Below are 72,089 nucleotides of genomic sequence, written 5' to 3'. Positions count from 1 at the left end.
GGGTTACTTGCAAATCTGTATAATATAAACCAACAATATCCATTTTGTTCATAATGACTAATTTCTAGGTGATACCACTAATTTACGAAACAAAATATTTTAAACGATAACTAAGAATTAAAATAACTAATCAAAAGATTATATTGTTTTAAAATCGATAAAACAATTTGACATCTAGAAATATAATTATTTCCACGTAAAAAATGGTCTAACATAAGTAAATAGCAGCAGAAAGGCGCAACACAAGTGTGGACAAATGATCGTGTCGAGGAAATGGTATCGTGACAAACATCCATGCCTCAAGCGACCTCTGTAAATCAGCGCGCGAATAAAATCCAATTACCAACACAAAAAAATTAGCTCCACAATACACCTGGTCCGATACGCGTTATTTATATATTATTTACATTGTTCATAGTTTTTCTATGAGCGATATTGCCAGGAATTTTGTTTTGATTAAGCTAATTACATTCATATTTATTTTACTAATTTTATCTTCTAGGTCGTTGTCTATTTATTAATAATTTAATTGAACGGTTTTAACATGAATTCGTACGTTTACTTTAGTATTATTTTCGTCATTCATTTCTCAATCTGCATTTCTGATGGCACGAGTTAATTGGTGCTAAGCTTTCATTTGTGTACTTATATGTACCGCTGTTATTACTTGGACAGTTAAAAATTACCTTTAATCACCAATTTAAAACCGGCTCATTAATAACTTTTTCTTTGGTTAACGATCTCGTTTTGATAGATGCAAATAAACGACACACGACAGCAATAAAACGAAATGAATGTTCCGTCCCAAAAACTACAGTCATATAATAAAATTATTGAATTTTGCAATTTAATATTGGCGCGCTCGTTCACTGTTGCCCATAATTACCAATGCGGGCCCAATTCATCATTCTTTATTACAAGCACAAAATTCCATGTAAATTTCATGCAAGCTCGATATACGACGCGAATGAGTTTCGATATATCGCAGAAATCGTCATTTTTTTACTTTTCCATTTTTTTAATGACTGCTTTTTTAATAACATCGAAAGTGCAATTAGGTTTGAGTGATTTGTGAACTCGGTTTTGAGTTAAATCGATTCTAATGTGAGCCCGTCATCGATCAGGAAGTATTATAGCCATCGATTTAAGAAAACCCTTGCTGTCATATAATCGATGCGTCGCATGACCAACTACTTTATAAGTCACGGGTTGACCTTGATGTTAACTAAGATCTATGATTGAATGTTGATTTGATTCAGTTCTTTTATTTTTTATATTGAAATTAATGATATTTGTCTACTTACGAAACACCTTTAATAACATATAATAACAATATAATAAAATTATAATAACGTTTTTAAAATACTTAGAACAGTAATGTATCCTTTACACGTTATATAACAGTGATCGTCAAATGGTCGAAATTCGACCATCAATTTTAATAGATATTATTCATTAATTTTCATTTCTTCACTCGTCTATATGAACTTTAATTATGCCAAATCTCGTACTCCTCTGTGCGCCCAATATGCTTTAAAAATTGACAAAGATTTTTCTTATTAAATATATATAAAACAACTGGTAAATCCACAATCGGCGGATTACAATCCACAATTAGAAAGAAAAGAAAGAAAAGAAAAGGCCAGCGTGGTGGACTAAGGCCTAATCCCTCTCAGTAGTAGAGGAGGCCCATGCTCAGCAGTGGGCAAGTATATAATACACGACTGATATAATTATATTATTATTATAAATCCACAATCAAACCCGCGAGAATCTTCTAACGTAGCCACTTTATTTTTTGCACAACAAAATGACTTTCAAAATCATTGTCTGAATATAAACAACAGCGTTCCCCCGCGTTCCTACTGAAAATGTCATTAATGTCTGAGTGAAATTCGGGGTCTAATCTCGTCACTGCAAAGCTTATTACATTTATACAACGGAGTAATCTTCGAATAAAGTTTTCAATGGAAAGTGTTGAATCATTGAGGATTGCGAACCCTTGCCTACTGAAAGAACTCGCGCTGGTGCCAACGGGGTGGGATACGGCTTTATTTTAGTAAATGTTTAAATTGTTGCCAATATTAAAAAGTCCATGTTGGATTCGAAAATGATTTATTAAAGAAGTAGATCGGTAATCTGTATGTTACATATATTGAAAATTCAAATTACAGAATGTTTTTTTTAATTTTGAAGTTTAAAACCGATCACCAAAAAATATGTTACCTTATATTATTTTTCGCACATTTTTTCTAAGCAAAACTGAGAAACTAATAGTTATATTTTTATTAGACATATCCACAATTCTCACATTAAAATACAATTAATGAATCGTTATTGCTACATTTAATGTAACTAGAAAGTACTAAACATGTATTCTCCCGTTACAAAAATAAACAACAAATTGTATGTCAACTAGAGAGAGTACGTTTTGAAATATTGCAATATTTTTTGCGAAGTAAATAGTTACAATAACGTTCAACGACAGTTTAGTTTGAAAATAGTCTAATATTACTTAAAAATTATTTAAATTGGATGGAATGTCGAAGATTCCTGTTTTATTCGTGTAATATATTTCTTAATAATTTAACATGAAATCATCATCTTTTAGAGAAGTTTGACGTATAGAAATATAATAAAACCAGCTGTTGTTCATTAATCCGACCCTATAAGTTTTTTCCCGGAATAATTTCAAAGAAAACGTAATTTTTTTCGGAATAAACTATGGTCTATGTCGGCGGTCAATGCAATTCTTGATATACTGACTGTTACTTAGTGAAAGATGACGAAATTACCAAAAACAATTTCGAATTAATATTTGTAACACAAGTAAGAATACTGTAGGCGAGCAGTAACCAACAAACACAATCTTCTCAGCCATTATATAAATAGAAGTGACTACGCAATTAGTAAATAACCATTTATAATTAAAAGAATTACCAACAACGCGTAGTCAAAGAGGCTGTTTACGTAATTGAACTAAAAATATCGCTCATCAGTGAAATGAAAGTGATGACAGGACATCTCTATCCAAAAAACTGTATAAAAAGTTGGCGATCCTTTTCCATTTTCCTTGGAAGCCGTCATCCAACGTGCGCAAACCGCATAGTCATTGCATCGCAATAACCAATTGTGAGCGTATTACGTGTCGTCTCACAAAGCCTCGAGCTCTTTTAGCAAACGCGTATAGACGCTAGATGTGGTACATATTTATTCATGTTGAAATGACGAATTTGTTAGGTATATTATTTTGTAATAGCTCTTTGAAAAATGAATAAATTCCGACACGAAGTCTTCCTAAAACATATTGTACTTATGTTCTCAAAGAAGAAAAACACAACTATCTATTCAAGTTTTCTTTTAAGAATATTTATTGAAATAATTCCTATCATATATTAGATGAATATCAGTCCGAAATAACAATTCCACCATCTTAATCGTTACAAAACTAAACAGATACCAATAGTCGATGTTATTTCTAGTATCTGTAACTTCGTGTATGGATTTTTTATTACTTGGACTGTGATGCGACAAAGTCGTTTTTGCGCAAACATATCGGCGACAATAGGAAACAGCGCTTTTGTGTTTTTTACTTTGATTGATGATTTTAATTTCCTATTTGGATGGTTGATTTTTGGAATAACGTTAATATATTTTAGCGTCATGCGTTGATTTATAAATGAGTTAGACACATATGAATGTAAGTGGCTGAGTAGTTATTTTACTTATGATTTATTTATAGGTATATATGTATTGTCCGTAATTTTGCCACTGGATCATATCAAATAATAATTTAAACGTCATTTTCCCTTACTTATTGACTACCAGCTAATATCAATTATCAAGCGCCCTCTCTATTACTCTTTCCAATAAACGTCAGTTGTCAAGATTTTTAAATATTTTTTTATCACTTTCTGCTTAACGTGGAATATTAATTTACGTTGTAGAACACTGATCAATACCAATACAAATTAAATGCAAACTTTAGCATCAAAAGTCCACTATAAACCATTATATAGAATATAAAAGTATACCAAAACTGCCTACTTATGAGAAAATAAAGCCGGCGTATGTATTGGCTACGTGGATGTGACATCGCGATTTAAATATGGCGCCGGGCGTCATCCCGCCACTGACGCTGCGGTCGTCCATTTATCACTCTCGTAAGCCTCCGTCGATATTATGATCAATGCCATTCTCCCGCCTGACTGCCTTATTTCGTGTCGGTATGGGGATAAATTCTCTCAAGGTTTTACTATGTTAATATGTAAGACAAGTCTGTTTAAATGATGATTATAGCATTTCTTTGTTATAATTGTATTTTTTTTGTTATTGTAGTGTTTACGCCATTCAAATCCACAAAAAATTTTAACGACTCTACCAGCATTAACGAAGGCGAAAATTTTGTATTTAAAAATAATATGAATTAATTAATCATTTACTTCGAGCTTTAATTGAAAAATAAATGACGACACAATATTATTAGATTTAGTGAAAAAATAAAACATTTTAAAATTAACTAATTAAGAACAAGCTGCATTTCGTCACATCTATATCCATTTTTAAACATAGCAATAGTGACCAGCTATTGCAACACGTAATAAGTCGAAAGGCGTTTCACCCGCCTAGCACACTTTGTATTCCCTCAGTCGCCACCTGGGGGTAGTGGCTTTTTAAAAATTCTTTCACTTCACCGAGTATTGTAACATTGTTGGATTAGGTATTTACCTACTTTGTAAATACTTTGGTATCATATTCCACGTTTCGTTAAGAGTTTGTTACGTTGTTGAAATGTTTAACGAGGTTTGACGAATTTTGGAAAACTAAGTTAATAACCAATAAAAATGCAGTATTTCGTTCGGAACAAATAAAATAAATCAATTTATGCATTTTTTTTATTATGGATTTAACAGATTTAAATAAAAAAAACCTTTCTTAACTTGTATATATATGTATATATGTCAAATAGCAATATATTATTCAAGTAGCATTCCAACATTCAAATAAACTTAACTGGCATACTATAAACGACTACAAATAAAAAAAAAAAAAACTAAATTAATTTACTCAAAGAGCCATTCAAATATCGCTTACAAATCCCGCACTTTGATTCCATAATAAGCAATATCAGCAAACCTCGCTGATCAATTGATCACGCAGATTTTGTCTCCAGTGGGCCGCTGACTCCATTCATCGCAATCTACGAGGGATCTCTTACTTTCAAGTAGCACTCACCTATCTTTCCGGTTTTCATTCTTTTGTTACGTGCACTCTTTGGGTGTCGACACTCGATATCGGAGAAAGTCTTTGTTACAATGTCACTATGATAAGAAAAAAAAATACAAGTGTCTGTTGAAATACTGAAATAAGCTTTTTTGGTTAAATATTATTGTGCCGTTGGAAATGGATTTCCTTTTAATTAACTTGGAATCTCTATTTTTTTTTTATTTATGACCTTTAATCATGTCAGAATAAAAAAAAATCGTTGTATAAAACAGAAGAAAGAAACAGTATCAGTATGAATACTACTTAGAACTTCGAATTACAAAGTCCCACTGCATACTATACTGCATTCGTCGCCCTGACAACTGACTTCTTGTGACAGTCTTTTCCGGTCTTTAATTAATACAAGATAATATTATTTACAAGTACCTATTACTTGCCGAAATGCGATTAACTTCGCCTTAACATATTTTAATAGCAAAATTACCGTCGACGAACATTGACAGCATTCGCGAAGACGGCGTAGTTTTATTACTAAAACCTATTTGTAATGATTTATTCGTTTTATTTAACAATAATTATAAACATAACAAAATAATATTAACCGGCTGGGCTTCGAATATTTCGAGCCCAGTAAAAAGTTCATGGTTGACCTGGTTTGTATTTTTAAACACCGCTATTATTTATTTAACTTTATACATTTGGTAAAAAACTGAAATATAGGTAAAGATATATCGATAGGTGTATATATATATATATATATATATCTTTACCTATAAAAGCGACCATTGGGACTAACGCGAGACACAATTTATAGCAAAGTTTACACTTCTTAGACTAAAACACTACCAACTAACTCAAATTTTTTTTCAGGAACTGTTTAAAAATATCAACACTTTACTACATAGCTAGGATTAAAGCTACTTCATTTTACCGTAACTTACTTGAACCCTAACCTAACTACCACTCAGAAAAAAGTGAATTTAAAAACCATTTGGAACTTCAAAAACTGAATCGCACTCAATTATTCAGCGTGCCCCCGAAACCACTTGGAAAAATCCAATCAGCATAACTCGTCACTTTAATATCGATCCCCAATTTGCCAACACTTATCAACTCTAAGTATGCATAGATATCGAATGAGACAACGAAATATGATTTCCAAAAGCCGAGTAGCAATTTGAACTCTACTGCATAGGGAATAATAATATGTTTTCTGTCATTGACGTATTTGAATACCTTTGTGAGAGCACGGCTGAGTGGTTTACTTAGAGTTTAAAATATTCATAGCTTGTACTGGATCGTATTTAAATATTTACATAAGTGTCACGCGGCGTCACTGACGTTTGTCGATAAAATGTATTGAGTGGAAATACTGTTTTGGGGTGACAACAGTATTGTGTTATGTCTGTAAAATATAATAGGATTTATTGATAAATTATATAAGGCTCAACAAGAATAAATTAAAAACAAAAATTACATTTGAACAACATAATATCTTCATCATAATCTCAAGTTGGTAAATCTTTTTCTATTGCATAAATAATTCTTTCAATAATTATTAATGACACTAAAGTTTATATCCGATAAATTATTTAATCAATTATTTTTTAAAAAGGACTCTATCATATACATTATAACGTTACAAAATACCTTTCATCCTACTAATTCTTTGAACATCACGAGTCATAAGAACGCAAAACCCATGACTGATACTTTCCATTTATTATCCACTTTGCATATACTTCTAATAAATAATTTAAGCGTAAAACACGAGTTTAATGTACCCCAATGTTAGCCGCGAATATAAAAGTTTATAAAACACATGGTGTTTTAAATAGTATTAGGTGCGTTGTCACCCCCCGGTACAAGACGTTATTCGGTAGGCAAGGGGCGATACTTCCACTAAGCATCGTGTATTCAAGCCATAAAAAATAATGGATCTGCGAATCGTCGAGATATGCGCGGAAATATGGAGTGAGGTGAGCGCTCGAAAAATCGTAATGGCATCACGAAAATGGGGATTAGAAAGCGATCGGCTCGGAATCGATGCGGAGTGTGCAAACATTGGATACATTTTACTTTTAAAATATGAAAGTGGAAAACACCACCTCCGAAACAACAAGGTGAGGAAGGGATAATGTGTACTTTTGAGGAAAAAATTAAGCCAAAGATATATTTTTACTTTTTATTAAGTTTAACAGCAAATACTACAGGATTGCGACGGAAAACTGTCATCTAAGGCGTCGCAGTATGATGTCAACTTGTTGGCATTTACACAACAGTATTGTAACATTAGCGTCTAAGGCCTAAGTAAGTATTATCTATATTTAAAGCTAGTGTCACCTATCATTATTCATATATAAAAAGTACAACAAAACGTAAATAAAACGACGAAGAATAAAACAATTATATTTTAGTTAAGGCAGTAGATGTCTTGAAAGCGAGACTACGCCAAACAACATAGTACAAGCCAATGACGTTTTACAAAGTTCAAGCAACGTATCCAGTTTAAAAGACAGTGTAATTGCTGGGCTTAACATTTGACGTCTCAGGATATGAAATCCAATGCAGTGCCACGCAGTGTTTTATAATTCAAAGTACTGGATGCTTATCCTATAGTTTAAAGGCAGTTTTGTCGCGAACTATCAGGGCGACACATCTCATTAGTTATAAAAAAATAAAATCTCATAACCTCAAAGGATAAGCAAATAAAGTATCCCACGTCATTTTAAGTGCGTCATATAAAATTTTTAAGTGTTCCACTAACCGAAAGAGAGTCGCTAAGTGCTCATAGTGTAAATAACATAAAACGTAGTAACCTAATTTAAGCTAATCGTGTTTACACGTGGCATGTAAACATGTCCCGGTGCAAATGACGGCATTTACCCGTTCTGCTTGAACGAACACACAAAACGCTCTTAATATATATTATCCTTCATTTGGGAATTAGTGTTCCAAATTTAAAAATAATTTGAACATAACCTTCATAGATTTCTTAACGTATTTAAAAATTTAAATGATTGGAATACGTAAATTAATATTTCATTTAATGCATTATTTTTCGGAATTTTTTACCTATCATCTAAATAACTAAGTATTATTTGTACTAGTGATGTGAAGTAAGCATACTTTATCCAAAAATGATGGCAAGAATGCAATAATAAAAATCTAAAACCGGTGACCTTATTTTACCACAAACTAATTTAATTTTAGTTCTTGTTCCAATCTCATAAGGCTAGATGATTCTATACCTAGTAGTATATTTAATTATTCTAGTATTGTTGAAAATGAGGGCGCTTAGCGTGTATAGAAATTTCAAACATAGATTTGAAAACCTATAGCCTAGCTGCATGTATGTGGTAAAAAAAAACATCTAACAATCTTTGAGAGTATTTCGTACAACCGTCGATGCTATTAATAACCACCCGTCCCAAAAGTCCAAAGCCTCTCAAAGGTATATAACAGTGTTTTAAATGAATACACAATTATTATCACTATGTATGTCATTATAATCTCTGGACTTCCACTGACTAACGATGCACGGCATAACGAAACGATGTACATATGTAACAAGTAATTCGAGGCAAGTTATCGGCAAGCAAACAAAGTTGAGGCCGACGGGGAGCGAACCCAATTATCTCTAATGAAGACAATGATATAAGCGCGGTTATTGATCTAGATTTAAATTTCATGACGGGTCAGTCCCAGCGATGTGCGAGCCCTTAATGCTTCTTGCCAAGTTTCGTCAACTGCGACTGAAAGGTTTTGATACTTTTAAGAAAGCGACATATATTCTGTAATCCTCAGTATTTTTTTTTTACCTGCTCAATACGATAGATTTCATAATATAAATTATATGCAGAATAAACTATGGCGAAAAAGGTGAATAAAGTAATAAAAAAGGTCTATATTTTATACAGTTATTTGAAAACAAATTTTATAATGGGTAATCCCTACTTAGTAACAGTACACTATATTTCTGTAGGCAGGACTGTAATCAACATACCCATTATGTTTTATAAAGATTATTTGTATAACTTTCCTGTATATCATATATCGACAAGTCAAGTGTTTCATATCAGTAAGTTCTTTAAAGTGACAATAAAACAAAAAATAATAAAGACTTACTAATGAACAATGTACTCATACGCTCCTCATAGCTAAACAACGTTTCATCTTGGTCCCCCGACGTTAAATGTCATTCAATATGTGACAATACATTAAATAACTATAATAAATGTATATACCTACCTTACCTTAACTACCTTTCTCAGTAAGTAGTTTTTGCAGATCAAAACCATTCAATCCAACTACATCGAAGTTTAATGTCCACTAACTAATTTCTTATCCCCAAAACATAATAATATGAACCAACATACACACGAACAAACGTGAAATTATGATTAACGAGCGTACTCACACACACGTGCCTTTGTACACTTACCTACATAATGAAATAGATCACCATGGTAGATTAAAATAGGCCCCGTGTACATCGATCGGCAGAGCCGCTTGTTATTGATATCATGTCGTGTGTACGGTATCTTAGATCTTCAGTGGCTTCCTTGCAGTCTAATTTGTATTTTAAATTATAAGTCTTAAGGTATTATTGTGAATTTGTATTAACTATTTTGGTTAGTTACTGCATAAACAATAAATTAATTATATCAAAGGCCCTAGTTTGTAATGTCGCAATATTAACTATTTCTAGAATTAATCTGATTTATCAGCGCTTACTTTGTTCATGAGTCCCAAAATAAATTCCATATAATTATTCAAGTCTTATATTTGTATAGAAAATGCCTAAACTACTAGCTATATAATTAAAAAACGCTGCATATTATGTCATCCTCGCATAACTAATGTGGAGCTATAAGAAGATTTTTTTAACACGTCTTCGAGGTTAAATTCTATAATGGACACGACTAGTCAGGTAAGATGTTATAACTATAGACATAAAAGGCTACAGCAGCGTGGCTTTGACGCAGAAAAAAACCATACTAAGCTAACATTCAGATAGAAAACCTCATTTATATATTCGAACTAGCTATTGCACGCAGCTCCGCCCACGTGATAAAGTTTTTCCAGGGTAAAAATCTCGCTTTATATTTTCCTAAAATATAAAGTAACCTTTAGCACTTGGGAGTAATGTAGCTCCAAAATAGTGATTTTTTTTTTTTAAAATAGGTTAAATATTTCCACTGTCCGTCGTGTTGAATTATTAACCGTCCAAATTCACAAACTCTTCATCTTAATATTAGTAAAACTTAAAACCTCATAGAGTACTTATAAACAGTCCAAGACAAAACCTATTAACTCAAATTATGCTTAAAATAAACATGACAAATTAAGAAATGAAAGCGTAGTTTGTCTCTAGTAGGGGGTGACCGAGCCCTATCGATCGCGGTCGAAGCGTTCGGTTCGAGTACTTTCACTCGTTAAGATGTTAATGATTTTGCATAATAATTGCATCCCGTTAAAAGTTTGCTGGTAACCCTCTGGCGCAGATCGAGTGACATCGTAATCATTTCTACTTTGGTGAATAATGTGAAACGGTAATCTAAATTATGTTATTTTACTTTTGAAAATAACATAATACATAGAGGGTCATTTTGTCATTGCGTTACTAAATGAAACCACATACTTATCTACTTGGAAACAACACTTTACAATAACTTATTTGCGCCTAAGACGTGAAATAAAATAGTGTAAGTTTCGAACAAAATAAATATTAATAGAAAGTAATTTTAATTTTACGCACCCTAATGCCACTACTACTACTCTAAGAAAATTAATCGTAGTGGCAACATCATACTTTCAGTCAGAAGGTGAAGCCGAGTATGTGGTTTCATTTAGTAACGCGATGTCAAAATGACCCTGTATAATTCTGGATGTAGGGCGCTTTGACAGGTCCGTTTGGAAATCTTTAGAGAAGACTGTTCAGCTGTGACTTCATAATACTGATAATGATGAGGACACAATTCATTGGACACAAAAGTTTGTATTGAATCTTTTTTAACACAAACTTGTGATGCTGTAATCAAAAATCAAAAACTACAATAAAATCACAGAACGAAAAATTCAAGAAACAATAATATTATCACGCTAAAGCTGTTGTCCGATAAGACATATTTTAAGGAATAAAAGAAGCGTTTTATTTACAAAGAAATACTGTGTTGCGAAGATGGGATCATTTGAGAAAGCGGCGTTCGGTCGGGGGTCACAGCGGGGCCGATACATTTCTAACAAATGCCTTCCCCGAGGCAACACTTCTACATCGAGCTTGTATACTTATAACTTATCTCTATAACTACTGTTCGAATACCGGCCTCTTGTATAAAGAAAAATAAATGTTTACAGGTTGGTTCAATCAAACATTTTTATGCTACGGTAATCTTACTATTATAAATCAGAGTAACTTTACTTATTACTAGTCTCTCAACGAATTTGGATGAAATCAGGCATGCATATAAACCAGATTTTAGATTAACTAATAAGGTACTTCATATCCTGGGACAGTACAAGTTGAGAAGTAGGACATTCATTCCGGATACATGTTCCAAGTAGACAGAGTCACGGCCAAAACATAGTAAGTACAAAAAGTCACAATATGAACTTCTTCTTCTTCTTTATCACTCTTGACAGAGCAGTCGTGGTCATCACTGCAGGTGTTGATGGCAAACTTCACAACTGCCACTCTTCTCTGATGGCAGCCTTCCTAATATAATATAACAGAGTTTAAAAGTGTATTTTCCTCAGTCATCACACAATAAATTGTTAGTCCTTAGGCGCGTAAGTGCGCTGTAAGTCGGAGGCAGCAACCGCTAAACGTTCTAAGCGGATCTTATGACGGCTAATTCTTGTATCAGCGAGATAAGCCCACACGACGCTCTTCCTGACGTCGTCAATGTACAATTTATACACGTACGCTTACTCGTATGACAAAGATTTTATATGACGTGATGATAAGGCATATTAAAATTGGAAATGGATTACGTCACTTCATAACTGAAATTGTTGAAACAAGCAAACAAATAATTGAATATTAACGGACCAGTTTACGATTTGACATCATAAAGGTTAAGTTTTTTTTTATTATCATAATATTATGTAACCCAATTCGTAACACCAAATAAAATCAATACGACCTCTAGCACGTTTACTTCTTAAACCAACGACAATAGTCAAAATATTCAAATAAGGCTCGGAATATAGGCAAACAAATTCTGTGCCACAAATTAATTAAAATGTACAAGTTATCTCTGTGCGACACCTACCGACCACCGGCCTTTATACAGCCACCTTTTCATAGCCAAAACTCATTTCAATTAATTTTCGTAACAGTAAGTAAATGATGTGCCTTTTAAAGCGAGATATCATTAACACTGAGGGAAAGAAGCTGTATTAATGTAATAGAAATTTAGAAATATTAAAAATAAGGACATTTCGTTGAAATTTAACTTATAAAACCATTGGAGTGATGATAAAAAATATGTTTATAAAAAATGTACTGGTAACATTGACATATATTCTACCACTAGTAGATAAGTTAAATTGTTTTGCCATGTTAATCTTTATGGTATGTTTTAACAAAGTGTATATCTTAAATAGTTGTAATTACCCATTGAAGTGACTAGTGGTATCTATAAAGAAGGGGAATCTATTGCGCAGGACCAACATGGGACTTATGGTCAGGATTATGATTTAAATACGGAAACTATTTCATCATACTAATATGAAATCTTGTCTACCTTCAGAATTGCATATCCATATTTATACCAACGTATAAAAGCGAAGGTGTTCTTTGAATTATAGAAAAAATAAAACACCTCCATTCTTGTAACCCAACCCCCCAACTCCCGCGGGAGAATCATTAGGAAAAAATCGTGTTGATGGATTTAATTACAAAAAATAATTATTCTAAAGAAAGTTGGCTGAATAAACTCGGACGGAGCGGGTTCTTCGATTCCCCCTTAATCGGATTAATTTACTTTTAAAAAGCGGGGGGTGGTTGTTGTAATTAATGGAATGATAACATTACCTACCGCATGTTCGGACGCCTTTGAATTATAACGTCAATATGCCTGTGTCGCTTTATTGTACCACCTACATTATAAGAACATAAAGCTAATCTTTACTGTCAACCGCATTACTTAACCGTTTACTCGAAACAACGAAGATCCTTAGTAAAAATCAATACAGAACTCCTACAATTTCACAGTTCTTCGTATTATAAACAAAAGTGTCCCCTAAAAAATAGATTGACCAGTCTTAGTGGCATTGTTTCGTTTTTCAGACATCGTAGACGCCACTCGAATCGAAATGAGAGTTTCGTAACGGTCCCGATGAGAAGCGCTTTTTCCACTCGGTTACCTACCGGTGATCTGTTCTGAACGCATCTCCAGTGACGCAAATCATATTGCGAGGAAGGGTACGGGATTAGGAACGCAACCCAACTGGAATTGGCCAGTCATCGCCGCTGATTTTTCTGTCTTACATTTTGACATAAATATCTAATGCTGTATCACGTTTGCGGGCGAGGGTTTACTTATCAGAGCAGACATTATGTTGGGTAACTTATATTGAGTGAATAAGCTACATATACTTTGAAATCGTTTAGAGCATTAATTTAGCTTTTTTAATTAAAAGTAATTTACAGATTTAAGGTTGCGTTTAACGGAATGAATGTCTTTTATTACCTACTAAATAACACATATTTTTCCTTATTTTTTATTAATAATTATTAAAAACCTAAATACTTTTATAACTACTTTACTACAGTAAGTTTAAACACAACGTCACTAATATATTGTAAACTTATTAATTAAGATTATAAATAAACAAAGTTTTCCAAACTTTAGGCTAAGGTAAAACACAGTACTCATTTTAAAAAAAGTGCATCACTGATCAAATTTTCCTTATCAGAGTTTTGTATCTAACAGCCACAAAAGGAAGAAAATAATGACGTAATAGTTCCTTGAAACTCTGAAAAAATAATTAGAATCTACCTATTATTTATTATACCTAGAACCAAGGAAAGTCAGAATAAAGGCTTATACATATTATAATACCTGCACTGTCAAACTGCTGGACTCGAGCCTCTTCTACCATTGAGAGAATAAAGACATCATGCCTCATCCTGTAATATTACAATATTTTAAATCCTTACCTCTTCGGTCTAAATAGTAAAATATTCCACATCCCAATAACCATCCAATGCCTGAAATCTAAATAATGATTATTCCAAAAAAACTTTCTTTGAAACAAATCTATGAACTCAAAAAAATCTTTCAACACAAATATTGGAAACTTTTCAAACCCTTTTTTTTTCCTTATTCAAGCTTTTTGCAATATAATGTTATTTTCATAACTGATTTAATTTAAATTAGAAACATTCGTCTTTCAAGTACACTATCACCTGCTAGGTAATGACAACAACAAAGTAGTAACAACATTAACAATCAATGATATGGCCGTAGCAGCACGGTCACCAACAATGTAGATAGTACAATCTGTTCCCGAAAGCAATTCAAGCCCAAATTGCTAAAGTTATTCGCTACGTTCGGCCGCAGTGAGGGAATGAGCGTTATTTTTCTTCCACATGCTGTCTCATGTTACGATCATTCTTTACTTTTCGTCTATCTGTGTTACACAATTTCTATCTATTTCAAGGCTGGATGCTTCTAAGGAAGATATTTATTATGTGCCGTAAAGTACATCTTCAGCATTTGCAATTATATGCAAAATAATATCTTAATTATTTTAAATTAGTATTAGAACAATTAGCACAATTGATTTTATTTCAATTGTGTACTCTATTTTCTTAATTTACAAAAGCGTTTTTTTTTTATTTGGTTGTTAGACCTTATCAACAATTCGTGGTTACAAAAATACTAATAAAAACATTCATAATTGCAACACAATCGTAGTAATTCATGGAATGAGTTGTTGTGATCATTAGAACATTAATTATGATAATAATTATTAATTAAACATAATTAGTTGTAAACACTATATCATAGTGTCTGAATTAACATCACTGGTACAGTTTCTGCGCGGTATCTTTTATAGAGCCACAAGATATCTACAAAAACAGAATACCAATGGCCATGTTACATTATTATGTCACTAACGTATTTATATAATATCTATAATGTAACACTGTTATAGTATAAATAAAATCCCTCCGAGCCGAATTTCGGCCACAGTGGCCAATCTCAACGGAAATCAGCCAGGAAATAGCACAAGTATGTGCGCAATACACCAGATCACTCTCTGTTATTTCACACTCATAGTTCGGTGAGATGACAATCCGACGTGACAGGAGAGAGATCAGGCGCAGGACCAACAGCATCACGTGCTTTCCGAAGCACTGAGGTCGGGGGTATGATCCCCACAAATCTGATATCACACCGGCAACTTCCTTTATTTCGAATGTTATTGTCGCGTCCCGGGTTACGAACCTATTACCTCACGGCGGTAGTCCTACTCGTAGGCAAATATAACTCCTCCGCCGAATCTTTCTAGTATACATATTTTCACTATATTCTAATACTAGGAAACATCAATGAATCGTTGGACTTTAATTTCTATACTATATAACTTGTGGCATAATTTATGTTTGCGAAGTACGATTAATTAATGTATGCGAGTAAAATTATGTTCAATCGGCAAATGCCTTTTAATAAAAAACATTATATTGTGCAACAATGTAATGGTGAATAACATAGAGTGACTCATGGTAAACAGAAGGCTCAAAACCATAAGGCGTAACGACGCAGTTTTAATTTCCCATTGTAAAGTAATATTCCCCGTCAAGAAGAAGCAATCGAAGAGTGGAAACCCCCGTTTTATGGGTACGTCTGATGTGCTACCGATCTCTACCTACCCTTTATCGTAGCGTAACTAGATTAACAAATAATAAAATCAGCCACATAGAACGTCAATAATTTATTTTATTTTATTACGTTAGTTTTTATTACAGCGTGAAAAACGTAGAATGTGTGACGTCAAATTTTATTGCTTTATTGTATCGTATATAAATCATGTTACGTAACTACAATAAGAGTGAGTATATACAAGCAAGATTTGTGATGCGTGTATACGCGCCAAAAACGCCTATAGATAAAATTAATTGTGTTCTACTAGTTTTTAATTTAGTGCATATTTGTGAAAACCTATAAATGGCTTTCTGATTTTACTTCATTTAACATATTATTTAAGTTATTGTACCTGTTGATTTTCCTCAGTACAAATAAAATTTAAATGTTTTATAAAAATTAAATATTTATATAAAACATTTTAAATTCACGTTTGACACATATACGAACTCCACCCGTACTCAAAATACCACAATATTTGAGAGGAGGTAACTGAATTCTTCCTTTAAAATGTTGGATACATTGACGAGGGAGATATATGAGAGGCTTCATAACAATTGTACTAAAAACGCAATACATAATAAGGTACCGAGACCCTTCAAAGCAAACCAAATTTTATAATCTAATGAAAAACTTATGATTAAATTTCTACATATCACTACCTATTATAAAATGTTATAATAAACGACCTAACAAAAATCTTAGTATATTTTTACATAAAAAAATACCTTATATAACAAAGCCTTTAACATTAAGATCTTTGTGAGACAAATTTTCCATACCGTAGCCTAAATGGCCATAGTTACTCTATCGTATATAAAATTGTATTAAAAAGTAATGCCTGATATGGCGATAGGCTCGCTCCCTATCACATCATTGGACGGAACACACTTTGCAAAAAGTGGGTGCCCTGGTTGCACTTCTGCATACCCCTTGGGGGATAAATGTATGTGTGTGTATGTGTACGTCAGTGTTGGGTTAATTAGCATACGCTTTAATTGTTAGCATGCTAAACCACATTTGACATTTCACATATTAAATACAGTTGCTAAATTTTGTGAAGTGAATTAATTATAATTCGGACGCTACCGTGCTTTGCAACAGCAGCGCAAGCGTGCGCGCTCTCCTTAGCGTCCGCAGGAATAATTATAAATTTCATGCTAAATGCTAATCCTAACGCTAACACAAACTGTTTTGAGAGGAGTGTTGTCCCAAAAAAGGCACCAACTCAGTAATATGCTGTGAAGCCATCGCTGATCTTCCTTTGGGCGGTTTTTCTGGAATGACGTGTCGAAGAACAAAAAAAGAAACAATATTTGTAATCATTTTGCACACAATAATATCTATTATGTGTGAATAGAGAATGAAAGATATTTTTAGGTGAAAAACTTAAACATTCTACTAGGTATAATAATCATGTTATATTCTATAATATACAAAGAATATAATATATTTTTAATAAAACGTATAGATGGAAAATTAGCGTTAAATAAAAATAAATTGAGCCTTGAAATGTGTCTATTGATTGTGCGCGAATTGAGAAATATTTATTGTGAATTTGAGTTGCGAAATATAATACCCAAATAAAAATTCAAATAATTTTAAGTTGTGCTTCATATTAGCAATTAGCATTAGCATGGTTATTTAGCATGCTAAGAAATAAAAATTCGTATGGTAATTAAATTAATTCGAAATAGCATTCAATGCCATCACTAGTGTATGTGTAACAAACAAATAAAAATGAAATCTCTATTTATTACTACATCGGCGTAGTTGTTTTGTGTGCGCAGTACAACACCGGGCTTATATCTCGGGTTTGAATATCGAGACGGGCAAAATGATACTCTAATAGTCTGTGCAGTATCGGCCGGAGACTAGAAGTTGTGCCCGGTATCGGTATACAGTGTAAAACGGTAATAGCATAGTTGGTTGTGAAGCGGACTGCCGAGACGAATGTCCGCAGGTTCAAATCCCAAGGACACACACCTCTGACTTTTCTAATGAAAAGATGTGTGTATTCTTTGTGAATTATCGCTTTCTTTAACGGTGAAGGAAAACATCGTGAGGAAACCTGCATACCTGAGAAGTACTTTCTAGGAATTTTGAGGGTGTGTGAAGTCTACCTATCCGCACTAGACCAGCGTGATGAACTTAAGGCCTAATCCCTCTCAGTAGTAAAGAAGACCCGTGCCCAGGAGTGGGGGCAGTATATAATACATCGCTTATATTATTATCGTATACATATATCTGTATACATCGGTAGGCCCGACGGCACTTCTGTCTACCACAGCGGGGATAAAGGCGTGATGAGCATTTGTTTCATTATACGTTCCGATTTATAAAAAGCAAAACATAGAAATGCAAGCAATAAATATTCAGCATTAGTAGATACAATATATTATGTCGAAGCAATGACTTCCGCATTATAAAGTTGAACGCGAATGACGACACTATCTCAATAATAAGCGCGTAGTACCAGGTCAAATCATTCATTACACATTTAAATATATTATAAACCTGTATTATAAAGATGGACTGAAACTAAATCTCAAGGGATTTAAATAGATACTTGTAAAAGTTAATGTTTTTATAACCAGATACAAAAACGGGAAAATGTTTTGTGGAATAATGTTTATATATTTTTCCTATATTTTTCCTGCGACTTCGATCACATAGAAAATCGATACAAATATATAAAGATGAAGAGTTTGTTTACACGCGCTTATGTCAGAAACTACTAAACCGATTTTGATTTTTTTTCACTATTTGGAAGCTACATTACTCCGCTTTAGGCTTCTTTTTATCGCGAGAAAATATTTCTCCAAGTAAAACGTTTACACGCCGGCGGAGTTGCATGCAAAGGCTAGTATACTATAAAAGTGATCAAATTTGTTTATTATTTATAAGCGAGTTTCTCAGAAACTACGTACATTTATATTTGTAAAATTATCAAAATCAGTTGAGTAGTTTCTTAATTTTATAGAGAACATACAAAGGCACAAACTTACAAACTTTTTATCATACTCAATGGGTAACCAGCTAGTTTACTTTTCCAGGGAAGTACATTCATAAAATAATAAACAATAGTTCACATGCTAGGGCACGTGTGCTATCGGCAAAATTACTCATCGCAAACAGTACAATCTTGTTCATATACTAATAATTAACTATGCAAAAGTAGTCCTACTATACGAGGCCGTAAAATTTTAAATATAACCTATATAATAAGCTGAATATAGCTTAAAATTGATTGTTTTATTGAACTTCGATACGGACTCCCAAAACGCAAAACAAACTTTGATTATTATCTGACTAATTACTAGTAACTACAAATAGATATTGAAAATAATCCTTTTTCCGTTCTAATTAAGTTTTTAACGCCTTAACAAGATATGAAGTTCATACCTACCATATCAAATAGGTCTAAAACTAAGTAATACTTAACAAAAAACGTAAAAATGATAATTAACTCGCGTGTTGAAGACGACACATAAATCTTTCAATACGACAAATACAATGACGATGCCTTCTATTTATTAACCAGTTGTAATAAGTCTTTGAATACTCTATAAAGTCGCTAGTCTGGCTGTACATACGTAAAGATAAACATCAATATAAGGGTAAGTTCATTGGTTTAAATTAAATAGTGAAAATAGGTATATATACCACAGTAAGTAATTTATATGCTAGAGGCATCTCGATAGAATTTTCCTTCGCTAGATATTCTCAGCTTGTTACGGTTAGTGCAATTTGCTCGGAGGTGACGCCTAGTGCGTAGTAGATTAGGAATTGCATACGAAATCAAACGTATTATTGCGTACGTTTATAACAACTATAAATACGTATTCAAACATTATTCACTCGGTTAACGCCATTCATTGTTGTGGATAATCAGTAGTGGAAACAATATTACGTAAGTATTTATCTGATAGTGTACTTTAACATAGATTAATTAGTATTAAAAATAATTTTATGTTGACAAAATTAAACAAATTGAAATATTAAATATTTAAAATTGCATTAATATCGGGTGAATTACGACGAATTAAATTGCGTAATTATTACCATTACAAATGATGTTTTAAACATTGACGTATTGTATGACCAGTTGTAAATTAACATTTATATTATTGTCAAGCACTTAGGACTTTGAAGTACATCATATCTTTAAATTAGAGATACTAGAATAAGTGCAGTTGTCAATTGCGTGGGAACTTAACGTGAGAACCTACCTTCAATTCCCAAATCGCGAAATGTTTTAGGGCTATTTTTTACGTCACATAAATATAATAAATACTTTTTTTATTTATGTTAGTTATATTTTATCCAACAAACAACTTTTACCTGTTAATTAATTTACTTTAAAAACAATGTCAAAAATACCGCATTCATATGTAATAAGGTTACGTCTATAAATATATTACATTTGGTGCGTATACTCCGCTAAAATTATAAATTTTATAATCGACTAAATTTATCATCGATATAAAGTGCAAATACCTAAAACCATGAATATTATCCATAAATCAATATTTTCGTGTTGATAATAATTAATTATTAATGCACATTTAGATTTTAATGATGCAGTCACGAATGTAAGCATGATATTTATAAATAATAGCTATATTATACATTTATAATATCTATTTTAATATGTGAAGAAAACTTTTATGCCCCTTTTTAGGCACATTACGCACACAAAGGCATGAGATTTGGTATAATTAAAATTCATATAGAGAAAGTGAATAGAAACAAATGTATAGTATTTGTTACAAATATATTAAATTCGTCGGTCGAATTTCAAGCACTAGATGATCACTACTTTGATCATTCTTTCAAAACCGATTTTTTTGTTCATCCGATAAATTTACCCATTATATTAACGACCTGACTATATTATAGTAAACAATTGAAGTATTTCATTCATGCGTTACATTTTTTATTAGTTTATCTTGTATTTTATTCTATGCATTACGCTCTTTGGGCAGTTTCTTTATTGACAAAAACATTTTTGTCTTTATTTATTTTATTTTAGCGATGTTTATATTTCGGCAATTTTAATAGCATTTACTTTTGATATCGTTATATACTTTTACAATTCAAGAAACTTATACCTTTTATCCGAACATTGAACATCAATAGAAATAGCTAGTTTACAATTTGCATGTTGATTACATTTCTCGTATCCTTGTTCAAGTTTTTGTTGCGTAAGTTTCTGCAAGGTGAACCCTTATCAGCGCTCTTATCGCTGACTATTAAACTATAACAATGAAATTTACGCACATATGTGTTAATGTAATTCTGATAAATTATTTTTAAACGTTGTCCACTTCCAGGTGTGGTTAAAAATATTTATTAAAAAATATAAAATTGTGATAGGATCTCTAGTATTTCTTATGACTAATAACTATGAATACGGATTTAAAAGATTACAATATATTTTACGTAATAATTATTTTTGTTTAAGATATATCGAAATGTGATATTAAGCACGCTGTCTGAGTTACAGGTACAGAAAAGTATGGGCATTACCGTTAAAGCGAATTATGTAGTTAACTATTATTTGCATTAATAATATTATTTAAAGTAATATAAAGGAAGTACCAGTAAGTTAATTAATAATGCAAACCAGTTTAATCGATTCTATGCATTAGCGAGTTCAGTACACCAAGTTCAAGGTTGAAACATTTTAAATGAAAGACCTTACGGCGGTACCCTACAGCTCAAACTTTTTATTTATTTAAATGAAAATTGATTTGACAATTTAACCTTAGTAATAATTGAAAGACATTATTCAAATATTTTAAAATTATTATTTTTGTTTTATCGAAATATATTATTTATATAGCGCTTACCTTCCGTAAACATACAGAATGCCAGAAAAATAATGCGATGCGATGCGAAGCTGGGCTCAATGATTAGGAGCGGGATTAGTGAAGGCAAGGAAGGACTTTAAGGCTTCTGAAAATCTTACGCACTACATGAAACCCAACTTTATGTGTCATTTCTTGGTAGTTTTTGAGAGAGACGTGTAGTGGTCGAATGCATCCGATCATGCTATATAAGCACGTCTACAATGTCTCTACCTCTATATTTGAAGATTTGCTATTTATTCAAGTTCAGTGACCTTTTTATGCAAAGGAGTAGTGAAATTATATTTCTTCAATGTCGTCTTTCTGAGATAAAATTTTTTTGGTGATTGTTGTTAGTAATAAAACCTAAAAAAATTACTGCCTCACAAATAAAATTATAAAAACATCCCAAAACCTACACCTAACTCAATAAACACATAAACGAGCTGAGTAATCCATACATTATATAAAAGCATACATAAAACCGAACTTGTGTAAAAGTAAAGCAAGCTTTTCTCATTCTCAGATTGTTACCGCTGGCGTGGGCGATACATAACTCTAACTTCCGAAGCACACGCTCTGAAATATTTATTCCTGAAACGTAAAGATCGGGTGGGGGTATGGTGTGGTAGGGGGAGGTTTATCCCGCGGTTTCCTTCCCGCCGTGTTTTACTTCGAGAATGGGAAGTCGCCGCCGCCGGATCGATATCAACATAGATAACGTATTGAAGAAACGCTCTCGTGTCCAATCGTTTGCGTGTTGATTAATTACTTGTTTGATGATTTAATTGAAGTTGTATTTGGTTATTCAATGTGATCAATATGCATATAAGGTTTATTTATATGCAATTTTATTACAATGAGTATCCAATGTGGTATTGTTTGGGGAAATTGATTTTTGTCGGTATTTTATTGTACGGAAATGACATTATTGTAAGGCGTAATAATTCGTGATGGTTGCGTTAATTATTTTAAACTCTTGTGCACACGGTTAACAAATAAACCAGCATTTTTTTGTGTTTACTAATATAACTAATGTGTTGATTTAAAAAAGTACACAATACATTATAAAGGATAATGGGATTCACAATTATTGAATCATTGCATGATAATATTGACCTGTAGTCAAAGCATTATAATAGATAAAAGAAACTGTAGTCTAACTAGCCGTTTTTCTACTGCAGGAATAAATAGTAGTATTAGTAAAAGTAAAGTAATGGGCTGTGTTATGTCTTTTCTTTGACTTTTTATGTCAAACATTGAGGATTTTCTATCATTAATTGGCAGTGACACATGTATGGACGTCGATTGACAATGAAGCAAATTTGTTTTGATTCCTTATACTCAATTATCTTATTAATGTAGTATCTACAATCCAGTATTTATAAGGAAACATTTAATTAATGTAATGTATGAGTAGAAACTGCTTACGGCATGTCAAAGTTAATGTATGCGGCAAGATTATTGTGCACATTGATTCGGAGAGCCGTGTTGAAGCCTACTTATGGTTCTCCGGGCGAGAGAGCGCGCATAATCTTTGCAAGTTCCCCGACCTCCTGGGGGGGCACCCCCCACCGTTCGATTGTCTGCGGAGGCTGCCCCGCCGGTGCCATCTGATGTGCCGAGAGCACTCCAGATCTGCATAGATCGTTGCCTTCGTTTTTTCCCTATCGAAAAATCAATACTCACAGTTTCATAAAGTCCGTGCCGCGACACTTCTTAATTTCATTATTATGTCAATTCTTAAATACTTCGTTTTACTCGGCTTAAAAGGTTTTCATTCTTGTTAGTTTGTTACTTAACGTTCACCGGTCGGCGCGGTCATGAAAACGCTGAAACATTCGTACCTATCGCATTCAAATGTTCGTTGGATTCGTGCAAAGGTCCGCATATAATGTGAATCGTCTCATCCCAAAACCGTAGCGAGCTTTCCGCCGCTCCCACCCTCAAGGGGAAAGAGGCTCAAACTCAAAGCAATAAAGCCTTCGAACCCAGCAAAACAAATACAACGAACATTCCAATGCTAGATATCACTCGCTCCGCCCACACAGTTGGCATTACGACTGTGCGCGTTCCCATTGGTCGCCGCGAAGCCTTCTCCATTTGGAATTGGTTATTTTTTTTCTACAATTGAAATTGGAACTGTCTGTTTGTTCTGTACGACTGTAATACGCATGCGTGCGTTGTAGGCGTCTACGTCACGTACACGTAGATACGTACGTTTACGTTTCCAATGTTTTATTGGATTCCTCCCTCCGTTCCCATTCGTATTTACAATTCGGATGTGGATTTGTGGCTGTATTCTTGTTAGTGCGCAGTCGTAATGTTCTACTTTGTATGCTGTTTCAGCCTCACAACAGGGAATTATTTGCTATGCCAATTTGATTGGTGTTTTGGATATAGAATTTATAATGTCTTTGTGAATATAAATTATGTATAGGTGACAGATTGTTATTGAATATGATGAAAAATTCAATACAAAAAACCAATAGCTCGGTAGGTTTTAAATCACATGAAGCCACTAAAAGCATTTCGTTAGAATTTCATCAAACCGTTGTATACTACGTCGTATGCAATAATGCACCCGCAACTGTATCTATACACATGCCGAGTCTCACACAAGTTTCTCTGTGACACTTTACTGCTCAGCCATAGAGTTCAAAATGTGAGCACATTCGGGCCGGGTGAGTGTAACAACACGTTGGCATCCACAGCTAGCTCTGTCCGGAACAATTTCATTTGCGACTGGGCGAGGATAGCGTTGTAATTACAACAACAATCGATAGAGGCGCCACCGTCTGCCGCACGTTTAATCTCGCCAGAATCAAAGGACCGTCGCCTCACACCCGCCCCAGTAACTGAATCCCTTTTCTGCTGCCACCGCTTCGGATTTCTCACGCCGGACCGCGTACATTACTCTCCAACTATAACGATCGTGGTAGTGAGGGCGTTGTAGAACGAAAATGTACGTTGCGGCGTGGATGAAAGTTGCGAGTAACTTGTCAAATGGTACCAACTTTGTCTCCAAGCCTATGTCTGCAGAGGTATGTTTAGACGTTCCCAGACCAGATAGTTGCATTTCCAGCCTGCTATACATAACTATTACGAGACTTTTATTAAAGCTTAACAATGTTTGCCGACTTGGTATCTGATGAATTTGTGTGAGTAGACGGAATTATAGTGCTCTCTGGAAAATAATATGTCTCGTTAATGAAATTGTAGTTGCGTTTTTCAAACTTAGGTAGAGAATTTATTACTGATATTTTATGAAATAAAAAAACTGATATCTACTAGCTAAAACCTGGTTTGCCTTAATATATAAGGTTCAACATGAAACTCATGTTTAAGAGTCAGTTTTTTATAATTCCAATTTAAAAAATCGTACCTCAAAATTTTATCTCCATTTATTTTATTATTTACAGTCAAGTTTTCTATCTAAGCAATCCTATGGTATCTAAATAGTTTCTAATCGAATCTCTATCTATCTCTGTCCTGCCTCGCTGACCATGGCACGAGGTCAAGATCCATGCTACGATTACCATTAAATAAAATTGTCGACTTCCCGAAAAAAAAATGCCAAGTACATACATAAATAACTGTTGTTTATCAATTATGGTCACCTGCCAATATATTTTCACCGTTTATATATTGTATTACTTGTTAGTGGTAAGGTTTAATATCCTTGTATGATAGGTATTATAACTGAACCCACAGCGAGTCGGTACAGTTCAACACATATAAAGCGGCTTCAGCTCTACCGAGCTGGTACTCGAAATCGTATAGACGTAGCACGTAAACTTCTATCCTTAGGTTATTTATTTGCTTTAATACTTTTTGTGTTTAAATATTTTTTGATAGAATTTATCAAGTACCAAATGAATTAATATGTATTTAATCTGTCATTCATTATTGCTATGTCCAAGCAATGTCACCGTGTTAATAAAATTGTAAGGAAAATATCCTTTTGAATAGGTATCTCCTACGATATTTATGAATAATTTACTCAAGGTTTAAGCTTTTTAAGTAGTTCATACAGGGATGAGTTGGTTTGAAGATAAGTTATTTCTTCATCTTATGTTTAGGTAATGCACTTGTTTGCAAAATATAATTTAAAATCCCTTGTTATTTTAAAATAGCTTTTAACAGCGGTTTTGCTCGCGTAAATTTTTGACCGAGCTAAATATTTTCCCGAGATAAAAAGTAACCTAAAGTAATCAAGAGTAATATAGCTTCCTATTGCTGAAAACATTTTCAAAATCGGATCAGCAGGTCCTGAGATTTGCGCGTTGAAACAAACAAAGTTTTTAAATTTATAATATACTAGTATAGATTTGCAAACATAACAATATTATATAAAGTTCCAGACATATTTATTTTAAATTTAATATATGACTCAGAATGTAAATTCCTAATCAAGTTTAATGACCACAATCAACAAAGTCGATTACGCACACCATATTCCATAAGAGTAGCATACCAACACAGTTACGTGCTACAGCCCATGCTACTTATAGAATAGGAAGCGAGTGTAGGTAATGGCGCAAAATAGTGACGCAGTATTATTGCAGGGGGGGTGGAGGTCCCACACTCCTGACTCCGGCACCTCCACACTCCGCCCGAGAGCGACTGAAACGTCCGCGAGAAAAATAAGATCAGCACTCCGTCCTGCTTATTCTTAGAAAAAGGTTTTCTTGTATATTTTTTCGCGTTTGGTAGATAGGTGCGTTGAGTTGGTAAATAATGTGAATAAGGTTATATGTACGTTTGTAATGTATAGGTGCTTATGACTGAGGTTTTTCGGCAATGTTACTATGTAGAGTAGTTATAGAGATTAGATATTGAGTACGGAATAGGAATATTAGTATGGGAATAGTGAACGGGTATAATTACTTCAAAATTTTATTGGATATAGAGAAGCGGGTTCAAATATTTAGCGGTATAAAAATGTCATCCAGCGGCACAAGTTTTCGATTAAAAATGTATGATTCATTAGTAACTTGAATCCTCACTTTCAACAGGCTTATGTTAAAAAAAATATATGCATAAAGCATCATGTATAACATAAAAACAAATAAATATTGCCAAACAACGTACAACTTGAATTACTAGATCAAACTATAACAAAGCATTAAGTAACTAAACGGGTCTATACAAGAGTCCGCCTAGTCAGGTCTACTGGCGCGTTTTTTATTCTGTCACCAAGCAAAAATAAAGAGAAATAACACAAAAAATATCTTATTTCTATGATCGTTAAATTTGTTTTCATTTGGCATCACGTAACTGTGGATTATAAATCGTAATTAACTTTGAAATAAAATACTTAATCAGCTTTTATTATTTTTTCTAAAAATTGCAAATACGGTTAAGTTTACTAAAGTTCTAGGATATTTTAATAAGTAATTAATTAGCTTTCGGCTGGCAAACCTTACCTATCCTATACACGAGAGGAGAAAAAAAAGTTTTTCAAAAAGGAACGGATTAACATGAATTAATATTTGAGTCCGAAATCCTAGCATAATCTTGCGGTAATATCCAATAGATCGTGATGGTATGCCACTATAATAATGTCCTCTCGTAGCCCAGTGGCATGCGACCAAGGCTGACATGACATAATAACCAAACCCATAACCGTAGTTATTGCAGGTTATGATTTTAGGAATGTTCTCATGCTATAGTATATCAAACTAAACTTTACAGTAGGAACTCGACCACGACTATTGTAGTACCAATGCATAGAAAATTGATATGAAACTATAACTATAAAAAAAACGATATAAAGGAGTAGAGACACATATTTAGTATAATGCATATTTGTCTACACCAGGGGTTCCCAATCTTTTTCAGTCCGCAGCGGTCGTACAAGTTTAGTAAATGTCTCAGCGCCCTAACAAAGCTAGCTAGCCCAGTGAATCCCAATCTTTTTCAGTCCGCAGCGCACTTACAAGTTTAGCAGATGTCTCAGCGCCCGAATCAAGCTAGCTAGCCCAGGGAATCCCAATCTTTTTCAGTCCGCAGCGCACTTACAAGTTTAGCAAATGTCTCAGCGCCCGAATCAAGCTAGCTAGCCCAGGGAATCCCAATCTTTTTCAGTCCGCAGCGCACTTACAAGTTTAGCAAATGTCTCAGCGCCCTAACCAAGCTAGCTAGTCCAGGTGTTCCCAATCTTTTTCAGTCCGCAGCACACTTACAAGTTTAGCAAATGTCTCAGCGCCCTAACCAAGCTAGCTAGCCCAGAGGTTCCCAATCTTTTTCAGTCCGCAGCGCACTTATAAGTTTAGCAAATGTCTCACCGCCCGAACCTAGCTAGCTAGACTCTACACACTACCTTAATATTGCATAAGCTCACTACCGAGCTACCAATGTCAGAAAAAGTGAGTAACAGCTTGCTGTTACGCTTCAATCATGAATCAGATTTTTGAAACCTCAAACATATTCTACCTTATCTTATCTTTATTTCTTTAAACTACTTTAGCACATCTACTACTCTTATGGTATCTTGTATTCAATATCTAATATCGCAACTTTAAAATACCTAATAAACTAACGTTATTTTGCTAAATACGGAGCAATGCTATGATAAGTTTGTTTCGCAATGGTAATGGCATGACCACTTTGTCTGACAGTCCTTATGCATAAGGGCGCTGTGGTAAGCTCATACTGAGATACAACTTGACTTTATTAACCTGTCAGATAACAAGGCTGAACAAATCTAAAGAAAACTATGAAATTGCTCAGCGTTCGGGTGCAATGTGTGTCCTCGTCGTATCGTATGACTATAAATGTAGATCTGTAATAATTATATGTATGTGTATTTGTATATATTGACCCAGCATGATATTGAAATGTAGTGATCTTGATTTTAATGTAAGGTAACTGATAACTCACTTTTTCGTTTGCCAATGTACACTAAAAATGATATTTCACACTAGCAATTCGTTTAAATCATACTGTGGTTTAATCTGTGTAATTTAAACATTTTTATTAAGGTAGACTTTATTTAAAACACTGCCATCTAGTAAAATACTATAGAAGTTTTCTGTTTCGCCTTAAAGGTGTACAGGACGTCTAACATAACGACGAATAACATAAAAGTAATATATAGGTGTGGTAGTTTACACTTATAGTATTAATACACACGTGGCAGCCTAGATGGCAGTAAAATAAATAAAGCTTTAAGCAATATGTTTTTGTATGTGTGTATTTAATTTCCATATGTCATATTATGATTTTAATAATAGTAATATTAAAATCTTAAACACAACATGTTGTTTTAGTATAAAAATAGATTTCAATCAATATGTTACCGTAATTTTTTCACACCATGCTTATTTTACATTCATAATTACAAGTTAAAATAACACTATTTGAATATTTTCATCGCAACTTGTATTCAAAATGCTTTGTACTAAAACAATAATTTTAATCTAATTTTATTACAATAACATCATCTCGAATCATACTTCTAACAAAAAACCTAGGAAATTAATGAAATTCGTTAGTTTTTTTTAACAAATCATAAATTTAAGAAATAATTCACACAGTATGTCAGTTTTATTTCTAAAATTACAAATACAATATAAAATTCTCAGTATCTAGTATGAAATTATATTGTATAGTTTCTAGGCCTACGACAACCTATCTTTTATTACTTTAATCCTAACCTGCCCTAAGGCCTGCCACATTTGGACGTCAATAAGCAACGAATTTAACCGCCGATGACTAAGCAACACCCTGTCTTTTTCCCACAAATGTCCCGAAGTCCATGAGTGAAAGAGAAAGCAAAACAATTTTAAATTTGAGCAATAATATTTGTGGGGCAATACACTCGGTAACTGGTTGGGAGAGGTCGAAAGTACGAATTTTTTACCAATAAGAAGAGAAAGACTGTTTAACAGGGTACTTTAATGTGTGAACTACAAACAAGTTTACGTTGAAAACAATTTGATATTTTTTTATTATATAGATTGGACACAGTTTTATGAAGATAATGATAGCATTAGCTATCATTATCTTCGTTTTAATTGCGACCTATTCCAACATAAAATCGGTTTACAATGCTTTCAATAATTTTTCTATGAGAATAAAAATATACGTATATCTAAGTTTTGGGCTGGCACCGTAACCTGACCCTAACATTATGTAATGACACTCTGACCAGGAAACTAAAAAAACCTCGCTTTGTGATGAACATGGAACTAATTTCTTCTACCGACAACTATAACTTTAAAATTAAAAAATGGCGCCTGCAAAGTTGTTTATAAATTCCCCGTTAAAACCAATTTTGAAAATCCGATAATTAGTATCAAAATCCATTGCTTGCAGTGAACCAAGGTGATCAATTGCTAAGACCAAGAATATAACTATATTAGAATAGATACTTAAAGCAGATGTAGTAGTACTAGATATTGAAAAGTCGAGGGCAAAAAGGCCAGAGCTCGAAACCCAAAGAGATGATCGGACCAGATCTCCGAACAGCTGAAGGCCCCCATCGTCACCGCTCTTCATCGTGCGACGGATCGCATCAACTGGAAACAGACTTCAAAACGCAGAAGGAGTCACGACCCTCAGTAATGGGGGAACGATTAAGAAGAGAGAATATAGATACACTGGCAAACCATAAAGCTAACATCATAGTAGAGTCATCATTTAATATACATACACCCTCACGCCTTTTATCGCCGAAGGGGAAGGCACAGGCCCAACCAGTGCACCCACTCTTCGCCATGCGTGCATATTGCGTCCCATGATGTGATATAGGGCGAGCCTATCGCCCTATCGGACACAAAAACCAGACTCCAGGCTGATACTAAGTACAAACACCGAATATCTCTTTGCAGAACCCGACATCGAACCCGAGACTTCAACTTTGCATTCGTATCATAATAGAACTACCCCACCAACACAGTCATCATTTTACTGATAGAAATAGAGTATACATCCACAATGCCAAACGAACCATTCTATTTATTATTAGTATTACACAAAAAAATTACAAATAGCATTTTAATACCTTATTAATGAAAAAACCACAAAGATTTAATCTTGTACCGGCCTTGTTAAGCTACCTTGACTCTACGATTATAAATAAATGTAAAATTAATATTTATTAACCTACATCAATTATAATTGAAGTTTAGTTCACAATCTCGCAGTTATACTGTACATATATTTAGCTGTGCGTTGAATATAATGCATTTGCGCCAGCCCTTTCTCCCGACGCAGTGCGTTCGGCGGTTGAACCCGTAAAGGGTGACATTGCGGATGCGTGTTACGATTGCGTTTCCTTTACGCTCAATCTTGATACTTGAAGACTTTAAATGTACCAAATATTCTTTCTTTTAAAGGTGCGATTAAACCATTTCGGCGTTCCATTTCTTTGGACATGTGAGTGAATCTTTATGTGCTCTATCATCAGCATTACAAGCGATCTTGAGACGAATTCCTTACATCTGTGTTTTTTATCTTAATGAGGATACGCCGTTGCTAGTCTAATGATAAGTTACACTTTCCTAGACGATAGCAACTCCGACCAGAACTTGAGTCGCCAAGATCTACACAGAATTACACTAATTCACTGTACCTATCTTGCGATATTAGACGTTCATTCATGTGATTAATTATTAATAAAAAAACACATACAAGACCCTTTAAATCGGAACCCAATAAGTAAAAAATCTAAAGAAGTTGTAGTTACCTAAAAGACTTTCGCATTGATAGACTTATCTAGTAACGTTTTTAAAGAATAAACTCTACTATAGAGAACTGGACCTCTAACCCTTGTTTGGTAAAATCCTTGAGACTACATCAACGAACCATGATGTAACATCATTGCAACTTTCCTTACCTTAATAATATATATAAGTAAGAAGTAATATATCCAAGTCTTCTTGCTTCGGAAAGTGTCTTTAAAAATGCTTCTAGTATCAAAATACAAATATGCGATATCGACTAAATGTTCACTGCACTTGCACTACAGCTTATGGATGCACCGACTTGAACTTTTTTGGCAGTTTTAAACTCTGTCCTTGAATTGCGAGTTTATGTTATGGCATACAGCGAAACGTGCAGATAAGGGATAAGGTTTCTTGTAATAATACCCGCTTATGGCCCATCATGTTGACCTTGAGTTGAGCTCTGAGAAATTAAGTAAATATATTTCGTTTTATCGAAATTGTGTTTTGAAATTGGCATGTAATGAAATGCATCTTATTAATAGAATTTCTGATAGCGAATTTTAACTTTATATCGTCTATCTGTCTCACAGTTCTTTACTTTATTATCAATCGGTAAAAATCTCGACACTTGGACTATATTTGTATATTTATAATAAAACAGCACACTACACAACGGTATATTACTACGTATTACGTTAGTTGAATTAGAGAAAAATAAATAGGTCTGCTTTCAGGTAGTAACCTACGTATGCGGAAAAGAATAGTTTAATCAATAAAACAGTTGTAAAACGCACTCTTAATTTCATATAATATATGAATAATTTGTATATACAAATATATTCTGACTTAGATGGAAATAATATAGACAGGACTTATGAAGAAGTTGAAGTTGAAAACTGTTGTTGTGAATAAAATATTTGTATTCCTTTTTAAGCACATTGCGCGCTCGGAAGCATGTGAGATTAGGCATAATAAAAGTTCATATAGAAAAGCAGTGCAGAAAAAAATATCGACTAAATTTGTTACAAATATATTCAATTTGACAGTCGAATCGCAACCACAGGACAGCCATAATTTTCAAATAAATTATGTACTAGATATTTATGTAAAATATTTATGCAATTTTGGAGTTTAGAAAATTTCAGATTGAACATATAATGCTATATATACAGAGTAGTATTCTAAACTTAGTGTTGTTTATTTTAATACAACCCACATTTATTATATTTAAGACTAGCTTTTACGTGCGGCTCCGCCCGCGTGAATTTGTTTTTCGGAATTAAAAACCCGGCTTATAGTTTCCCGCGATAAAATAGAGACTATATTTTAAGTTACACCTCTAGCAATATATTAGTGAAAACTTAAATGTCCTATAATCTGTTCAATTTTGATGTTCAAACCTCATACGGAATGAACATAGTTGAATAGAAAATATTTATATTATCTGTTCACACTTGACACATATTGACCTGAATTTAATGATTCTTTTTGACAGTCTTTTAAAAAAATATATTTCAAGTATTCAGACTAATTCTGAACCTAAATGTAAAATAAAAAAAGTATATTTTCAAACATAGTCTACAGCAATTGAAGAACCTCAATCGATATCACATTTATATCGCTTAAATAAAACGTATTATACATACGCAATAGCTATATAAATAACGGAATCGCGTAATCGAAGTTAACGTACGTCATCAATATAAATTACATTAGGCTAGGTCACGTCGCCTAACCCAACCCAGTAGATACCGACCACGCACAATAAAAAAAGTAAAACGAAACCTGCACGCGGGGCAATGCACTTTTTCGTGCACGGTCAAGGCAGACCGTCGAATGCGCTAATTCCTAACTAGTGTGCACTGAATTACAATAAGAGATGTACTTTCAAAGGAAATTAAGTCTTATATTGTCGTCAAAAGACGCTTTCTCCTAAACCTCGGTACGTGCAATGATATTCCCCGATAACAACGACACACGACCGTGATTATAAATGAATATTAAAAGAATTTCCTTCATGCGTTTTGGCGTTGCGTTATGAAATATAAAATGTATCTTATAAAAAATCCTATTAACAACAACTAAATCTAAAAACATATTCCCATTACTTTGTTATATGAGTAATTTTGCCATTGTTTTGTTAATTGATCTATGCATAATGTATGACCTGGATTTTCCTATTTGCTATAGTTAGAATCCAAGTCATTTGCATACTACATAGTAAAAGCACAACAATGTTTGTAACAATACAAAAAAACTCACCAGAGCAAACAGGAAACTTTATTCAATAAATAAATACCTTTCAGAAAATGCATATTACTTTGAGTAACTGCCAACGCAAGACATTACTCTACAAACATTAGGTAGCAAAAGAATTGTATAGATACAGTTTAGATGAAGGCCAATGATTTAATAAATTACTATACAAAAGACTATTGACGAAAATACAGATGTCGTAGATACGACACGCCGATAGTTCACGTCTATTTTTGAATAGTTCAGTATGAAATCGCCTTGTTACTTACATTGTGGTTACAAAATCATATGTATGTTTTCACAGGAAGTGTTCTTGCGTCATATTTTTAACTAGTTTTGTGATCAAATTAAAAAATATATACATCAACCATTATTATCTAATAGGCAAATTAATCCCCAACGTAGCCCGGACTCTACATTTTATAATTTTGAAAACAGATAGCTATATAGATTTATAATTAATGTACCTATCTCTATATACCAGGAAACTTTACTAATTATTTATTTAAAGTTTTTTTTACATCTATTATAATAAAATATACAGATATTAAGACAGAATTTCAATTATAAATGTACAATAATAATACAAAATTTCAATTGTAATTGCTAGTCTCAACAACGCAAGAAATATTTTAAGGTAACGAAATCCTTTAAAGCCCATCTAATTTTAAAATCAAAATAAAATTATTTCCACGAAATAATTTTATAAAATTTTATGATAAAAGAACTAACAAAAATCCGTAGTATGTTTTTGCACTAGAATACAAAAAAAAAACAAAAGCACAGATGGTGGTCCTTATTAGGAACCTGACTTTCTTCGATCACACTACCTTACAAGAAACAAAAAAAAGACAAACAATGTGGACTGAGTGTAGGTCCCAGTGTTTAAAACTCATGTTTCAGCATTTATATGGACTGGATAAGCCTCACATTTTACCTAAATAGAAAGAAAATTGCGCTTTCTTTTCAAATGCCGAGATAAGACTGAGCTAATTTTATTATTAAGGTCTGTCAACGGCCATAAATATTTATTTTGGAGTCTATTAATCTCCACTTCTCAGCCTTAAAATACTACCAAGCTATATGCTAAGCCATTGCTAGGCACGGGTTTCCTATACTAAGAGGTTTGTGGTCTTAACCATTCCAATCTAGTATGGATTAGAAGACTTATCATACGTTGTAATTTGTCTTATGTATAATTCCATTTATGGAGGTTTTTACAGAGTGTTTTCCTTCACATATCAAGCTAGCGACAATACAAATTGCTGTTGGTTTTTTGAATCGAAACAAAAAGTACATGGTTTTATCTAAAAACCGAACATAATTATAAATCTCAACGAAATATAAAGATTTTAATGAATTATTTATAATTGAAATGAACGAAATTATAGTTAAGTTTCATATAATTTACTCCCTTGTGCACCACTGGATAAATACCATTAGAATGGAATATTTATAAAAATACGTTATAACTCTAAGACATTTTAAGAACTTCATAAAAATACCTTCTTTCTTTGTGAATTATCGCTTGCTTTAACGGTGAAGGAAAACATCGTGAGGAAACCTGCATACCTGAGAAGTTCTCTATAGGAATTTCGAGGGCGTGTGAAGTCTACCAATCCGCACTAGGCCAGCGTGGTGGACTAAGGCCTAATCCCTCTCAGTAGTAGAGGAGGCCCGTGCTCAGCAGTGGGCAAGTATATAATACAGGGCTGATATTATTATTTATTATTATATAAAAATACCTATTCCCATTTACCATATCCCATTCCCTGTTTAACAATATACCTCTTTGAAGGACAAGTATTTTATCTTATCTTCTTTTTATGTAGAAAATTGATGGATTCCATTTTTTTTTAAGTTATAGGTCAGTAATCGAGTATTAGAGCAGGTCAGTTATAGGTCAGTAATAAGTAACTTGATCTTAAGTGATCTTCAACATAAACCAAAGGATTTTGGATGAGCTTCCCGCTTTTACAGGGAAGAATAATGATTAGAAAATAACCTTACTTATCATACAAAATATGATAAGTTTATATTATATGACACGTGTTTTTCCAAAATGATGATATTCATAAATGTACGTAGTAGATAACACTCACTCTTAAAACAATTTAGAAAGACAAAATCGCCGAATCTAGAAGTTTTCCTTGTTTTGACAGAAAACTTTGAAAATTATGCATATCCCTTAATTCGTAGTTTTTCACAGACATATTAATCTATCTTTGCAGATACACAATGAATGATAACGCCGAGTTATACCACAAGGGCAATAACTTACAACGAAATGCTGCAATTCAATGTTTAGAAGCGTACGGTCCAAAAATGAAATGGAAGAAATCTGGCGATCGAGCGATTGATATTGGCTGTGCTGATGGTTTTGTAACAAATATTATCAAGAAATACATGCCAAATAACTTTGAGAAGCTAGTCGGTTGTGACATACATGCGGCCATGGTCAAATTTGCGAACAATCATTTCAGGAACGATAAAACTAGTTTCACACAACTCGACATTGAAGCCGATTTGCCTGACGACATGAAGGGAAGCTTCGATCATGTGTTTTCGTTTCTAACCATTCATTGGATTCCAAATCAAGAGTACGTATACAAATTTATATTCGAACCGTGTATTTTTGCGATTTAATTTAAATCAGCATCAAATTTCCAAATACCAATGCATCTGCAATATCTTTGATCACTGATTTTGAATGGATCGCATATACCTGTCACTCTTACACCGACGTCTGCTTCTGGAATATAAAATATGTTTTGTCTATTCCTCTATTTAGTCAATTACCCCACTGCTTCGTATGATGTGAAATCTGCAGGGTTTTGGTTATTATTCACGTGATGTCTATAGTCTTACCGAATACATCCACTATATTCCGTTGAATATATTACTTGGATGACGATCTATTGCCACGCCTTTGCTGTACTCTTAAACAGAATCCTATTAGACTCTTGATCCATCTGATTTACTTCTGGCAAGGTCTCTCCCAGCAATTCAGATTCCCACATCTTGAAGCTTTTTTCATTTATTTTATCGATTTTTTATTTTAGATTTTACGTTATGATTGTATTCTTTACCTTACAGAAAAGCATTCAAGAATGTATACGATCTTCTATCCGATGATGGAGATTGTCTTCTGACAGTATTAGGTCATACTCCGTTGTATACTGCTTACACAGTACTATCGGAAACAGAAAAATGGAGTAAATGGGTAACGAACCTGGACCAATTTGTTTCCCCATACCACGTTTATGACGTAAGTAAAAAGAAATATGTGCCTTCATTTTTAATACTACATTCGCACCTCTAGAATTACCAAGAAGAAGAGAAATCTCAAAATGTATGTATAATAAATAAAATTGATAAAAAGTTTTTATTAAATTTATGTATTTTTCTATGAATAAATAAGTTGTTTTACTTCATTCTAAAGCCGTGATATATTGTGGACTTATGAAAAACTGATTACGTTTGTCAAAAAGCAATCTCAATATAGGCTGCTTTCAAAGTAGACTCTGGTTTATAGACAAACTGAGAGCAGTATCATCAGATAGTAGTTAGTCTTTCATAAAACATAAACTTAATAACCCTTGTAACGCATTGCGTCCGTACTAAGGCTGATAAAAAATAATTACTGATGAATGAATCAGTCATGAAATATTCATTTATGGGTGTGTTGTCACGTATAAAACTCCAACTGTCAGAAAATACAAACGTGTTTTCAATGATTTAATTGTTAATCCCGCATGACTAATATTGGAATCATTTACCTTCAGGAACCCGACACATATTTGACGAAAGTATTAAAGAAAATTGGCTTCAAACAATACGACGTAAGATGTAAGCAGAAACAGTACAAATACCATAGTGTACAAGAATTAAAAGGTTAGTATCGATCATAAATTTCACAGTAAATTAAAATAAAGAAATATTAAAAATGAAGTAAGGCGTCCCGTAGACGATGTTAAGGCAAAAGTAGTGTAGTGTATTATCATCATGAGCCCCAGGACGTCCACTGACAAGGGGTTCTGCCAAAAAATTCCAGATCGGCCTATTGGACACGGCCCACATCCAGCGAACTCCTGCGACTCTTGTTAGCTGTAGTTGTACATGGGTAACAATTTGACAGCATCTGCATGACGTTTTAGGGTTACAACATATAAAATTAGTAACTACAATCAGGCGTCTACTAGATTTTAACCCACTATATCAGTTAGTTGAAATACCGATATAAGAGTAGAAATATCAATCGATCAAGTAGAAAATGCGATTTCGACAGATATGGGCGCCAAGGTCCCGATCACGATGTATGCAAGTTTCATTTAATATTAAAGCACGTAAAGCCGTTGTTCCTGGGCTTGATCTTTCTCCGGTCGTGTCGGAGTGGCGTCTAACCGTACTATGACAGTGAAAGAACAGATACTGCTCCTGTGTATTGCGTACACACTTATGTACTATAATATCTCCCGTGTACCTGACTGATCTCCGTTGAAATTGGCTGCCATGGTTAAAATTTGGTTAGAAGGGATTCATGCAGGATAATATTTTACATTGTACTATGGACTGTAACATAGTAATTATACTATGTTAATGTAAATCAATATTGTCCAATGTCCATGCATACACGCCTCACGCCCTTTCCCTTTCCAGGAATAGACAATTGTGTCATCACCCCCATGTATCCCCCTCCCCCCCTCCATTATATCGTCAGTTAACTTATTTTAGGTCCCTAGTAAAATAGGACGAGACAACGTCATGTTAATTGTAAACTAATGTCATGTAGCACACAATTCAAGAACCAGGACTAATATAGAACAGAAAAACCTATAACTTTAACCTACCTGGGGTTCGAACACGAAACCTCTATATCACAATACAACGCCACTCAGTCGCCCACGTTTCAATATTGAAAAGTATTTTGGCTTAGTATTCAAAATAATGAACTATCAGTGTTTTGGTACATGTATTTAATTCGTATTTCTTGTTTCAGATGCTATATCCGCTGTTCATCCATACAAAATGCCAAAAGAAATGTTCGACGAATTTTTTGAAGACTACATACAAGTAGTACGAGACCTGAAACTATTTGATCAAACTAATAATAATTCGCATACTATTACTCTTCACTATAATTTATTAGTGATCTACGCTAGCAAATCATAATTAGAATGTTTGTAATATTATATAATGGCGGTATTGGTTCTGAAGTTTATTCTTCTAACTCTATTATATTTATATAGGTTTCAGTGATATATTTTTATGCAGAATTACCTAATGTATTATTAAAATATACTTAGTGCTACGTTGTTTGAAATCTATTTAATAATACATGAACCAAAGACTTTATACCACTTATTAAACACATTGCATGATATGACATAATTAAAATTCATTTGAGAAGGAGTGCGGAAAAATAAATTATATGTATATATGTTACAAATAAAGTAAATTAAATGGTCGAACTTCGAACACTGGACGACCATCAATATTAACTTATTATACCTAATAGAGATCTACCATTTCTTTATGTTTTAATAATGCATCTGTTTACCTGTTACATACAAAGCCAGTCAATTTTGTGTATATTGATAGATTAATGCTATCAAATTATTTTTTTCTTTACAAGAAACTTAAAAATCATTTCATAAACAATTTAGTAAAGTAATCATGCGAATTAACCAAAAATATTTGGCACACACAATATAACAAAAGCAAAATACCGTGATGCATAAGAAGAAAGACCTTATAGGGTGTCGTTTTGCTGAATTTACCATAACCGACAATTTTGTCGTGCGGCGGCACATACGTATAAATACATACGCACCCGACTCCCGGCGTACTGCCCGGCGAAACCGCGCTGAGTACGGCGACCTAGCGCGCGCGCACCCGCACTTCTCACCAAAAATACCGAACCCTACAAACAAAATGAATAATGCAGAACTATACAGAAAAAGCAACAGCCTACAAAAGAGGGACGCTGTCGAATGTCTAGAAGAGTACGCTAAAAATATTAAATGGAAAAAATATGCTGCTAGAATCATAGACATAGGATGTGCTGACGGCAGCGTGACGAATATATTGAAAAGTTATATGCCTATTAATTATAAGCAGCTACTGGGCTGTGATATAAGTGAGAAAATGGTGAAATTCGCGAACGATCATCACGGTGTAGGGAGGACGTCGTTTAGAGTCCTGAACATCGAAGGAGAACTGCCCGACGAGCTCAGGGATAGCTTCGACCACGCCTTCTCGTTCTACACGCTTCATTGGATTAGAAATCAAGAGTGAGTATTACCTTATTATTACTAGTTTACGAGATTACACATTGAAATAAAAGTATACTTTGAATTTTATCGGGATTTTTTTATCCCGATGTTTTAAAGGCTTTTCAGACCCAGTGACCATGAAGGCTGAAAATCGCAATAAAGCTCAATAATTTTTTTGTGCACCTAAAATTGATTTTCGCATAAACACTGGCTTATCATTATGTTATTTTTTCTTTCGTATTACGACACTAGAATTTATTCTAATTAAATAATCTCAGTTCTTTTACTTTTCACGTTATAAAACCTAAAATGTAAATTTCATAAATAAAATTACTAATCTGCGAGTTTATAGCCCTCTATTCTCTTATATATGTATTCTATTTATTGATCTTTCAAGTTTTTAAACTAAAAGATATCAAAATTGGAGGTACCTGCATATACCTACTAGTAGATTAATTAAAGTTTAGCAATTATAAGCAACAAGATAACACTGGGCCCGTGTCCTTATGACCTCTTAATTTAGAGTCGACGCAATACGCGATTGTCTATGAATATTGCATTATGGATTAGGGTTAATTTTTAAGACCAGCGTGTGTAATTAACCTCCTATGGAGAGACTTAAACTTGGGACAAAATGTTTTACAAAACTATTTAAAAGTTTTGTCCCAACAGTGAATCGAGTTCAAAACGTCTTCGTCCTGAGTTAACAGCTAGACACAAAATGAAAAAAAAAATGTAATGAAATAACAAGATTAGTGTATGAAATACACACTTGCTCTATTCAGAATTTTTAGTCAAATAAAATTGACAAAACTTAAATATTAACATGCTCACTCAAATTTTCTATTTCCAGGAAAGCATTCAAAAATATATTCGATATATTGGCAAACGGTGGTGACTGTTTACTTTTATTTATGGGCCACACTCCGATATTCGACGTGTATCGAAAATTATCTCACAGTAACAAATGGAGCTCCTGGTTAAAAGACGTCGACCGTTACGTCTCACCGTATCATGACAGCAGGGTAATTATTCAAAACATAATTAGGGTATTATATTTTCGATTTACTGTAACAGACGAACAATACTGCGGCTGAAGGCAATTCACCAGACGTGTTCCAGAATGTATAAATCAATCATACAAATAAGATGGTAGATTTCTCGCATGCCTAAGACTGGTTAGGTATTACTGTAATGTATATTTCTGCCATCAAGCATTATGCAGGCACTTTTGCTTACTACTAAAATAGTGGTTTGCTGTCTCATCATAGATTAAAGAACATAATCTACAGACATATCAAATAATAGCAGTATACGCTATAGGATTTACATCTTTGTGAAAATTATTTCGAAATATCCATTCTAAGTCATTCTTCACTTTCTAAATAACTCCTGCTAGACTTTATGCTTTTGTCAGAGCCACTGGTTTGAGCTGTATTATCAGTCAGGTTAAGAAATTTAAGTGGATTACTCTTGCATTTGCTGGAGCACCATGTTCCAACAATTATATAATTTTGAACACGGCCTTTTGAGTTATGACAGCAAAATAAATAATTCCTCAAAAATGTTATTACTTGAGTGTTGGATAGATATTCGTCTTTAATTATAGAATTAATCTATGAATATCATAAATATAATTAAAGTGTATCAAGTGGAGACGTATGATTGTGATTTGCAAAACGTCCAAGCAAATTCACTTCCGAAGTTATTGCTATTATTAATTTGAAATGTTTAAAGTACCTACTATATAAGATTAAAAATTTTTATTCTCACACCACCGAAATAGATACTAAAGTTGTGTATTTTTTGGTTTAAAATTTTAAATTAATAAATATTAATTAATTTTTCTTCCAGAATCCAGAAAGAGAAGTTTCGAAATTGATGAAAAAAATTGGCTTCACTGACATCGATGTGCGGTGTAAAAATATGGTTTATGTCTATGATGATATTGATGTCCTAAAAAGTAAGTACTTCACTAAAGTTATAATAAAATAATATAAATGAAAATACTTTGGAACAATCTACATATATTATGTAACAATCTGTAACTAAGCACTACCTTTGAGTATAAGATAAATAAAGTTCATATCAAGAAGGAGTGTCGAAAATAAAATATGTGTATTATATAGTAAGTTGATTGATGGTTGAATTTCGAAAACTGGCCGACCACTAGTTAGTTATGATTGTTAAAAATAAAACAGAAACCGATGAAAGGCTTTAAATGTAATTTAGCGCACTGAATACCATTTCTTAGATTTATTTGGTAATTTATCCAGAAACCGTGCACTGCGAAGCACTCATTTTTGGTGAACGAAGTCTAGTTAAAAAAAACTCTATACTACGCCAGAGATGGCGCTAGTTACTATGTTTGTACTAATGTTGGTAGTAGGGCCTCATAGCAGGCATCTATATGCCTGGGTAACTTTTAATGTAGAATTATAATGTTTTCTTTAGTTATTAAAACGGTGTTCCAAATATAATATATGACAATACTCCAAACAACAACTAGAAATGATATCTCTACGGAACGTGTTCAATGCCATCTGTTGAAGCAAAAAAAAAACTATTGTATCTTATTCCTTGAATACTGCACCATCAAATGACTGTAACTCTACGCTAATAGAGTTTATGAAAATCTGTAGTTACAATCTATCTATTAAAAATAACTAGGTTTCAAAATTTACTTAACTATTTGTTAAATTTAATTTAAAACGACCTACATAAAACGGGGATACGTCGTAAATGCTTAATATTGCTTTGCAAACGAAACATAAAATAAAACATTTAATTTCAGAATCAGTAGCAGCAATAAATCCTTTCGATATCCCTAAGGATATTTTGGATGATTTTATGGAGGATTACATAGGACTGGTACGTGAACTGAGACTCGTGGACAAAGCAAACAACAACATAGGCGAAACAATAACCGTGAGACATAACTACACGGTCATTGTGGCTAGCGGTCGAAAACTTGCACAAAATTCGTAATGGACATACAATTAAACAAAAAATTATGTGAACTGGCGTGGGTTCCAAAACTGCATCTAGTTTGCGCGCATCAACCGTTCTATTAAGATTTTCGTCAAATTTCTAGGAGTTACCAAATTGGTTATAGAAGATTATATTAATTTCAAAAAATCGTGCAAAAAATTAATAAAGCTGAGCTATTTTGTTGAAATGCGAAAATATACATGAATTTTCATGCTCTAAGGAAAGAACGAATTAAAAAAATTAAGAAAGCAAATAATATAAACATAATATGTGGCTATATTCGGAAATAAGTAATTATTTATATTTAAGACTTTTTCACTGTTTTTGCTATCGCGTTATACAGGTCTTGAATTCGTTGAAAGTATATTTGTAAATATAATATTTAAATCTTTATATTTTGTGTTAATATCTCATTAAAGTCTAAGATTATTTGCAATTAATTCTGCGGTATTCTAGTTGAATACCCATATTCATTTGTCTGTAATATGTCAAAAACAATGAAATGTATATAATTATAGTTTATGGAACTGTCAAAGCAAGGTATGGTAAAGTAGGTAAATGGGAATTGAATGTTAAAAAAATAAATTATTTTAGCATATTTTTCATCGTTTGTTATTTTGAACTTAGCGTTTAAAATATTTAAAATTTTATAGGCTAAACCTACCATACAAAAAAAATATAAGTTTTAACTGATTATAATGATGTTACAGCCATTTTTAAGAAAAACTTTACTTCCCAGAATAACTTCTTCACGCGGACGGAGCCGTGGGCAAAAGCTAGTGTAAATATAATTGCATTGAATATATCTGCTGTAAGATTATAAATACACATAAATAAAGAATCTAATATTAAATAAACAGGGAAGAAATGAAGTAAAGAAGAAAGGATGTGACGTTTTTTATTACAACCCGCCATAGTGGCCTATGTAAGTCGTGTTCCGGGATCAACATGTATATTCCCAGTTCAAACAGGCCGGCATAGTTGTGTCAACTGGCGAAGGGTACTCATTTCTTATTAGTCGACATTCTATCCGGACCCCATCCCGCTTTCCATAAGGTGCACTTTGCTGTGATCGTATAAAAGACATATTAATATTATTTGTTGTTTCGATACAACTAATATATTGTTTTAAAGTAAAACTTACATATTGATTAATAATATGTACGCATATATTATCTAAACAAAACTAGATTTCGAACTTTATGACGGTTCTTTATATTCTAATTTTCTCCAGACGTTTCAAAGACTTTGCAGCCTTCATAGTTAGTCCGCCCCATGACCGCGATAAAATTGGAAAACAAATTTTACTTCGAAACTACCTAAATGTTATGTATTATATTATAATCAAAATCAATTATTAAAGTGGTTATTGGTTAGGTTTAGGTAAGGGAATGTACATATTTTTTTTGTTTTTAGACGTATTTGTTCTGTAATATATAATATACTTAAATAAATATGACGGTTAAGTGGCTGTCACTGTTGCATTTATTAACTTTTACCTACTAAAATTACTTTTTCACTTTCCAAGTACACTCCAATCTACTCAAGATCCCATGTCCACGGAATATATTTTTATAAGTATAGGTAAAAAATATATGGGTTAATTCTTACGACGTTCGCTTGGACTATGTTACACCGACCTTTTCTGGAAGGAACTATCCAGGAAAAATAAGGATAGGAATACCCATACGATTTTTTTCTCTCTAAGAATCGAATTCGAAACCTTCTGAATCAAAGCCCTTATACGCTGCCACGAGACCATAGAAGCGATAAATTATAACTAATTAAACAAAACCGGAATTCTCACCGTAATTATACATTGTAAGAATTTCAATAGAAATCAAAAAACATCGTCGTCAATTAACTATTAGAATACCCATAAAAACCTTAAATTAAATTAATCCTTGAGCGCCCTATTCAAGTGTAATAAAACTTTTGCCCGCGACCCCGCCCATCTGATTTTAACGGCAATAAGCCAGGTACGCAGGAGGTATTATGGAGCACAAGTGTATTGAGCTGCAACTCCCGTACGTTATGGTGGTTGCTTTGGCAATTTAAATATGGAATTACTTGAAAAATAATACGGCGAGAGGACCAGAAAGATAATGGAGTAATTAATTACTGATTAGTATAGCGGAAAAACATAAACTGGAGTTGTGAACCTGCTGCAGTGATATGGTCCTAGTCCTGTCCTAGTCCTAGTACTCGGCCATGAAGATAAAACTGGTCGGGGACACCTGAGTGACACCGGTTTGTTTCTTAGAAATCCAATAATTAATCTGTTTTGTTTCACGCATAATCCACGGCACGCCCACATGATAAGCAAAAATGGCATAAACCCATCGATGATTACGATATGCGTCCGAACATAAGTATACGTAATTATAAATGAAGTAATATGGTGATATTTTGTAATTTTTCTCGGAGAGTAAGTAGTTTTTTAATACTTTTTTGAATATAGCTACAGATTCTGCTTTCTTTTCTAACAGAAGGACATTCCAAAGTCGACCTACTTGTACAGTTAAAATCGGTAATAGAAGTTAGACATACCTCTAACATCTAATTATAATTAGGTATCTTAAGAATAGTGTGTGAGAAACAGAGATAGAGCGGGATATGCACGAATTTGAAAGGTCTTCGAGATATAGAAAGACAGCGAGGTCAAATAAAAAACGGCGATAGCCTAGTTGGGAGTGGAACGGACTGCCGAGGCCAATGCCTGCAGGTTCAAAACCTAAGGGCACGCACCACTGACTTTTCTAGAGTTATGGAAAATACTATGAGAAAACCTGCATATCTGAGGATTTTTTTTTTTTTAGCCTGTCATACGTTTGTTAGCCTGGCAGGGCCGGCTTATACAAACACACCGGTCTTGCGGGTGAGTGCTTTAGGCACTACGAGCCCTTAAGTGACCATGCTGAGGGCGACCCTCTAAAGGGTCACGGCCTCGGCTCTATCTGAGGAATTCTTTATAAGAATTTTGAGAGTATGTGAAGTCTGCCAATCCGCACTAGGTCAACGTGATGGACTAAGGAGGCTCGTGCATAGCAATGGGAGAGTATATAAATAATATATGGGCTGACATTATTATTATATTATTAGAGTTAATTAAGGTATTCCATAATAGTCAGAATGTGCATATTATTTAAAATATTATTATTCCGTTTCCGACATTTTTTGTTGCTTCATTGTTTTTTTTTGTAATAAGTTTTGTCTAATAGATGTAATTAAAGTAACATGTAATTACTTAAAAAAATGTTTTTATTTTTATTCGTTTAAAAACATTGACGCACGTAGTACCTACATATGTATCAATGTTTATAGGTGTTTTAACACTGTTCACATAATCAGTTTTACTTATAAACTTGTTTTAGCGTTAAGAGCTGATTAAGAATTGCTTAAATACCTGTCAAAAACATCATATCTAAAAGAATCGGATGATTTTTTAACATAGCATATGCATAGGATTGTTTTTACATTAGTATAAATAAATTAGATATAATTGTTATATAAAAAAAAGAAAAAAACTATTTTACTAGATTTTGCACTTTCATCTTTTTACAACGATTTTATTTACGATTTATCAATTTTAGAATAGTATAAAAGTGCGTCATCGGTTTTTGGTCTTTATATTAGACAAAATCTTAATATATTATTGTAGATCATGATATTTATTTTTAAACGATTTCATGGCTTAAATTTGATTATTTTTCTCCTTGTATTATTTATATACATAAATGAAACGCTTTTTAATACTATTATGTTTTAATTTCAAATACATTCGCCTATATTCGATGAATGACTATACTTACATTTTAGAAATGTAGAAAGGCTTTAAAATAAAACATAGTTACGAACAACTGAACTGTATTTATAATAAAATATAAAATTTAGGAAGTTTTATATAGTAATTAGTTTATTAGTTTTACATGCTAAATAATATTATATAAGACTGAGTAATTTTCAGTCTTGCTCTATTAACATAAGTATAAAAATAGTGACATAAATCAATTACAATCTAAAATGATATTTATTGAAACTTAACAGGCAGTTAAAATGTACTTTTTTATATATTTCTAATCTGAAGCACGCATCCTCTTAACGGTGTGTTTTTATAAGCCGGCCCTGCCAGGCAAACAAACGTAATATGTCGTTATTAAAAAAAATTGACCGGGGCAAATAGTCGTTGAGAGTCGTACTAGTCGGTTGGTTGGTGAAATATTTGTGAAAGTGTTTCTGTATGGATTCTATAGTCGGTGATATATTTTTATTTTAATCAACGTAGCTTCAGTAACCTAAATGATTCTTGGAGTTCTTTAGATAGCCAACGGTTAGTTCCATAGTATATATAGGATAGGCCCAGTTCGATGGTAGAATTAATAGGAGAGTCTATTCATGGTTCTCTAAGATCACCTGGGAATAAAGGCGACTCCTGGAGTTTTTTAAGTGGGCAACAGTGAGGACGTGAGCAACGTATTGCTTCACTGCTCTATGTCATAAAATGCGTGCCACTGCTGATCCTGACTTACAGGAGTTGTAGTGGTGGGTGTGAGGGCGAGAAAGTCTCTAACGTATTGCGATTGACAAAAGCCATGTATTGTAGTTGACAAAGGCCATACGCAACGTATTGCGGTTGGCAAAGGCCACGTGTAACGTGTTACGATTTGCGAGTTACTCTGACTAGCTATTCATGACATCTACGATCTACGTTAATATTGAGTTTAGACCTAAATAGCTAACGTGAGCTATGTCAGATATTCTTTATATGTGTATTATGGACGATTGACTGAAGATGGAGATTGCTCATGAAAGCTCGAGTGCAGTGCTTATTGCTTTCGTGAGTCATAATCTTTTAATAACTGTTTGACAGCTGTGTCGCCGAAGAGTTTGTTAATATCACTTCCCTTTGGTAATGACACTAGGAGGTGATGGCGGAAGAGCCCTTTGGGGGTGCTGTCTATTTTGTAAAAAAAAATGCGTGATCGGGGACTGTCACATTGCCAGGAGAGGCTTAACATAAAAAAATGTGAGGGTGTTTGTGATACTTTTGGCTTTAAAACACTAAGGGTTGACAGTCCGGGGCAATTTGTCGTTAACAGTCGTACTGGTCAGGTGGTTAGTGAAATATTTGTGAAACTTTTTCTATAGTCGGTTATATTTATTTTTATTTTATTCAAAGTAGTTTCCGTAACCTAACACTAATAGGAACAGCATACGACGCGCCAGATTCAAGAGGGGACACTGCAACATCAAAAAATTATGTGTTTATTACGCGATTACTCCGGCATTTGTGGACCGATTTTTAAAATTATTTTCTTGTTCGAAAGGAGATACTGCTGAAGTGGTCCCAAATTCACTAAGTCAGGATATGATGATTGGAGCCTGGTGAAATCGAGGGTAACCCTTAAAATTGATAGGCTCACGCATCGTTTTTCGCAAATTTTATGAAGTAACTTATGTACTCACTACTTGCGTATGGTAATCATCATCATCTTATGTAGTTGATGGAAGACACAGATACAAGATACAACTCCTTAACAGTAAGGTGTTACACGAAGAGGCTTCGCCTGATTTAATAAATTCTTTTTATATTTGATAGGGTGTTTGCCATTTGGTCTCATGATTATTACTAACACAAAAAAAAAGAAAAAAAGAAAATATAAAAACGTTTTAACAAGAAATGTAACCGCGTTAAAAAACCACTGGCTCCATAATCGGTAATGTTAAATATTTTTTTGGTTTTGAGTGGTTTTTGAAGGCAGTTTTATTTTTTGTTAAAACAGTTATTAATAATATGTCTTTAGACTAAATGACTTAATGACCAATTAGAGGTATAAGCTTACATATATAACATGCAAGTATGGTGTATTAGCGAAGGGTCCATATATTACCCGATTCTTAGCGGCTTCCCTTTATTTAGATTCTAATTATCATCAGAACGATTTACATACCGCGTTTATGCATGTTAGTATTAGTACCTATATGTTGTGTCGGATACCCATTCGGAAAATTTTTCCTTTCGCCACTGGTGTGGTGTATGTATACATACGTATATATCGTACGTATGAATCTTATGAGAGCTGTATAGTGTGCACTGTATGTAAGAGGTTACAAAGATCAATTGCTATGCAAGACAAGAGCAGAGCAATGGCCATACCAATTGTAAATCAGTCTGCGGGCCACGAAGTAATGCGCGCAAGATGTAGAGAGGCGGGCAGTTTGGTCGTCAAAGAAGAACCTGACTATACCAAGAAGTGCCGATTTATGAAGCATGTCGCATTCGCATGGTCGTCATACCGGGAAAAGGCATTGACATGAAAAACTTTCATTAACAAAGGAGGTCAGTGCAATGAAAAGTTGTAGTACAGACCTAACAATAACATTGAATAAAAGGAATTATAATTAAATTGTTCTGTTGTGTTTAAATTAAACGCGTTTTTTTTTCTGAGACAGCATGAGGAAGCCGAATAATTGGCGATACAGGAATTGTAGCACAGGTGATTTGATAGTATAATATTAACATGACAATATTTACACGAAAGGCCAACGAACATTCGAGTAAACTGACAAAAATGGTATATATTGATTTAACTTTTGTTATTTATATCTTGCCAATTCCAGGTATGTTTTTCCTAGAACATTTAGTGATCAAACATAGAAAATCTATAATTTGATTATATATCAATTCAGGAAAATGCGAATGCTTGGCCAAAAATTGTCTATACCAAAAGAAATGTTGAATTCCTATCTACTAACCGAGTTAAAACAATCCCTCCTAGCCGAATTTAATGCACGGCGGCCGATCTTAACGGAGATCAACCAGATACGAAGAAGACAATATAATGTACCTACACTCTCTGTTCCTTCACTGTCATAGTCCGGTGAGACGGCAATCCGACATGGTCGGAGAGAGACCAGGTGCAGGACCCGGTTCACGTGCTTTCCGAAGCATGAGGGTATCACCCAACTTCTTAAGTCCGAGCTGTGATTGAGTAATTTTTAAAATGGAAAAACCTAGCCATAAGTATATTTAGTCCAACCTGGGTTTCGAACCCAGGACGTACACATGGTAGTCGTACTCATGACATGTAGGTACGTATTAGGTACAAGTACGTCACTGAGGCACGCATGCACATACTGAAGTATAGCGGCGCATAAATATTAAAAATATATAAACACCAAATGTTTGATAATTAAATTTTCAATGTCTCGTATCAATATTAATGTAGATAAGTCCCAACATAAAAATATTGTCTCTTAACATTGTATCAGCCAAAGGATCTCTAAACTACTTAGTATATAAGACACCAGCAGTCGATACGACAGACGCAGTTTTTCATTAATCTTCAAAATGAGCGCTAAAGACGTGTGTGCCGTCGCGAGTGACTCGCAGGAGCCCGTGTAAATATTCATTTATAATGTGGTTTTCTATTTTATTATCTATTTATTTAATTTCTGTTCATTGTTTCCAAATTTGTAATATGTTTTTTAAAAATTATTCCACTCCACATAAGTATCATTCTTACGTCTTGAAACAGTGCTTTTTCGGCCTAATTTGGCGACATCCGCATTTTATGCCTGAAGTTAGAGATTAGTGTAACAATAAACTTATAAGTTCCATGAAGCTTCCTTGCGTAGCTTTTATAATATAATCCAGTTCAAAATTTTTAATCGCGCGACATCAAATTTTTTGAAAAAGCTCGCACTATCTCTTATTTTTTAAGAGAAATCATGCAAATAAAATTTAAAGTTCTTATATAAGCTTACATTGTATGGCTTATACAAATTCTCCAGAACATGCTAGTTGCCGAAAAATTGCAATTGCCTTAGCAATCATAGATATCATTTTAATTTTTGCCTGCCTTTATTCTGTGATATTCTTATTTCAAAATGAAGTTAACCAACCTTATATAGTTACAGTACTGCGTGTATCATCACCTATAAAAAAATATCTTTGTAACTTAAAAAAAAAAAATATTGATCTTAACCACTAGAATCGTGCAAATACCGTTTTTATTTTATTTAGCTTTTCATCGCGAAATAATAAAATTTAAAAATATTTGTTATCGAAGACAACATGAAGTATTATAATAAACAACATTAATGGTTGTTAATCACACGATTTATTGTATGTTAAATTTGCTATTATTTTACTTCTTTGTTAGACATTTCATTCTGTTTCTGTGCAATATTTTTTTATTATTCGTATAATTAAAAAGTATCTACTGTTAACGGTCGAGATTATTAATTAATGGCCTAAAAGATAACAAATTGACTTTAAATCTAACTAAATAAAATTATTATGAAGTAATATGTATATTTCGCTATTATTACTATGCCGTGTTTATACTCGATATTTGATATAATATACTCATAATAACATACTTATTGTTATGATATAGTAAGATACTTCAATACGATTTTTATACGTTTGATTCTGGTCGTCGTTGGTTATTGATATATTAAACAATTATAATTATCATATTGTCAATCCTTAAAATTAACCTATTTTTTTTTTAAATTAAACTCTAAATACGAAAATATGTAACTATACGGAAATGCCATATTATATTTAAAATACGTTATTGCTTCTTTTTCTATGTTATTTTCATTATCATAAAAATTTAAATTATGCGGAAATGATCTCAATCAACAGTTTCTCTCAGGAGTATCTGCAGGTTGCCAGCCATTTAGATCTCAATTCTTTTGTCAACTAAGTCCACAATCAAGCATATTCTTAACATTAGACTTGGCCGTCATATTTCAGACATAAGAATATTTGTAACATATTCTTATGTCACAAAAACAAATGAATACAATGCTTTATTAAGACTGGTTTGTTTCAGTATGAATATGGGTGATGAGATTGAGCTATACAATAGGATGAACAATATGACAAGATATGATGTCGAATTATGTCTCCAAGAATATTCTCCGAGATTCAATTGGTTAAAAAAAAATGCAAGGATTATTGATATTGGAAGTGGTGACGGCAGTGTCACTACAATACTATCTACATTCATACCCAGTGACTATGAAGTGCTTGTTGGAGCCGACATTAACCCAAAATCTGTTAAATTTGCAAACGATAACTACGGGAATAAACGGATCAAATTTGTTCAACTGGACATCGAGGGAATGTTACCAGATGACATGAAGGAGAGTTTCGACCACGTGTTCTCGTTCTACACATTTCACTGGGTTGATAACCACCAGTTAGTAATTATACCATTGTTATACAGCATGCACTATTAATGGGTCATTACATGACCAATTTATTAACAATTCGATTGATTAGTTTGATTTGATTTTGATATTGATACGATTGAAGTCATCGCATCGTATAATATAAGGATTAAAAATCAGATCTAATATTTTGATATTCAATTCCTGTCATAAAAGGTCGAAAATTTAACTATTGCTAAATTGATTTTCTACATAGGTAGATGTATGTACACAATTATTAAGTATTATTTACTTACAAAATATCATTTTACAGGAAAGCCTTCATCAATATACACAACATATTACAGAAGGACGGAGAGGTCTTTGCTATATTTTTATTATTTTGCGACATTTATTTGATATTTGAAATGCTAGCAAAAACAAAGAAGTGGGCGCCGTGGATGCCTAATTTCGACAAATTCCCGTCGCCGTATTATGATTTTCTGGTCTGTAACAATATTTTTTTTTATTATTCTTTATACGGCAAAGTATCACCTGAATTTCCTCGAATCTCGAATCTACGTTTGGGTTTAGCTATACATACTATAAAATCCTATACCTATACGACTGCCTCTGTGGCGTAGTTGTAATTGTACCCCGTATGAGTGCGACAACCGCGCTGTGGTCCTTGGTTCGAATCCCGGGTCGGGCCAAAATAATTTTGACCGTGTTTTTCCATCTTAAAAATTACTCAGTTACAGCTCAGAGTCAGGAAGTTGGCGGTGTGATACCCCCGTGCCTCGGAAAGCACGTAAAATGGTTGGTCCTGCGTCTGATCTCTCTCCGTTCATATCGGATTGAATCTCACCGAACTATGAGAGTGAAGGCACAGAGAGTGCACCTGTGTAGTGCGCACATACTTGTGCACTATAATATCTCCTGCATACTTGGCTGATCTCCGTTGAGATTGGCCGCAATAGCCGAAATTCGGCTAGGGAGGAATCTCTAAGTTAGTGCGCTTTCCCCACTAGGCACCCCTTATACATTGCAATATTAATTACAATTACATATTTTACCTAATTTTATTGCTGTACTTCTTTTTTACACAAGTGCTTCTTTTTTGTTTTATTTGGTATTACTTATTGTATTATAATAATACTCAAAAATTGAACACAGTTAACTCTATGTGTTTCGAACAGATACTACTACTGAATGGGTTAGGATAAAACTTTTCAGTAATATTTGTTCCACATCAGCATAACACATAGGCTACAATTTATAATGATTTTATGTAATTTGGTCATAATATAACGAGACATATCAAGTAAATTGGAACAAATTATATCCCGGAAAACTCCTTTACGCGGGCGAATCCGCGAACAAATGCTAGTATTCTATAACATCTTGATAACCAACACTTTTTTGTTCAGGATCCAGATGTTCACGTGGCAAAAATGTTAAAAAACATTGGCTTCAACGTTCTTGACGTGAGATGTAAACAAAAAACATACTATTACGAGTCAGTTGACGTTTTTAAAGGTATGTAAGTAGTATGTAGCACCGTATTACCTATATAATTCAGTGCTCTGGGCGCTTTTGCTACTGTTCAAAAGCAAACGTTAAGTATGGTTTACAACAAGTGAGCGATCTACTAGGTTGCTAGTCTAGGTAGACCATTGTTTTTTAAAGTAGAAGGCGACATCATATAAAAAAGGTTGCGGGCCCGCGAGATATGCGCAATTTTGTCAACTTCTATCCCTAAGGAACAGTAGTTACTTTTTTCTGAATGAAATGTACCCCACGTCTTTCTCTGTACCTCTGATAAAGTTATTATATACAAAATTTTGTCATGGATTGAGTAATTAAAGCGTCAAAGCACAACAAAACAAACTTATTTTTATATCATTAGTTAGAATACTTGATGTGCCCCCACGCTCTCTTCCTTTCATCGAAGCGAAAGTAGGGTGGGCATTTCTATTTAAGGAAGCAGGCTAGCGTGGTAAAAACTTCTTTGGGAACCCCTAAGCTAGACTAACCGATGCGACGCGTCACAAATACTATTGTTGCTTGTGTGTGCATATTTAATAAAACAATCTGTAACATAAGCCGTATGATATTAAATTGTACTTTCTCTTTCGATTTAATGGCAAATATTTTTTACAGATGTTTTGACAGCTATAAACCCTTTCGATGTCCCAAAAGATGTTTGGGCAGAATTCTTGGAAGAATTCATGGAAATAAAGAGAAAAATGCACCTTGTGGATGAGAAAGGGGTGAAGACACGTTACAACCTAATGGTAATACATTGTACTAAGTAAACAATTATTATATACAAGACTTCATAATAAAATACTCTTTTTATTGATTTGTTTTATTGTTAATTATTTACCTGCTCTTGTTTTTTGGGTATGGAATTCATTTAATAACAATCAATAAGATATTATAAAATATTGCTCGCGGCCTCGCCCGCGTGAAGAGATGTTTCGGGATAAAAATCTCGCTATATATTTTTCCAGGATAGAAATTAGCTTATGTCCTTACGGATCTCAAACTATATCTATACCAAATTTCATTTCAACGATTCTGTCAGATATGCTTGTGGCATAACTAACCGTTTACGTAACGCGCGCAACCGAAATACTTTAAAGGAATAAATTTTCCCCTTTTTTGGAACTTTTTCATTAATGCTCCGCTCTTATTAGCCATGGCGTGTAGTCTATGCCTTCCTCGATAATTCAACAGTAAAATATTTTTTCAATATAGTCTATGCCTTCCTCGATAATTCAACAGTAAAATATTTTTTCAATTCAAGCCAGTAAGTTCTTGACATTAGCACATTCAAACAAACAAACAACAGGAACTCTTTAGCTTTATACTTAGTCTGGCCATAAATACTGTTACACTTAATTATAAAAAAATATTACATTTGAATTTCGAATCTGTCATTTTTATACGATTGTTCATTGTGTTTTCTCATTTTGGCGCCAATACATTGTAAAATATTTTGCGATATTAAAATGGTGTGGGGTGATAAAGAGAACCGAATCGCTGTGATAGCATTACACAAAGTAGGTATGGAGCCAAATGCAATTTTTAAAACTCTCCATACACTTGGTATTAGTAAAATGTTTGTGTACCGGGCTATTAATAGGTACAATGAGACCTCCTCTGTTTGTGACAGAAAAAGATCTGGCCGTCCACGTAGTGTTCGTACGAAAAAGGTGGTCAAAGCAGTAAGGGAAAGAATTCGAAGAAATCCTGTCCGAAAGCAAAAGATTTTATCTCGGGAAATGAAGATAGCACCTAGAACCATGTCGCGTATTTTAAAAGATGACTTAGGACTTGCAGCCTATAAGAGACGCACTGGCCATTTCTTAACTGATAATTTAAAGAAGAATAGGGTGGTAAAATCGAAACAACTACTGAAGCGGTACGCAAAGGGAGGTCACAGAAAAATTTTGTTTACGGATGAGAAAATTTTTACAATTGAGCAACATTTTAACAAACAAAATGACCGTATTTATGCTCAAAGCTCTAAGGAAGCTTCCCAATTAGTCGACAGAGTGCAACGTGGACATTATCCGACTTCAGTGATGGTTTGGTGGGGTGTTAGCTATGAAGGAGTGACTGAGCCATATTTTTGTGAAAAAGGTATCAAAACATCGGCACAAGTGTATCAAGATACCATTCTTGAGAAGGTAGTTAAGCCCCTTAACATCACCATGTTCAATAACCAAGTATGGTCCTTCCAGCAAGACTCGGCGCCGGGTCATAAAGCTCGGTCCACGCAGTCTTGGTTGGAATCGAACGTTTCGGACTTCATCAGAGCTGAAGACTGGCCGTCGTCTAGTCCCGATCTTAATCCGCTGGATTATGATTTGTGGTCAGTTTTAGAGAGTACAGCTTGCTCTAAACGCCATGATAATTTGGAGTCCCTAAAACAATCTATACGATTGGCAGTGAAGAATTTTCCCATGGAAAGAGTGCGTGCTTCTATTGATAACTGGCCTCATCGTTTAAAGGACTGTATTGCAGCCAATGGAGACCACTTCGAATAAGCTTTTTATATTTTTAATTGTTTTATATTTATGTATTAAACTGACACACTGTAAAAGTAATAAATGTTATTTGCAGTTAACAATTTTCTTTTTTCTTTATTACAATATTTATGGCAAGACTAGGTATAATAGTATAGATAGGACATTCGGTAGACGTCTACATTTGCAACTATGCATATTATATTGTATGTGTTCATGCAGGGTACGCCGCGCTGTTTCAACATGAGGTTAATATATTATGACGTAATGAACACCTGCTCCAACAACTATCCACGTGTATATGTGCCAGTTGTACATAGATGATAGAGTCTAATCAATAATATGTCTTTAGATCTAACACTTAATGACCAACTAGAGGAACCAGTTGACGTATATAATGTGCATGTGTGGTGTAGTAGCTATATATACAGGTTGTCCCAAAAATAGTGTCAAGCGGAAGTCCAGAGATAGAGCATCCCTTGGAGTATCCGATTCATCACCATGTATGTTCCGCGTTTATTCATAGTTTACGAGTTTTAATATTTTTCAGAATTTTTGTGAATTTTCGAGTTGATCAAAGTTTTGTTTTTAAAAAAGTAATAGACTTCATCGCGATTTTTTTTTGCATCAAAATTTTAATTAGTTGTGCTTTTAACAATCAGTTTCGTAACTTTAATGAATATTATGAAAATGTTGGTGTAAAGTGAAAACTTACCTTCTATGAATTTTGACTTAAATTTTGTAAATTAAAAAATTTATGAATTTTTCACCTTGCTGTCTTTAAGGCTGATTTTAGCCAAAGTATGAAGGATTATATTTTTTAATGAATATGCAAGTTAAGAGTCAGGAGAATTTTTTGACCTACCTTAGAATCACGAAGTCACCTGTTTAGATTTTTAATTTAAAGTAGTAAATTTAAGTTATAATTCATAGAACGTAAGTTTTCCACTTTACACCAACATTTTCATAATTATTATTAAAGTTACGAAGGTTATTGTTTTTAGCAAAAAAGTACAACTAATGAAAATTTAGTTGCAATGAAAAAATCGGGAAGAAGTCATCCACATTCAGAAAAAAAAATATTGTTCAAATCGAAAATTCTCAGAAATTCAGAAAAATATTCATAACTCGGAAACTATGAAAAATCGCGGAACATACATGGGGATGATTCGGATACCTCAAGGGGTGTTCTATCTCTGGACCTCCGCTTGACATTATTTTTTGGGACACTCTGTGTATACAGTATATTGTATAATATACATACATGTTCTATTCAATCATATATAGCGTACACTATATGTAAGAGGTCACAAAGATCAATTGCCATACAAATCAAGAGAAGAGCAATGGCCATACAAATTGTAAATTAGATTGCCGGGTGTTGAGAGACTGGCAGTTTGGTCGCCAAACAAAAATCGGACTTTACCAAGTGCCGTTCTGCAAGGCATGTCACAGTTGCATGATCGTCATACCAGGAAAAGACTTTCACTAACTAAGGAGATCAGTGCAATGCAAAGAGATATTGATATAGAGCGGACATTAAGAGTCATACAAAAATTTTACACACATGCGTCAGTTACTCAATCTACCGTGAAATAGCAAAACGGCTATGTAAAATAAATTAGAAAATTCTTTATCTAAGTATTGCACGGTAGGAAGCATTAGTTTGTAATAAGCATTTACCATTGACATTTCTAAAGATATCGATAATTTGCTTTCAATGACATTTAACAATGAGCCGTACATATATATGTACTTATTATGCATTTATGTGAGTAGGTATTACTAAGATTTTCGTAAGTAAACTTAATAATATGATTAACATGGATGTTTTTTAATAAAAAATATATATTAAAAATCTTATGAAACTTGTAAGCTACTAATAAATTTAACAAAGTTTATGTCGGGTGTATCACTCAATATTAAAATAATAACTCATATTTGATGTCTATTCAATGCTTGTTGATAGTTTTTTTTTAATTAAATGTATAATCATTTTACTTTTTATGTTGTAGGCAAAGTCTTGGTCTTGGTGTTGCTCGTACAGACCGAAATAACATAAAATTTAATTTTAGAATTTCGTTTTGTAAATATGAAATTAACATATACGGTGTAAAAACAACGACATTAGGTTTTGTTCTTGTTTCTATAGAGCTTAAGTGTTATTGACACGCTGCAGATAATTTTGTCTATAGAGTGTATGAATCGGGCAAACAAACCCATTTTTACGAACGATTTTTTTACGTATACTTAAGTATGTGTAGCATCATTATATTAGCCTATAATGATGCTACACATACTTAAGTACACGTATTATTTATTTAAATCGTATTAGTGTGAAAATAAATTCGTAATTGGTAAATATTAAAGTAAACAGTAGACTTTTGTATGTTCTTGCCATAGCGTAAGAAAAAAATTATCAATAACCTAGAAAAAAATCGCAAAGCTATGCTTAGCTACGTCTTAACTAATCTGCGCTTAAACTTTCAATCAATGCTGAACTTTTTCTTACTCAAAAACTGAGGTTACGTGTTGCTTTGTGAAGACGCACATAGATAATCAAATATGTACAGTCGACACAGATTATAACCATGCAAAAACCAAATAGAACGAATATGATCTATGGTATCATCATGATTTATGAAATTTAACAGACTGGTCAGATAACGTTTGACGGATAATTTCCCACTTTTCGTCAAGTTTTGGCTTTCGGAATATACTGTTAATTGTTACGCCATTACGAAAAAAATTCAGACAAATATTTCTATAAACATTCATCAATAATGCGGCACTTATTTTTTGCAAAAACGGTACCGAAGCCAGAACATCCGACAAATCCTGTAACAAAATAATACGATGTGCACATATGTCTTTTGTGTTTAAAAGGTACGCCACCGCGGCTGACATGCACATACTATATGTATAGCGGCACATAAATATTTAAAATATATATAAATACCAAATGTTTGATAATGAAATTATCAATGTCTCGTATCGATTTTAATGTAGATAAGTACCAACATAGAAATATTTATCTTTTATCATCGAATCAGCCGAAGGATCTCTGAACAGCTTAGTATATAAAACACCACCAGTCGATATGGCAGACGTAGTTTTTCATTAATCTTCAAAATGAGCGCTAAAGACGTGTGTGCCGTCGCGAGTGACTCGCAGGAGCCCGTGTAAATATTCATTTTTAATGTGTTTTTCTATTTCGTTATTTCCTATTTATTCAATTTCCGCACATTGTTTCCAAATTTGTTTAAAAAAATCCACTCTACATAAGTATCATTTTTACATCTTGAAACAGTTTTTTTTTCGGCCTAATTTGGCGACATCCGCATTTAATACCGGTTTAGTTTAAAGATTAGTGTAACAATAAACTTATAAGTTCCGTGAATCTCATTTGTATAGCTTTTATAAAAATCGAGTTCAAACTCTTGAATCGCGACAAATCACAAATCATAAAAAAGCCTGCAATTATAATTTAATTACTTTTGAAGAGAAATCATCCAAATAAATGTATGGGTCTTATATAGGCCTACTTATATAGGGTATGTCTTTTACGGATTCACCAGAACATACTAGTTGCCGAAAAATTTGAATTACCTTAGCGATCATAGTTTTTAATTTTTCCTACCTTTGTTCTGTTGTAATCATATTTAAAAATTACATTACCGTTACTTAAAAAAATATCTTAGTAACTCACGGAAGAAATAAGCAAAATTACTGAAAAATCAACAGCATTTATAAAATTATTTTTTTTCTTAACTAAAATCGTGCAAATGCCGTTTTTATTTTATTTAGCCTTTAATCATGTAAATAAATTGTTATCGAAAACAACATGAAGTAATATAATAAATTACATTAATGGTTGTTGATCACACGGTATTATTGTATTTTAAATTGACTATTTTTGTACTTCTTTGTTAGACACTTCATTCTATTTCTGTACAATTTTTTTTTCTAATATTCGTATAATTAAAAACTATCTACGGTTAAAGGTCGAGATTATTAATTACTGGTGGAATTTAGCCTCTTAATTTCCGAGCCCTTTTGTTTAATCGAAAAGATATGTCCGCTTTTTATATGGGAGCTAGTTCTCAAATTCTAACCAACCTCAAATGTATTGCATAATAAAGTGACACAAATGTGGAGCTTGGAATCATGAAAAGGATAATGTTAGACCCCTCCATTTATAAGAAAAATTAATTTAAACTGTCTTAGCAAAGTAATTCGAAAAATAACTTCATCGATACGTCAAAAGAATAGGTAATAATGTAGATATTTTTTTTGACAAATGTAGCTGCCATTTTTTACATTCGCGAATATAAAGGGAAAATTTTAGAAAACACCAAGAGCATGTCATTCACGGTTATTCTTACACTCAGTTCTTACAAACAAATAAACTAAATGTTTTTATTTTTCTATCTTTGGGGGGTTCGTTCCAATATAGCAACATTTATATTTCGGAAGCGTTCATTTTAAGTGTAATTATAAAGTAAAATAAAATTCCAAAAATCGCAAAAACGTAGATCTATAAAATTAAACTATTTATTTCAATAAGCTCGCTTTTAAGAGTTCTACTCAAATATATATATAAATTATCTTTGTAATTTTTTTTGCGGAATGAAAAACCCGTTTTTGGCGTCACCTTTTAATCTTACAACTTTTTGTTTCACACGATCGACCTATTTTAGACAGATTCATTTTTAATTATTATACTTTGTATTAGTAATGTTTGTATAAATACCTAAATGTGTAGTACCAAACTCACGTTCTACTACACCTGATTAGTTGGTATCCTTATAACTTATCAATGTTTATGGTTAACAGTCAACACTGCCACCAAATATTAAAATTTTATTGTAAAAGCAATAAATATTTTTTAATAATCTTAATCCTTCTGCAGAAATAAATAGCAGCTGCAGCAATAGGAACAAAACAGGTTTAATTTATTATAAGACTAGCTTTTGCTCGCGGCTTCGCCCGCATGAAGGAGATTTCCGGGATAAAAGTCCACTGTATGATAAAAGTCTTGCTACACATTTTCCCGGTACTGATAAGTTCAAACTAATTTTATCCCCATGGGAGTTGAATTTATCAAAATCCTATTTAAGCGAACGTCTTCATCATAGTAGCTCCAATCTTTAATTTCAGTTCAATCAGTCGAAAATCTAAGAAGATTTATACAAACTTTCATACCCTAGATTATCCCCTTGGGGGTAGAATTAATCAAAATCCTTTCTTAGCGGAGGCCTACGTCATAAAATCTACCTGCATGCCAAATTTCAGCCCGATCCGTCTAGTGGTTCGGGCTGTGCGTTGATAGATCACTATGTCAGTCAGTCACCTTTGAGTTATATATATTTATACTTAGACGTTGTAAAATATAGCAAATTGAATTTGGGAGCATGTTAAAAACATATGATTAATATTGATTATTATTTCTTTATATTTTAAAGATCTTTTTTTACATTTTATATATATTCTTTAATCAATAATAATGCATATAAAATGAATGACCCTCCGATGACGAAGCTCAAGACCCAAGCCCGATTAGTATCGATTATTATTAAAAACAAAATTGATTGACAATATGTTTGGATTAATTAAGTATAGTACCTAAATAATATTATTTTAAACAATTGAGGAGCAGTAATTTGTAGCTTGTTTTTATACGTTTAAGGTGTTCACAGTACACATTTATTTTTAAATACCTATTGTCAGCAGCTCCGCCCGCGTCAAAAAACATTCCGATATATTTTTTTCCAGGTGTAGCAACTCAGGAGTAATGTAGTCCTTTTAGTGAATTTTTCAAAATAGTCTTTGTAGTTCCTGAGATACGCGCGTTCAAACAAACAAACCAACTCCTCAGCTTTATACAATAGTATAGATTATAATTAATTTGGCATACAAAACAATAAAGTGACCTTGCATCAATAAATCTATTCTCTCGTGGAAAAACAATTTGTTACGGTGGTGAGAGGCGTAATTTTCCGAAAGGCAAGCCGACAAAAATGTAGCTGCTAATACTAATAGGGGACCGGACTCATTTTTGTTCTTTATTATTATCAAATATTTACGTTATATCAATTATAACACATAAAGAATCATTCAAATGCGGTAAAACATCAACAAATTATAAGTCTTTCAATTTCGGTAGAAGGGGTAAGTAACAAGAAACAGAAAAGAGGCGCAATACCCACGTGTGACGTCATCGGGCATTACGACGCGTGCGATAAAAAGAGATGAAGCGATATCCCCACTTCGCGCCCACTACGGCACATAGTAATATTTGAAATATGAATTACTGGCTCATTTTTTAACCAATTTTAATGCAGTTTTCGCAACAGGGTTTCTTTTTATAATCGTATTATTAACCATTACATATAGAATAATGTACAAAATCAAACACAGGACGGTCCCCTATTATAATTACACAAATTTATTATTGAATAATATCATTTATTTTAATGGTTTGCTCATATATATTACAAAAGGGAAGCCGGTAGGAATTCCTTTTTTATGGACTATTCGCCACTGCTTTGTTGCTATAATAATTTCAAAAGGCGCTACGTGTTAATAAAAATCGATGCGCTAGTAAATCTTTCAAATCTAAAAAATTGCCTGCTTTCTGATTTTTTTCTTTGTAAACCTAATTACTTGAATTGAAAATTTCTTTTAGTGTTAGATGACCTATTCATCGATAATAGCTATAGTAATATCACGGATCATAGCCTATATAACTTAACGCTATGACCAATAGGAGCGAAGCATCAATGAAAAAATTTGCAAAAACGGGGAAAATTGATTCCTTTAGGAAGCTAAGTTCCGTTGCGTGCACTGCGAAAACTGGGTGTTCCACTTAAAAACTTCTATTTATATATTGTAAAACATATAATTGTTAACCAAAGTCCCCCGCCGCATCTATCTGCCTGTCTGAACGCGATAAATTCAGAAACTGCCCATCGGATTTTAATGAAATTTGGTATGGAGATAGTTTGAGACCCTGGGAAAGACACAGGTTAAAAATATATAGCGGTACTTTTATCCCGGAAAAACTATTTACGCGGTCGGAGCTGCGAGTAAAAGCTAGTAATATAATAATAACACAAACTATAATTACTGGCAACGCGCGTTGGCTCACGAATCTGACATCATGGTGAACAATCATAACCATAACGGATTTTCCTGTTACTTTTGTACATTATTCTATACGGAATATAGCAAGATAGAATATATTCTATAGCAAGCAATATGAAAAACAAGGCCTTCTCTGAAAACTGCATTAAAAATAGGTTAGGAAATGAGCCAATCATTTATATTTCAATTATTGCAATGTGCATAAGTGCGCTCGTATCGTAATTCCCAATGACGTCACATACGCGTATTGTGCCTCTTTTCTAGTCTTATACCCATCTATGGAAATTAAAAGGCTTAAATTTATGTCTTAACTTGTTTATGTCATGCGGAATTTTAATCATTCTTTTTATGTTGGAATTTATATGACGTAAATCTTTGTACATTTATATAAAGGTATATATAAAGAAGGTTACACATAAAGGTGAAGAGTATGTTTGTTTATTTGTTTATTTTAACGTGCTAATCTCAGAAACTACTGATTCGTATTGAAATACAATTTAATGTTAAATTTATCAAGAAAGGCTATAAGAGGCTATATAAAATGACGCTATGACCAATAAGAGCGGAACTTCAATTACAACGTTGGATAAAAGTAAAGACCAAAAATTTGTCAAATCCCTACTTTGTTGACTAATAAGACACATACACATTCTTACATAACCTTGTTTCTTATATTTAAAAATAGTAAAAGTTTATAATTTACATACAACAGTCCAAATTCTATTCCTATTGTCTTTAAACGTTTAATAATGAAAATCACTACAAAAATGTAGATATACGTAAGAAAATAAATACCAAACTAGTCGGAATGTAAATTGTTAGAAAACATGCTTCCGGCGCATACGCAGGTAGGAACACCTCACGTAACTTATTGCATTCACCTACATGCATGGAGAGACGGTGGTATGTAAGGAAACAGGTGCTGGAAATATACCTGCTTACGTATTTTGCAACATGTTGCTTAGTTATATATAATTAAAAATTATGCTGCTCAATTCGTCGTGATATCTATCTGCGGCTCGGAGACTGCGCGGTGGGCACCAAAAGTGCGGTTAGGAGTTTAGGTAATATATTTTTAAATAAAAAAAATGTAGGCAATGAATAAAAAAAATAATTAAAAGACTTTGATTTCCTCTTCTAGCAGAAATCATTTTATTTTCTTACATAACCAAAGGAGAATACCCAAACCTACCCCACTCTTGAGAGGGAGTACATAATGTATGAAAATTTCCATAATTTACGACATACTTTTAGAAAATTTATTTGATAGAAATTCATTTCGTTTTTTTTTTTTAATTAAATAAATGCAATCTTGATACTATTTCGGTGAATTTGTATATGATAAAATATTGGCTGCTACAATTAAACGCAAAACTGACTAAACGGATTGAAATTTGGCACACGGGTAGATAGTGTCCAGGATTGACACATAGGCCTCTTTTTATCCCGGTAATTTGATCCCACAAGAAATAATTGAATTTTTAATCCTAATTTTTTGAACAGATGGTGCTAGTTTCGTACAGTGTTTTAGGGATATATATATCGGGAAAACCTTTTGGATCATAATTTCAATATGGAAGCAGATACAATCCGCTCCGTATATTAGTTTTCCCCTTTTCACCCCATTCCTTTTCCAAAATATCAATTACAACAATTATAATTATAATAAGTATATTATATTACATAAGATCAATCCTCGGTCTCAAATATAAAGCATGTTAAAAACCACAAAATCTTCGGTTTGTTGAATATTATATCTTCTATTATTATTTTTCTATTTCAGTATGAATATGAGTGATGATATTAAATTATATAATAAGGCAAATGCAATTACAAGGAATGATGCCCAATTATGTCTTCAAGAATATTCTCCGAGATTCAATTGGTACAAAAAAAAGGCAAGGGTTCTTGACCTTGGAAGTGGCGACGGCAGTGTTACTACAATACTATCTACATTCCTGCCCAGTGACTACGAAGTTCTCGTTGGAGCCGACATTAACCCGAAAACTGTTAAATTTGCAAACGATAACTACGGGAATAAAAAAATCAAATTTGTCGAACTGGACATCGAGGGAACCTTACCAGATGACATGAAGGAGAGTTTCGACCACGTGTTCTCGTTCTACCTATTTCACTGGGTTGATGATCACCAGTTAGTATGCACTGTTAATGGGTCACAAGATAGCCAATGTGACATCATTATACAATAAGTTACCTTGGTATAATTGAGGAAAACTTCATACAGGGTCATTTTGACATTGCGTTAATAAATTAAACCAGATATTTGTTATCTTTATAATAACAATTTGCCATTTGTAATTCTAACTATAGATGTAAAATAAAAAAAGTATTTTCTAACAAAAGAAATATTGATAAAAAAATTATTAAAATTTTGCGCTAATTCCATTACGCGAAGAAAATTTATCGGAGAGGCAACATCATAGTTTCAGTCAGACATACACTTACATACACCATATAGTAAAATACGGAATTAACAAAAATCCTGAAAACTAAAACCGGGATTTTTGGCAAACATTTTTTTTATTCATGGATTATTTTTGTCACAATGTAGAAACGGTAAAGGCGAATACGTGGTTTTATTTAAAAACACAATGTAAAAATAATCCTGTATATTAGTATCAGAACTCTTACTCAAATGTCAGTAATTAAATTATTTACTAAATAATAAATATTATCTTAATGAGTATAAAATGTAGATACATATTATGATATGATACTGGTTTTATTTGAGTTACTGATAAAATATTCTTTTACAGAAAAGCTTTCACGAATATATACAATGCATTACAGAAGAATGGAGAGTTCTTTGCAACATTTCTATTATTCTCCGATGTTTATTTAACTATTGAAATGCTAGCAAAATCAAAAAAGTGGGCACCATGGATGCCTAACTTCGACAAATTCCCGTCGCCGTATTATGATTTTCAGGTCAGTAACAAATAAAATAGGTATTTTTATCTATTTAACTTCAGTGACAAACCTAATGTATCTATATTTTGTGCAGGATCCAGATGTGCATGTAGCAAACATGCTAAAAAATATTGGATTCAACGTTCTAGACGTGAGATGTAAACAAAGAATATACCATTACGAGTCAATTGAAGTTTATAGAGGTACGGAATTATTGTACAACGCCTTATACCTATAATTCATGGTTCTGGGTGAAGTTGCTACTGTGTATGGGCAGGCGTTAGGCTTTGCTAGGCGACTGATCTACCAGAATGCTGACCTTGTCCTTCAGTATCTCAAATTCAACCGTATTGATGCCTAAGTGTTCAATTTGATAAACATCTTCACTTTACGCTCAATGGCGTAGTTGTATGACTTCTGTGCTGAGGTTTCGGATTCGATCGCTGGGTCGGATAATGTGATAATAGATTTTTATAAATAATGATTGGCTTGCTTCCTACCACATAACAAAATACATACAACGAAAAGTTGGAGCAACGTTTGCACTCTGCTTATTTCTTCATAGATAAACGGGTGTATAGATTATATAGGTATTAATAGATATTAATATTTTTACTGCAATGGCCATGTTCTGATAAATGAATTCGCAGCTAGTAGGTGGCCACCTATGGACTAACTGAACCTAACCCCTATGACAGTTTACCTCCTCATAACGATTTAATAACAAAAGTTTTTCTTACAGATATTTTAACAGCGATAAACTCCTTCGACATACCAAAAGATATTTGGTCAGAATTTTTAGAAGAGAGCGTTCAAATAAAGAAAGATATGCACCTTGTGGATGAGAAGGGGGTGAAGACTCGTTATAACCTAATGGTAATACATTGTACTAAGTAAACAATTATACGAGACTTCGTAATAAAACACTTTTATTGCTGATTTGATCTATTATTTAATATTATTTTCTAGTTTCTAAGCTATTAAATCGATGAAATAATGATTTAGTAATAAATCATTATATTGACGGGTTTTACTGTCTATACGGTGAGTACTATACAAGCGGATAAATATATCCTACCACTAACATTTGTAATGTTTGTGAAAATCAGAATTCACATAGCATTGAATGATATAATTCTGTTACATTTTACTTTTTGACCATATACTAAAATATATATCCGCCCAGACAGCGACCACCGTACCCAAGGTGTTAAAACCCACCATAGTCGCCCACGTACGTTTGTCGCCTAACGGGATCAGCCTGTGTATATCTGGATCCAACAGGGCGGCATAATTGGCAGTCAAGGGGTAATCATCTCTCGTCAGTCGACATTCTATTGGACCCACTCCACTTACCATCAGGTGCAGTGGGGTAACTTTGCCGTGCCCGTTCAAAAAAAAACGGCTCTGCTTTTATAATTGGCTTCTATCTGCCGTCAATCAGCTTTGGACGATGTAATCTAGGACAAATAGTGTTAAAAAGACTCTGACTAAATGTTGGTTGAAGTGGGAATCAATTTTAGAAGCACCCAGTGCACTGCTCGTGCTCATTACTACTGGACCGAGTAATAACATTTGTAAATAGTTAAAGAACTTAGAAATATTATAAATGTAATGTAAGTTAGAAGTAAATATATTTAAATACTTGTGAGTAGCCACTTTACGAATGTTATAATACAACATGCAATCATCCAACTATCATCTTCATGGCAAATTTATCGAAAAACCGATTGGTATCACAAAATTATATAAATTAAATTAAATAAATTATATTTCTCTTTGATCAGTATTAACTCCACCGCCAATTCGGGAAGCAGTTCTTTTTTTCACTAACATAATATACACCAATACATAGTAGTAAATTGAAATCAACATAATATTATAGATTAACCTAGCTTAGTGTCATTGTCATTATAAATAAAGACTGCATGCAAATTGTATATAAGAAATTTAAACAATGTATATAAAATTAAAGAAGGTTCTGGAGTGAGAGCCACGAACTGGCAGCGTCGGACGTCCACCCACGAGGTGGACAGATGACCTCATAAAAGTCACAGAGGGTCGATGGACGCGGGCCGCTTCCAATAGGGCGATCTGGAAATTTTTAGGGGAAGTCCATGTTCAGCAGTGGACATCTTGCGGCTGATGATGATGATATGAAATTAGTAAATATCATCAAAATAATATTTAAAGTAAAAGCAATTAAATTAAAATTAATAAATGTAATTGTCACAATTAAAAATCCTAATAATTAGTAAACTTACAGCTAAATAAAGCTAAAAATGTTAACTTCAAAATTAAAACTATTTATATCAAATCCAACTAACCTGTCGGTTCATTGAACACGAGCTAATAATAAAGTGAAAACTAACAAAAACTGGATTATAATGGTTTATGACGTTAAAATTTTCTTAAAAGTGCTGAAACTGCCAGAGAACAGATTGACACCCTAGTTTGAGCTATGACATTGAAAAACGTTCTCACCAGATAATTGGCAAGGAACTCTAGTGTTGCTCTTTTCAAAATCAAATCAATATAACATGATGATAATGATACAGAAAAAAGTTTTTGTTACATTTAGAGCAGTTAATTTATGTCTTAGAACAAGAACAAGCATAGAAGGAATCTAAATTACCCTCATATACTTATCCTATTTTTTCAAATAAGCCAAAACCGTTGAAAAGAACGAGACAAATATTATGTTGCTAAGGTCGGCTTGCGTACACTTTAAAATAACCAAATGGTTACCTTTGGTCCTCTTTATGATGCCGAATTAAAAAGCAAATAAAATGTCAAATGTTCCAACTTGCCAATCCCAAACAATGTCACAAACGCGCCCACACAATTTAGTTATGTTATACTTCAGCGCGTGCTTTTCAAAAGTGGCTACATGTTTTGTAATATTTTTGTTGTTAATTTTAATAAATACACAGTGCTGTTTAAGTAAAATATAGCCCTAGGAACAAGCAATGGCCTGCGTTATTGTTGGGTGTAAATCTCATTCTTCTCGTAAAGAAAATGAAACTGAAATCATCAGCTTCCATCGGTGAGTAAACAAAAAACCGAATATATTTGCTTAAACCCTGTATATAAGTGCAAAAAGTGTTATTAATTATACTTTATTATGCTGTAGTCATATTATAATCTGCTGTTGGCCATTCGATCCAGTCATTATTAAGTATTTTTCATTTTTACCAATTTACGTAGTCGTGGTCAATAGTGTTGTGCTGCATATTCTGTCGACAACATAGATGTTAGTATATTGTAGTTTACTATTTTGCATAAATTGCCTTTTACTTTCAATATACGGTGGTGTAGTGGTAAAAGCCACTTGGAAACCGTGCGCGAAGGCTGGGGTCGAGGAAACTATCTGATTTTCATAGTGTGTTTCATACAATGTGTTTCATTGCAGATTCCCCACAGATGATGCTGTGAGGCAAAAATGGATCGTTTCAATAGCTCGTCCCAATTGGCATTGGAAAAAACAGCACCGTGTTTGCTCTAAGCATTTCGACAAAGTTTTATTAACATTGAAATAAGTTATCAAACATATGTGACATAAATGATACCGGTGTGTTTTAATTTTACTGTCTCATTTTAGTAGCTTTTGTCAAATCACACCTTTTGGGTATCTTTTAATCCCTAAGAACAGAAGGCGTACTGGCTTTCTCCTAGACGAAATTCCGGCCGATTTCTTGTTTGTTACTTACAGCGGTTTCCATTCCTTCCGAAATTTATGACATTTTTTAAATTTAATAATCCTAATGCTAAACCATTTTTGTGTGAATGATATTGGTATGTTGTAGTGATGTTTTGGTACTTGAATACCAAATCAGGGTTTTGATATCTTTTTTTTAGCCTCTATCTAAAATAGCAATTTGCAACGGTTTGTAGTTGACTGACCGAAAAGTGTTTATTTTAGCAGGTCTGTGAATTTACCATAGCCGATAGACAAAGCATCTATCGATATCGATAAGATGTCAGAAGGGATCGCAACACAATTAAATTTCTTGCTGTCTAAGACAGAGTACGCTCAAATGTCATAGTGTTACTTCTATGCTTGTCATTGTTCTGAGATTTATGTAGTCGCAACATAGATAATAAATTTTCAATTTCCCAGAACCGTCTTAGATATAATTACATATTTTTTTTTAAATTTACCAATATTAACCTTTGATACTTAGTAATAATAAGCAAAATGGCCGTACCAGTCCACATAAACAACACCCGATCACAAGTACTTATGACGCACACGTCATAGTTGAGGACCTTTATGGCACCTGTGCCAGCCACCGTTTTCCTCAACCATATTGAAGGGCCAACCCGGAAGTGAGTCGTACCCAAGCTGCACAAATTAAATAATAAAAAAAATTATTAAAACGAATAACATGATTCCAAAGAAAATCACAACGAAATACTGTATCACTGGCCTTTTTATCCTCTATGTATTCTGAATTACTAAGCTTTATTGCATTATTTTTACCAACTTAAAAAAAGAGGAGGTTCTCAATTCGACTGCATTTTTTTATGTCTGTTCCCTCATAAATTTTGACTAATTGAAACGATTTTAATAATTCTTTTTTTATTCGAAAGCTGATGTTTCTCCTGTGATCCCATAAAATTGACAATTAAAAATTTGTCATTTAAATTGCTAATTAAGCTAGATAGTGTGTAATAAAACATTTTTATTCTTCAAATTTTGCACTTAAGTGATCTAACTTATTTCATTAAATTTAGACATTGTAACAACTTATTTCAATTGTTTAATTTTCGATTCTTTCATTATCTTCGTCGTATGCGATAAGAGTACGTTTGTGTTATTATATTGGTTGTCATTAAGACAGTTATCAGTTACACAGTTATCAAGAATATTTTAACCTACGCAAAGACATACGTGTTACTACTATATTACATACATGTTACTGCAAATGTAAAATAATCGTGGCTATGTAGACATTTAGGCGACCCTAGGCGCACAGTTCAGTGTCTATACCTCATGGTTGTAAATACACATTGAGGCCTATAAGGGTTCGCGAACATTTCCCCTCCTTCTCCCCTCTTCTAGCTAGAGGGTCCCTTCTGCTTCCTCTTCTCTTCCTTCACTCTATCCCATCCCTTCTTCCTCCCAGGCCCTGAGACCCAATAGCCGTGGGTCGCCAGCGTACCGTTCGCTGGCACCCTCGGTGATCCATGACCGCTTTTCAAAAAAAAAGCGAGGAAAATTATTTTCAATAATTCCTTCTCCAGATTTCCCCTCCCAACATTCCTTTAGGGCCCTGCAGTCGTTACGCCGGAATATTCTAGTCCCATTCGCAGGTTTCCCCCGTTGTTGAATCCCGGGTCCGATAGTAAAAATAATTCCTAAGAAGGCAGAGGTGGACAAGTCTCCAGATATTTCAAAGAACTACATAGAGGTTCTTGACCATATTTAATCACTGCTCTAGAATTTATAATACGAATATACTATGCAAATGGATGCACCAGATACGCTATTAAAATATTCTATAGGTATTATGTAGGACTTCCTATACACATTATATTCATTAAATGCAAACTTTAAATTTAAAATAACAATATTCAGATTATTAAGCAATGTGAATAAGTACTTAATTTAGTTAAATAATGGACTAATTAGTTTAATTACGTTAATAGAATT

General features: G+C 33.3%; 4 protein-coding genes across 4 annotated transcripts; all 4 read left to right on the top strand.

The window, feature by feature from the left end:
• Nucleotides 1-31,275: 31,275 nt before the first annotated feature.
• LOC115440446 (juvenile hormone acid O-methyltransferase-like) lies at nt 31,276-39,614 on the top strand. Its single transcript, XM_037442501.1, has 5 exons — nt 31,276-31,342; nt 36,120-36,488; nt 36,985-37,156; nt 37,674-37,782; nt 38,888-39,614. Exons 2-5 carry the CDS (start codon nt 36,127-36,129, stop codon nt 39,058-39,060), a joined length of 816 nt encoding a protein of 271 aa, XP_037298398.1. The 5' UTR covers nt 31,276-31,342; nt 36,120-36,126; the 3' UTR covers nt 39,061-39,614.
• On the top strand, nt 39,602-44,638 carry LOC115440444 (juvenile hormone acid O-methyltransferase-like). The gene is made up of 4 exons (XM_030164746.2): nt 39,602-40,181; nt 41,017-41,188; nt 42,018-42,126; nt 42,958-44,638. Exons 1-4 carry the CDS (start codon nt 39,622-39,624, stop codon nt 43,149-43,151), a joined length of 1,035 nt encoding a protein of 344 aa, XP_030020606.2. The 5' UTR covers nt 39,602-39,621; the 3' UTR covers nt 43,152-44,638.
• A 5,856-nt stretch (nt 44,639-50,494) lies between these two features.
• On the top strand, nt 50,495-54,680 carry LOC115440441 (juvenile hormone acid O-methyltransferase). Its single transcript, XM_030164740.2, has 5 exons — nt 50,495-50,555; nt 52,001-52,369; nt 52,654-52,825; nt 53,750-53,858; nt 54,483-54,680. Exons 1-5 carry the CDS (start codon nt 50,506-50,508, stop codon nt 54,635-54,637), a joined length of 855 nt encoding a protein of 284 aa, XP_030020600.2. The 5' UTR covers nt 50,495-50,505; the 3' UTR covers nt 54,638-54,680.
• A 4,783-nt stretch (nt 54,681-59,463) lies between these two features.
• On the top strand, nt 59,464-67,372 carry LOC115440467 (juvenile hormone acid O-methyltransferase-like). Its single transcript, XM_030164786.2, has 5 exons — nt 59,464-59,538; nt 65,286-65,654; nt 66,280-66,451; nt 66,528-66,636; nt 67,176-67,372. Exons 1-5 carry the CDS (start codon nt 59,489-59,491, stop codon nt 67,328-67,330), a joined length of 855 nt encoding a protein of 284 aa, XP_030020646.2. The 5' UTR covers nt 59,464-59,488; the 3' UTR covers nt 67,331-67,372.
• Nucleotides 67,373-72,089: the final 4,717 nt, after the last annotated feature.

The sequence above is a fragment of the Manduca sexta genome, chromosome 24 (genome assembly GCF_014839805.1).
Source record: "Manduca sexta isolate Smith_Timp_Sample1 chromosome 24, JHU_Msex_v1.0, whole genome shotgun sequence".
In the NCBI taxonomy this organism is placed as follows: domain Eukaryota; kingdom Metazoa; phylum Arthropoda; class Insecta; order Lepidoptera; family Sphingidae; genus Manduca; species Manduca sexta.
The sequence above is the reverse complement of the archived record's forward strand: the minus strand, read 5'-3'. Positions and strand labels throughout refer to the sequence as shown.

Bases quoted from the DNA above. Each gene is read 5' to 3' on its own strand.
- LOC115440467 (XM_030164786.2), top strand. From the start codon at position 59,489: ATGAGCGCTAAAGACGTGTGTGCCGTCGCGAGTGACTCGCAGGAGCCC. The intron at 59,539-65,285 runs GTAAATATTCAT...TTTCTATTTCAG, and splicing joins AGTGACTCGCAGGAGCCCGT to TATGAATATGAGTGATGATA. The intron at 65,655-66,279 runs GTTAGTATGCAC...ATTCTTTTACAG, and splicing joins CACTGGGTTGATGATCACCA to AAAAGCTTTCACGAATATAT.
- LOC115440441 (XM_030164740.2), top strand. From the start codon at position 50,506: ATGAGCGCTAAAGACGTGTGTGCCGTCGCGAGTGACTCGCAGGAGCCC. The intron at 50,556-52,000 runs GTAAATATTCAT...GGTTTGTTTCAG, and splicing joins AGTGACTCGCAGGAGCCCGT to TATGAATATGGGTGATGAGA. The intron at 52,826-53,749 runs GTCTGTAACAAT...TTTTTTGTTCAG, and splicing joins CGCCGTATTATGATTTTCTG to GATCCAGATGTTCACGTGGC.
- LOC115440444 (XM_030164746.2), top strand. From the start codon at position 39,622: ATGCATAAGAAGAAAGACCTTATAGGGTGTCGTTTTGCTGAATTTACC. The intron at 40,182-41,016 runs GTGAGTATTACC...TTCTATTTCCAG, and splicing joins CATTGGATTAGAAATCAAGA to GAAAGCATTCAAAAATATAT. The intron at 42,127-42,957 runs GTAAGTACTTCA...ATTTAATTTCAG, and splicing joins TGATATTGATGTCCTAAAAA to AATCAGTAGCAGCAATAAAT.
- LOC115440446 (XM_037442501.1), top strand. From the start codon at position 36,127: ATGAATGATAACGCCGAGTTATACCACAAGGGCAATAACTTACAACGA. The intron at 37,157-37,673 runs GTAAGTAAAAAG...ATTTACCTTCAG, and splicing joins CCCCATACCACGTTTATGAC to GAACCCGACACATATTTGAC. The intron at 37,783-38,887 runs GTTAGTATCGAT...TTCTTGTTTCAG, and splicing joins TAGTGTACAAGAATTAAAAG to ATGCTATATCCGCTGTTCAT.